This window comes from Euleptes europaea, chromosome 21, assembly GCF_029931775.1.
Source record: "Euleptes europaea isolate rEulEur1 chromosome 21, rEulEur1.hap1, whole genome shotgun sequence".
In the NCBI taxonomy this organism is placed as follows: Eukaryota; Metazoa; Chordata; class Lepidosauria; order Squamata; family Sphaerodactylidae; genus Euleptes; species Euleptes europaea.
The window spans coordinates 5,119,792-5,181,641 of NC_079332.1; the positions used below are offsets into that span (position 1 = coordinate 5,119,792).

At 49.4% G+C, this 61,850-nt stretch overlaps 1 protein-coding gene across 2 annotated transcripts; it reads left to right on the forward strand.

Annotated features, from left to right (window-relative positions):
* Positions 1-12,672: 12,672 nt before the first annotated feature.
* Positions 12,673-55,291, forward strand: FBXL16 (F-box and leucine rich repeat protein 16). 2 transcript variants are annotated; one of them, XM_056866290.1, is made up of 6 exons: positions 12,673-12,780; positions 46,954-47,675; positions 51,433-51,941; positions 53,597-53,681; positions 54,183-54,246; positions 54,962-55,291. In XM_056866290.1, exons 2-6 carry the CDS (start codon positions 46,968-46,970, stop codon positions 55,108-55,110), a joined length of 1,515 nt encoding a protein of 504 aa, XP_056722268.1. In that variant the 5' UTR covers positions 12,673-12,780; positions 46,954-46,967; the 3' UTR covers positions 55,111-55,291. The 2 variants fall into 2 exon arrangements, with proteins under 2 accessions (XP_056722268.1, XP_056722267.1); XM_056866289.1 differs by lacking the exon at positions 12,673-12,780 and adding an exon at positions 13,346-13,367.
* The last annotated feature ends 6,559 nt before the right edge of the window (positions 55,292-61,850 follow it).

Below are 61,850 nucleotides of genomic sequence, written 5' to 3' on the forward strand. Positions count from 1 at the left end.
TATTCTAGTACAGAGAAGAACTAAACTAAAACGGCACCCCGACTATGATTTAGGAGCAAGCGGCTGCTTTGGAGCGCAGGTGCTATGGCATTACACCCTGCCTAGGTCCCTCCCCTCCCCAAATCCCTCCCTCCCCAGGCTCCACCCTTAACCCTCCAGGAATTTCCTAGCTCAGAGTTGGCAACCCTGACTGTCTCTCTGCTGCTGCTTCAGTGAAAAAGCAGCCCGGAGAGGCCTGTCTCAAGTCCTCCTCCTCCTCCTCCTCTCCTGCGTCAAGAGCCAGAGAGAGGGTGGCATCGCCATCCCCGGCTCTCGCCTCAGCTCGTCTCACGACTAACGCTTGCATATTCATAACACGCTTCCACTGTGTCTTTTCAGTCACAGTGCGCTCTGAATGAAATTGCACCCTTTCAAGGAGGAGAGGACGCCATCCCCATCAGCGGCATTTCTTATAATCACTGTCTCCGTCAGAGAGCTGTGCCATCTCATGTAGTCGCTCGATCCCAGGCTTTAAAAACATTACAGGGGAATAATAATCTTGCAAGCAACCGAAGGGCCAATGCACGCAGTTTGAGCCACTAAAATTCCCACCTGTGTCTACGTCAGCATAGTTAAATTGTGGAACTCCCTGCCCCAGGATGTGGTGATGGCTGCCAACTTGGAAGGCTTTAAGAGAGGAGTGGACATGTTCATGGAGGAGAGGGCTATTCATGGCTACTAGTCAAAATGGATACTACTCATGATGCATATTCTCTCCAGGATCACAGGAGCATGCCAGATATATTAGGAACACAGGCAGGATGGTGCTGCTGCAGTTGTCTTGTTTGTGGGCTTCCTAGAGGCACCTATTTGGCCCCTGTGTGAACAGACTGCTGGACTTGATGGGCCTTGGTCTGATCCAGCAGGGCTTTTCTTATGTTACGTTCACCAACACATGTGGAATAATGATCTGGAAACAGAGATACTACCAAATTACGCAGCTCCACTGTTCCGACTCGAAAAATATTATTTTGCTTTTCCCTCGCATGAATTGAAGTGTGACGAGCCTTCTTTTTTGTCTCCTTTTCCAATTCCTCGGGTCAAATTTTCCCCATTAGAATTAATGCAGCTTTCGACTATCTTCTGTATGATACATTCTCCCCATTTTATGTGTGTGCTCACAAAAAACTTGAAGGTTATAGAGATAGTGATTGACCCAAGGTCCCCCCGTAAGCTTGATAGTAGATTGAGGTTTTGAACTCTCCCAGGCCCTCTTGGGACACTATACCACTACACCACCCTGGCTCCTTGTATCTGTTATGTATAAATGGCACAAAGATGGCATGAAGGGAAGAATCGACTTGGGAATTCCTGAGAAACTGGACAGAATGGAGGAGGAGGAGGAGGAGGAAGAAGAGGAAAAAGAAGAAGAAGAAGAGTTGGTTTTTATATACCAACTTTCTCTACCGCTTAAGGGATTCTCAAACCGGCTTACAATCACCTTCCTTTCCCCTCCCCACAACAGACACCCTGTGAGGTAGGTGGGGCTGAGGGAGTGTGACTAGCCCAAGGTCACCCAGCTGGCGTCATGTGGAGGAGTGGGGAAACCAACCCAGTTCACCAGATTAGCGTCCGCCGCTCATGTGGAGGAGTGGGGAATCAAACCCGGTTCTCCAGATCAGACTCCACTGCTCCAAACCACCGCTCTTAACCACTACACCAAGCGGGAGTATTCAATGAGCATGTGATTTGCCTTCCGGTCGCTTTTGGCCTACAGCGACCCCAGGAATTAATGACCTCCAAAACATCGTATCATTAACAGTCTTGCGAACTGAGGGCCATGGCCTCCTTGGCTGAGTTGAGTTGAGTCTTGGTGGAGCGTGGCCTTACTATTCTCATGCTAGAAAAAGCCATCCCCAAACGACTAACGGGGAAAGTCTAGGTATTCATATGTTTTCGCAGCAGCAGAGGCAGAGTTGGCTCCAGGGTGGTGAGAAAACACAAGGGGGGGAGAAAGAGTTCGAGATTCTGTTTCTCTCCCTACTCCCAGGGGGTACCTGGCAACCCTGCCTGGAGATCAGCTGAAATTCTGGGAGATCTCCAGGCCCCACCGGGAAGTTGGCAGCCCTATGTTTGGCCGCCATTTAACTTTTTTTAAAAAACAGCAGGGCATGCATTTGCAGATCCCCTGTGGTCACATCTGTTTTGGTCTTTAAATGTCATGTCAGACAGGGGTTGCCTGTTGTCACGCTTGGTATTTCATTTCTGCATACAAGGTTTGGCGACAGCAATAAGAACACAGGTAACGAGCGAAGGAACGAACACACAACCCTAAGAACACCTTCCTGGGAGTAAGCCTCTTCCTCTTCTTCTTCTTCGTTCTTTTTTCTTCTTCTTTCTTTCTTCTTCTTTCTTCTTTCTTTCTTCTTTCTTCTTCTTCTTCTCCTCCACCTTGAGTCCGAATGAGAAAGATACATTGTAAATAACGTAAATTAATAAGTACAAAAATAAGTAAAAACAAAGCGGCTGCCACCCCCCCCAAGCCTGGCATGAGGGGGGCAGGAGAAGGCAAGCCCCCCCCCCAAAGCAAACACCCCTTTCCAGAAGCGGCCTGCTCCGTCCCCTCTTCAAGCACGCTGCAAACATCCCACTCACCCAGTGAACGTCATGGCCGGCGGGGGGCGGGGGGGGAGCTTGAGGCAAAGCACTCTCTGGGGGTCCCGACCCCCTCCCAAAATGATCGCTTAAGCATACCAGACCACCCCCAAGCCAAAACTGTCATCCTAACCAGCATCTTCCCCGACAGCAAAGGAAGCTGTCGTATTGATTTGCAGCGGTGCTAAAAATAACTTTAAACTCGCCATCCAGAGCTGTGCCAAAAAAAAGAAAGAAAAAAAAGCCCTATTGCTAGGAGACCATAGTTACTGGGAGGCAGACATTGCTAGGCGACACCAGTTGCCGTGGTGACAGCTGGGAGCCTGAGTCATCAGCAGTGCAGTCTATCCTGGGCGGGCGCTGGCCAAACAGTGATGGGGCTCCTGGCCGGATGGGAGCGCGGCAGGGGTTTTCGGCTAGGGAAGAATCCAGCTTTTTATTAAAACGCAAGGAAGGGCACGACGCTTGATTTGTGAGCCGCAGAGAGCTCAAGTGTGTTTTGCGAGCATTGTGTGTTTCGCCGTGGGGGGGGGGGACATCGCGAGGGCCGAGGAGATACCGGGGCACCCGCGGTCTCGTTTTCGTCGACGTTCCATGGTCCAGAGCCCAACTTTTCAGATGGCGGATCCTCGCTCGGGAGACTTCATATTTCATAACTTTGTGCATATACCTCTGCCAAGCGAGGAGCCACTTGTTGCAGTTGAAGAAGGGGGTCGTAGTCCACCCGCTAGGATAAAATTGATGGCGCCCCATGGCTCTTGTTTATTTTAGATTCTTATAGGGTTGCTCCTGGGCCACGGGCACCATTGCATGCTTCCCAGCGCAGGAACCAAACATTGGGGACAGGATCCTGAGCTGTGTGGCTCTCAGCCCTTAAATCTGCAAAGGATGGCCTAGAAGTACAAGTTGCCTGCTTGTCCATTAAATCTGAAGCACCAGATGGGTGAAGGGAGCCAGCGTGGTGTGGTGGTTAAGAGTGGTGAACACTCAGGGAACACACCAGAAGCTGCCTTATACTGAATCAGACCATAGGTCCATCAAGGTCAGTATTGTCTACTGATGGCAGCAGCTGACCAGGGTCTCAGGCAGAGGTCTTTCACATCACCGACTATTTGATCCTTAACTGGAGATGCCGGGGATTGAACCTGGGGCCTTCTGCGTGCAAAGCAGAGGCTCTTCCACCGAGCCACAGCCCCCCCCCCCAAAGCCAGGAACAAGCCAGGAGGTCCACATTCACACGTCCCATAAAACCATAGCTTCACCACTTTAGATCCCGGTCTGACTAGCCAGATTGAGTGGAGGGATGTGCATTCAGACCATCACACTAAACCATAGTTAGCTTGCTTCATCCATGTTTTTGGTGTTCTGAACCAAAGCTGTGATCCTAATCCTGGGTTCTTGAAGTTTGTTGTTGACCTCCTGGATTTCCTGTAGCCTTGAGCTGAAGTTTTGTGTCCAACCTACAACTACTGAACCTCCCCTCGGGCCCCAGAGATGCCCATATCGATAAGCCAGGACCATGCGTCTTAATGACCCTCCACTCCCTCGTTTATTTGCAAAGTAATTTCTGCAGATTGCCCTGGTCACTCGGACAAGCAAGCCACCCGGCTGGCTTTTTAGCTGTTCTCCAATACTTGACAGTTAATCATTCCCCAATCAGGCTGGGTTTTCTGGAAGAAACACCAGCGAGGGCAGTGGGGAGGGGGAGAGAAGGGTGCTCACACAGCTCATTGACATTTCATGGCTCTACCTCTGAGTGGTGATGCATCTTGTATGTACTAAAACATCCCCATGGCAGGTCCCTTCACCTGTGTGATAGGTAGGGTCTCCATCCTCCAGGTGGTGGCTGGAGATCTCCCGCTATTACAACTGGCCTCCAGGCGACAGAGGTCAACTCCTCTGAAGAAAATGGCCACTTTGGCAATTGGACTCCATGAGAGCCGGCGTGGTGTCGTGGTTAAGAGCGGTGGTTTGGAGCGGTGGACTCTGATCTGGAGAACCGGGTTCGATTCCCCACTCCTCCACATGAGCGGCGGAGGCTAATCTGGGGAACTGGATTTGTTTCCCCATTCCTACACACGAAGCCAGCTAGGTGACCTTGGGCTAGTCACAGCTCTCTTAGAGCTCTCTCAGCCCCACCCACTTCACAGGGTGTCTGTTGTGGGGAGGGGAAGGGAAGGTGATTGTTTGATTCTTCCTTAAGTGGCAGAGAAAGTCGGGATATAAAAACCAACTCTTCTTCTTCTTCATTAAAGACCCTCCCCTCTCCAAACCCTGCCCTCCTCAGGCTCCGCCCCCAAATCCCCAGGTATTTCCCAACCAGGAGCTGGCAACTCTAGTGATGGGGCATTTGGCTAGGTTTTCCAGTTCCAGGTAGGGCACTGAGTGTTTACATGTGTCCCAAGTATGTTTCAGCCAGGCCTGTGCCAGAAGGCCAGGGCAAAAGATGGGAGGTCTGAATTTTTTTTCAGGGTATGCCCACACCTGGATGTCCTGACCTGGACTGCCCCCCCCCCCCGGCTAGCCCGATCACATCGGGTCTCAGAAGCTAAGCAGGGTTGGCCCTGGTTAGTACTTGGATGTGGGGTTGGACAGGAAAGAAAGCTGACAGGAAGAAAGTTGAGTCCTTTGAATGTGGTGTTAGAGGAGAGGGTTACGGTTACCCCGGACCTCCAAAAAGACAAATCAGTGGATTCTAGGTCAAATCAAGCCTGGATTGTCCAGCTAAAATGACTAAACTGAGGCTATTGTACTTTGGTCACCTTATGAGAAGACAAGAGTAACTGGAAAAGACAATAATGCAAGGAAAAGCTGAAGGCAGCAGGAAAAGAGGAAGACCCAACATGAGATGGATTGATTCAATGAAGGAAGCCACAGCCCTAAGTTTGCAAGACCTGAGCAAGGCTGTTAAGGACAGGACATTTTGGAGGCCATTGATTCGTAGGGTCGCCATGAGTCGAAAGCGACTTGATCCCACTTAACACAGTGCTTGGATGGGAGACCACCAAGGAATAAGGTTGCTACCCAGAGGCAGGCAACGGCAAACCACCCCTGTCTCTGTGTTGACCGGGATGCCGCAGGCTAGCCCGATCACATCAGATCTCAGAAGCTAAGCAGGGCTGGCCCTGGTTAGTGCTTAGATGGGAGACCACCAAGGAAGTCTAAGGTTGCTACCCAGAGGCAGACAACGGCAAACCACCTTTGAACATCTCTTGCCTTGAAAACCCTACAGGGTCGCCACAAGTCAGCTGCAACGTGACGGCATTTTCCACCCCCGCCATGCGGTTTTGCGTGATGCACCTATGAACGTTTTGGATTCGAACTCTCCAGACCGTCTTTCAAACTCTGGCCTCTCCGGCTGTTTTTAACAGCCCACCATTCATACCTGAGGCTGCCTAAAACTAGGAATATGAACTAATGTTAATACGAGACCAATTGGCATGGCTATTATGTCAATTATTTGGGGGCCATCTTAATATGCCGTTGCTTGGCAAGAGGCATGTGGGGAGCTTTTTTTAGCTGGAAGAGCGACAAATGCATTTATAAAACCATACCTAAGTATATAAATAGCTGGTGAATCAACACTTCAGTTTAACGCCTTCCCTTTTGTAAGTTCCCTGCTTCCTGGCTCACCGGCTTCAAAGCTAGGCATTTGATCAGGGATAATTGATCAGAAGAGTTTGGCTCTGCCAACGTTCTGTCAGTCAGTGGTGTTTGGGGGTGGGGGGGAAGCTGGCAATTGTGCAAGACAGAAAACCTTCCCACCTTCAGAACTCGGGATCTCTGGACAAAGTCACTGTCACAGTCAACAACTGGGCCTACACATTCTTGTTCCATGCACCTAGATGTCCCTTAAGCAGAGGCTAGATGGCCATCTGTCAGCAATGCTGATTCTGTGACCTCAGGAAGGGTGGCATCAGTGTTTGGCTCTCGTGGCCCTTTCTTGTATGCCCAGGGTAGCACCGATCGCCACTTTGGGGTCAGGAAGCAATTTCCCTCCAGGCCAGATTGGTCAGGGATCCTGGAGGTTTTTTTTTCTTTTTTCTTTTTTTTTTGCCATCTTATGGACGTGGAGTAGGGGTCACTGAGGATGTGGGGGGGTAGTTGTGAATTTCCTGCATTGTGCAGGGGCTTGGACTAGATGACCCTGGTGGTCCCTTCCAACTCTATGATTCTCTGTCAGAAGCATTGCCACAACCACACCGGACAAGGATTGAATTCTCACCACACCTCTTACTCCAGAGTTATTTCTTTGATGTCCCATGGTCATCGATGGGACTATTCTAGTGTTTTGCTGAGGCCCTTCCCCAAACCCCTCCCTCCCCAGGCTCCCCCCACCTCTAATCTCTAGGAATTTCTCAACCCAGAGCTGGCAACCGTAGGCTGTTGCATACACACTTGTTACTCGAATGGGGACACAGAGCAGTTCTGGGGGGGGGGATCATCAGCAAAAGACCTCAGGGGGAGAAAAAAACCCTTTGTCCTCGGGTCCCAGTCTGTCCTCGGGTCCCAGAAGTATAGTGTCCAGATCACGTGAAGTGATGGTATCGCTTTACTCTGCTCTGGTTAGACCTCACCTAGAATACTATGTTCACCTTTGGGCACCACAATTTCAGAAAGATGTAGACAAGCTGGAATGTGTCCAGAGGAGGGCAACAAAGATGGTGAGTGGTCTGAAAACCAATTCCTATGAGGAAAGGCTGAAGGAGCTGGGTATGTTTAGCCTGAAGAGGAGAAGACTGAGAGGGGATATGAGAACCATCTTCAAGTACTTGAAGGGCTGTCAAATAGAGGAGGGCGCCGAGTTGTTGTCTGTTGCCCCAGAAGGTCGGACCAGAAATTGAATCAAAAGAGTTTCCATCTAGACATTAGGAAGAAATTTCTAACAGAGCGGTTCCTCAGTGGAACAGGCTTCCTCCGGAGGTGGTGAGCTCTCCTTCCCTGGAGGTTTTTAAGCAGAGACGAGATGGCCATTTGTCAGCAATGCTGACTCTATGAACTTAGGCAGTTCATGAGAGGCAGTTCATGAGAGGGAGGGCATCTTGGCATTCTTCTGGGCATGGAGTAAGGGGTCACTGGGGGTGTGGGGGGGAGGTAGTTGTGTATTTCCTGCATTGTGCAGGGGGTTGGACTCGATGACCCTGGTGGTCCCTTCCAACTCTGTGATTCTATGAATCAGGGCCCTCTGTAGCTATTTAACAAGGGGGGAACAAGCCAGAGACGCATTTGCAGATCTTCCGGCATCTGTTGACCCTTCCCAAGACAACATAAAATAAAATAAAATGCCGTTTCTGGGCTACAGCCCTTCAGGCTGCAGATGCAAGCTGATATGGTGGAATGCTCCTCTGTGCAAACCCCCCCCCCCAAAAAAAATCCCTTCCGTGTTGCCAACTAGAAAGCTGAGCCCAGCCTTCTCGGTGGCCTGCTTGGTTTCTACATGCAGGGAGTTTTCTTTTTCGCGGAGGTGCTGTCCAGCCCCTTGGGATGACTGAACAGTGCAAGCGGAGAGCTTCATTCTGGGGAGGCAGAAGCCCCGCTTTTTGCATGTTTTTTAAGAATCCCCTCCCTGCGCTGCTGTTGCTATGACGACCGCTTGCTTGAGCTGAAATACCCCTGCAGGGAGGGCGTGCAGCTTGTGAATTAAGGACAAGGGGAGGGAGTCGGCGGCGAGGCTCCCCGTGTCAAGGGACACTGCCCTTAGAACGCAAGGCAGCCAGAGCTGGGGGGAAAGGCCTTCTCCATCTGCCTCTGAGACCGGCCTGTTGTCCCGGGGTAAGGTGGGGGCTGGGGAAAAGCTGATGTAACCCAGCATCGGCCTGCTTGGATGCCTGTCTGCGTCTCCTCCTCCTCGATTATTTAAAAGGCCGGTCAGGTTTCTCAAGCTGGCAGGCGTGCAAAATGCTGGGTTGGGGGGGTGCTGAAGAGAAGAGAGCGTGCGCCAGAGAGAGAGAGACTGCAGCTCTTAAAATAGCAACATCCCTCTCCGCCTGCTTTTCTTTGCCTTGCATGTATACACACGGAGGCACCCCTCCCTCGTCCCCTGCCAATGAGACCATCCTTTCTCTTCTCTCTACGCTTTGCCCAGGCTCAAGATGGCTTCTGCTTACCCATTTTATAGCTCAAGGACCAGGCCGGGCATTCAGCATCAGGGTTCCCGCTGTGATCGAGTTGAGTGGAATCTCTCTCTCTCTCCCCCCCCCCCATTCCCAATGCCAAAGATGTGACTTTCACCCAGCTCTATGAGGGTGGCTTTTTGCTTTGGCAAAGGAGGAAGAAGAGGAAACAAAAGATGGTTTAGGGTTTGTGGGGATTAGGGGCGCGTGAATCCAGCACAATATTGGCGCTCATGTGGTGCCGTGTAGTGGTTTCTTCATTTAAACCATTTATTAGCTGCCTTTCTCCCTTGCAGAACTCAAGGCGAACTCCCTGCCCCAGGATGTGGTGATGGCTGCCAACTTGGAAGGCTTTGGGGTGGTGGTGGACATGGACAAGGAGGACAGAGCTATCCATGGCTACTAGTTAAAATGGATACTAGTCATGATGCATCCCTATTCTCTCCAGGATCAGAGGAGCATGCCTATTACATTAAGTGCTGAGGGACACAGGCAGGAGAATGCTGCTGCAGTCATTTTGTTTGTGGGCTTTCTAGAGGCACCTGGTTGGCCGCTGTGTGAAGAGACTGCTGGACTTGATGGGCCTTGCCCTGATCCCGCAGGGCTTTTCTCTCTGCCCCAGGATGTGGTGATGGCTGCCAACTTGGAAGGCTTTAAGAGGAGAATGGACATGTTCATGGAGGAGAGGGCTATCCATGGCTACTAGTCAAAGTGGATACTAGTCATGATGCATCCCTAGTCTCTCCAGGACCAGAGGAGCATGCCTATTATCTTAGGTGCTGTGGAACACAGGCAGGATGGTGCTGCTGCAGTTGTCTTGTTTGGGGGCTTCCCAGAGGCACCTGGTTGGCCAAGGTGTGAACAGACTGCTGGACTTGACAGGCCTTGGCCTGTTGCAGCATGGCTTTTCTTATCTTCTTATGTTCTAAGGCGGCTTGTGTGTGTGTGTGAAGTGCCGTCAAGTCACAGCCGACTTGTGGCGACCCCAGCAAGGTGCTTTCAAGGCCAAGAAGGAAGCAGAGGTGGTTTGCCATTGCCTTCCTCTGCAGAGTCTTCCTTGGTGGTCTCCCTTCCAAGAACCGACCCTGCTTAGCTTCTGAGATCTGATGAGATCAGGCTATACCATGCCGCCCTTCTTCCCCAAGGCAGCTTACCATGTAAATAAAACATTATTAAAATAAGCTAAACACAATAAAACAACAGTGATGAAAACCCACTAAAAAGTCAACGATTTAAAAACTCCGATTAGGGCTGCCAATTAAAAAAAAAACTAAGTCAATCCACTGCAGTCCTAAATTAAACTGTCTTCAGTTTAGGGTTGCCAGGTCTCTCTTTGCCACCAGCGGGAGGTTTTTAGGGTGCAGCCTGAGGAGGGCAGGGCTTGGGGAGGGGACGGACTTTGATGCCACAGAGTCCAATTGCCTGGGGAGGTTGTTCTGTAATTGAGGGGGTCGCCACTGAAAAGTTGAGTGTCGGATAAGGATCTGGGATGCCTTTCTTCAAATTCCGTCTCTGCCAAAGGAACAGTTTTGGGCCAGACGGGTGTATTCTGCAAGGCAATTAGATGCATTTTGTGTCGTGTCAAAGGGAAAAAATGCACTGTTTGAAATAAATTTTTGTGCAGTCGGGCACGTGGGATTTCTTTGAAAGAAGACAGGTTTAAAAAAGGGAACAAAAGAAAACAACGAATACCATTTCCTTTCTGTCTTCCTGATTTTCTCTGTTGCAGCAGAGAAAGGTGTCTTTACTCCTCTGGAACTCAGTTGAAACACAGTGGCTTACATCCGTCCACTCGGCACAGGAAAGTTTCAAGCCTTCCTCCACTGGAGAGAGCGCAGTTTCCTTTGGGGAAAGCTCCATGAGATGGAAGAAGGCCTCAAACTTTGCAGAGGCAGGGGCAGTCTTAACCATGGGTTATCTGGGGCAGATGGCCCAGGCCCTGGGCAGGGAAGAGCCCCCAGATCTGTTATCAGCGTGGTTGTAGTGGTTAAGAGTGGTGGTTTGGAGTGGTGGACTCTAATCTGGAGAACCCTGTTTGATTCCCCACTCCTCCACATGAGCGGTGGGCTCTAACCTCCGGGTTGAACCGGGTTGGTTTCCACACTCCTACACATGAAGCCATCTGGGTAGGGTTGCCAACCTCCAGGTACTAGCTGGAGATCTCCTGCTATTATAACTGATCTCCAGCTGATAGAGATCCGTTCACCTGGAGAAAATGGCCACTTTGGCAATTGGACTCTATGGCATTGAAGTCCTTCCCCTCCCCAAACCCCACCCTCCTCAGGCTCCGCCCCCAAAACCTCCCGCTGGTGGTGAAGCCAATATGCAGGTTTTTTTCACACAGGGGAAGTATGCTGTACTCAGAATACTTATCTGTATCAATATACAACTATATTCAGGATACTTATGAGAGCCAGTGTGGTGTAGTGGTTTATTTTATTTTATTTATTGATTTGATTTATAACTTCCACCCTCTCCTCGACGGAAGACTCAGGGCAGAACACAGCATACACAAACACAACATTAAAACTTGACTCGATAATAAAACCTATAAATACAAATTAATACAACAAAAACAGATTCTAATTAAAATTCAGCCGGTCATCAGCTCTGGAATAAACCTAGACAGACATCTCACCCATTCCCTTGCGGTTCAGTGTCGGACTAGCATATGGGAGACCTGGGTTCAAATCCCTATGCGTGCCATGGAAGCTCGCCGGGTGTCCTTGGCCCAGTCACACAATTCTCAGCTTGCGAGGATAAAATGTAGGAGAGGAAGCTGACGTAAGCCGCTTTGGGGTCCCCACTGGGGAGAAAGGTGAGGTGCAAATAAATAAGTATCTCGAGGAAGCAGAAATGCATATTTCATTTCATCCCAAATTAGCCTTTCCCCACCCTGAAGTGTGTGTGTGTGGGGAGGTCAGATTTGTGTCTTGGAACCTGTCCTGGGAGATGCTTGGCATGATCCTACAGCCGGTGGCGGCGCCCTGGCACTGGCCGCCTTAGGATCGGAATGTAAATTGGGTTGCGTCCAAGCTCAACGGGGTTGTTGATCGGGCTATAAAAAGCTTCTTCACAGCCCCTATTATAAACCATACACGCTAATCCCCAATCCATCATGCCTGGAGCTTCACTGTTAACCGGCTTGCCCATTTGCCTAACGTTTCCATCCTGTTTGCGATCTCTTTATATATATTTAAATGTTTTTAAATGCACTGCCTATTCCATTTCGAGCAACCTCAGATTTTTAAAAAAAGAACCCCCAAATTAACACACACAAAAACCCCACCCCCAAAAAATTAAAGAGGCAGACAGTCCAAGAAGAGACCGGTGAGTTCTTGTGTTTACCCGCAAATGAATGATCGTAATCTCTTTTTTCGGATCCCAGCCAGGTGGCTGGGGAGGTGGAGGGAGAGGCAGGGAGAAGCCTGCAGTCATGCATTATTGATAATAATGGCCGTGTCTCTTTAACAGGCTTTGCTCTACGACATCGGAGGGTGTGTGCATTTACATGCCAGCAAGCGTGTATGTGTGTGTGTGTGTGTGTTTGTGTGTGAGAGAGTGTGTGTGTGTGCGCGCGTTGAGAGAGGGAGTCAGGCAGCTTCTGCATCTTTCATTCCCAGCTCCCTCTGGATACCATCTCTGGCTTTTGCTAGAGGGGGTAGGGGGAGAAGGACATCTCTTCCCCCTCTGCTGCAAGCACATCGGTTCCATTCTGGTGGATTTTTGTGTGTGTGTGCGGAGGGAGGAAGAGGACAGTGGATTCTCACACGAGCAAGACAATCTGGGGGGGCAACCCCAGGGAAGGAGGTGTGCATCTGGGCAAAGGAGGTGTGGGATTTTCTGGATTCGGAAAAACGAGGTGGTGATTTGACTTTTTTTTTTTTAGGGGGGGTGTTTTGCCCTTCGTGGTGAGGACTCTTTTTTTCCTCCCTCCCCTGGGCATCCCGCCCTCTCCTGATGCCGCTTCTCACATGAAAGGGCCGGCTCCCTGTGGAAGGCATGGCATGAACTGAGGCGCCCGCGGCTGGAGGTAAGCACTCTGCATCCGTGTGCATCGATCCTGTGCCGCACAAAAGCCCTTGCCTCCCCCTCCCCTGTGCCCCCCTCCCCTACCTCACCGTCTTGCATTTGATGTCTGTAGGATGCTTCCCCCCCAAAGGGTTTTTCTTGCATCTGCACCAAGGGAGGGACGGGGTCTGTAATTACATGCCTCCTTGGCGGAGATCAGAGCATCTCGGAGCTAGTGTTACATAAGGACAGCCGTCCGGGTCTTGACTAACAGGGCTGGGTGTCTCCTGCCTCCATCCCTGTGCATGGCTCAGCTCCTCGGTGGGGCTTGTCTCCTCCAGGATCAGGCTGGATTTGGCCTCCCTTCTCCCTGCCCCCCCTTTCTTCCTCTATTTTTGCTGCATTGGATGGAAATTTTGGTGGCTGTCCATCCAGGCTTGTGTTTGGTTCCCTTTGGACTGAGCGCCCTGCAATGAGTGGATCTGGGGGGATCTGTTGACAGCCCGCCGACCTCTCTCTTCCTCGGTTGGCCGGGAGGCTCTCGAGATGCGCTAGCCCATCAGGCCTACGTGGACTAGCAGCTCAGCAATGAGGTAGACGAGGGTCGAGGTGAGTCCAGCCTTTGGTCCTGGGGGAATTCTGCTTCCCCGCCTGCTCCAGGCCCTGTGCCTTGTTGTTGTTTGTTTCAGTTTCTGTCCCGCTGCACTGGGCAAGCAGCGCCTCTGTGGGTTTTCAAAATTTCTGGGCGATGTAGCGGCCATTTGTATGTGCAGTCATGGGCGCACACTTACCTGGGAGGAAGCTCCATCGGACAGGAAGAGTCTGGCTAATGTGCCCAGGGAACGGAATGCATAGATTGGCTTTTGCGGGCCTGTTGTCCTGGCTTAGGGTCTCCACCCTTTCAGTGCTTTTCTAAAACCGACCCATTCTTGTACCTTTGATGCAGAAATGAATTGTGGGGGGGTTGCTACTTGCTGCATATGAGGCTACTGTTAAAAGCCCAGAAGCCGGGCCTGGGGGGGAGGAGGTGGATGACACCCCCCCCCCATAAAAACCTTCTTGGGATTCCCACCTGGGACACCAGAACTGGAAGGTGTAGAGATATGACAAAGGCACCGCATTTCAACAGGATGCTGCTTGGCTTGCTTTTTTTGTGTGGGGGGTGAGATGGGTTTTTGTGGGTGAGGAGCAGAGCCACGTTGTTTGGTATTATTATTTGGAAGAGGGCTCTTGAGCTGGCCCCGAAACAGACTGACCTGTGGCTCCCTTTCCGGGAGATCTTCCATCAATCGGCCGAGTCCGCTGTTTGGTGCTGGATGTGCATGTTTGGATCCAAATTCCCTGCCCGCTCATCCCGCAAGTGTGGAAGCTAGTGCCGTTTCTCAGCAGTCAACAGGATTGCCAGCTTTTTCACTGGCCTCTGCTCCTGTGCGTTGGATGAGCAGGCTTGGTTATCTCCATGGAAAGCTCGAATGGCACACTGAAGCGTGTGTAAAAGGCATAAGAGCAAGCCCGTTTAGGTTGTTTTTGGGTCAGTTGGCAGCCTGGGTTGGTGAGAGGCTATCACTGGGTTGCCAGAGCTGAAGTAGCTGTGCTATTTTACATGTCTTAAAGCTGAGTGCTTGTATTTATAACAGAAGATTGGAGGGGGTGAGATAAACCATGTGAAGATTCACCTATAGGTGTGAATTTTAACACTGCAGGATTCACTAAATGAGATTGGCTTTGCCAGTTTTGCAGTGTTGATCACCGAGCATTAGAAACGCAACCAACAGGTTATGGCGGGATGTATTATTCATTTCTTAAAAAGAAGGTTCCAAAGATCACTCGTCCTCGTAAATGAATCCCCACTGCTCTGGAAATCTGTACCTCTCAGACCAGAGGTGTGGGCACTTGGTGTGGTGAGAAGATTCTGTGCATACTCAGAGGCTCTCTCGTCTGTATTATTAGTTCCCTTTTATGTCTGGCGTTAAAAATACGCACAAGGGATAACTCCAGGCCCAGGTTCAGCAGCCTGGACGTACTTGTGAGTGGATGCAGGCTTTTTCACAAAACTCTTAATCTGCCTTTTGGACTTCTAGGCGGAAGTTCGGTCAATACAAAATAGCCTTTTAGGATCGCTGGTGGCGTTTCTAAGGCTTTAGTTCACACCAGCAACAGGTGAGGTGATATGGATTGCTCCATATGAGAGATTGCAGGCAGGGGACATTTGCATGTTTAATTCCCCACCCCGTCTTAAAAAAAATCAATATATTCAAAATTTACATATTCAGTAATGTTGGGATGAGGCCTAGGCTACAACTGCTTGATCTTCTAGTTCTGTATATGCAGGGAGTTATATTTATAGGAGGGAGAAGCATTCAGTCATGCAATTCAACCCCCCCCTTTTTTGCAATTGATGAAGTGGTTCAGTCCGAGACGTTTTACCACCACCTGCATCACAATTTCTTGAGAGTTTGGGAATAGAATCCTTCTCCCTATTTCAGGCTGCTGAAGGACATCTGTCGATGTACTCATTGCCGCTGCCCTGCTGTGGCTAGAGGGTTGGACTCAGATCCCAACGACCTGAGTTCAAATCCTGGCCTAACAATGAATTCAGCAGATAGCCTTGGAGCCGGGAAGCTCTGAAGTCCCCAGATGAAAAACAGGAGCTAGTCTTAGGGCCTTCCTATGAATGACAAGGTGTGATTTATTTTTAAAAGATGTGTGTGGATCCGTGTTGAAGTTATACATAGAAAACATGTAGGCTGTGATGGTGGGGAAGCACTCAGCACATGCTCAGAGCAAGCCTCTTTATTTATTTTATTTCCAGGGCTGAGTATGTAGTCCAAACAGATCCCAGGACTGACCTATTCTGAGTCTCAGCTGCTGTTAATCACTGGGTTGTGAAGATATGAAATGAAATGTGTTATATTTTAAAACACCATGAGAACAGGTAGTGTTTGTTCTTTCAAACAGCAAACCTCATGATCCTGTACCTGTCAATATGACAGCAAACTGACCATGTGCAGAGTTTTCTGCGTACTTGGGGGACGCTCTGTTATGCCAGTGCATGAACACACATGAAGCTGCCTGATACTGAATCAAAGCCTTGGTCCATCAAGGTCAGTATTGTCTACTCAGACTGGCAGCGGCTCTCCGGGGTCTCAGGCAGGGGTCTTTCACATCACCTGCTTGCCTGGTCCCTTTAACTGGAGATGCCAGGGATTGAACCTGGGACCTTCTGACTGCCAAGCAGAGGCTCTGCCACTGAGCCACGGCCCCTCCCCTATGTCCATTAGAATTTTCTCCCATTCCCATAAGATAAGAATAAGAGGCCTTAATGGATGGTAGATTCAGGTTGGAGAAAAGGAAGTCTTCTTCATAATTAACTTATGGGATTCACGGCTACAAGATGGCCATTAGCTGTAGATCCCTTTAAAAGGGGATTAGATTCGTTGACAGAGGAGAGGTCTATCCGTGGCTATTAACCATGTTGGCTAAATTAAGCCTCTGAGCCCCCTGTTGCCAGAGAGAAACAACAGAGAAAAGGTTTGGGCCCCTTCATTTACTTGTACTTCCTTTATACCCCACCTTTCTCCCCAGCATCATTCCGCTCCATTTTACCCTCATAGCAACCCTGCAAGGTTGGTTAGGCTGAGAATGTGCGACCAGTCTGAAGTCTCCCAGAGAGCTTCCATGGCAGAGTGGGTATTGGAATCTGGGTCTTCCACATCCTGGTATGACACGAACCACCACACCACTCCGGCGCTGTCTTTGCACTTGGCTTGGTGGACTTCCAAAGTTTCTGTGCTAAAAAAAGGATGCCGGACGAGACGGATCACTGGTCTGATCCAGCAAAATGGTTCTTACGGGACACTGGAACAATAGGCTTTTCTTTACCTAGCAATCGTGTTGCCCATCTTTCCACCTGCAGCCTTTGGAGTACCAGGTGGAGTTCACACAGAATCCCCTAAGAGTCCCCGTCTTTTCAGCATAGATTCAAAAAACAAGCTTCAGGGGGCGTCTACAGGATGAGGCAAAGGGGTTGCCCTCTTCTTTCCGGCAGTGAGGGAATAAAGAGGAGGAAGCAGATCTTTGCCATCTATCTTTTACGGGACTTTGGAGCCAGCGTGGTGTACTGGTTAAGAGCAGTGGTTTGGAGCGGTGGTGTCTTATCTGGAGAACCGGGTTTGATCTCCCCACTCCTCCACATGAGTGGCGGAGGCTAATCTGGGGAACTGGATTTGTTTCCCCACTCCTACACATGAAGCCAACTGGGTGACCTTGGGCTAGTCACAGCTCTCTCAGCCCCACCTACCTCACAGGGTGTCTGCTGTGGGGAGGGGGAGGGAAGGCGATTGTAAGCCGGTTTGATTCTGCCTTAAGTGGTAGAGAAAGTTGGCATATAAAAACCAACTCTTCTTCTTCCTCCTCTTCCTCTTCCTCCTCCTCCTCTTCTTCTTTTTCTCTTTCTGTATATTTTCATCCCACCCAAGGAACTCAGGTGGGGAGAGAAGGCAGCATGTTATAGCCCGATCTCGTCAGATCTTGCAAGCGAAGCAGGGTCGGTACTTGGATGGGGGACCCCCAAGGAAGGCTTCGCAGAGCAAGGCGATGGCCAGCTGCTTCTGCTTCTCACTTGCCTTGAGAGTCCCTTGCTGGGATCTCCATATGTTGGTCGTGACTTAATGGCACTCACGTACATAACAGACGCGGTTTATCCTGCCCCGTGAAACCTTAAGCATCCAGGTGGGGGGAGGAATCCATCTCGAAGTAAGGTGGACTTTAGTCAACAGAAAAAACCGTGGGTTTGTGAAAGTTCTTCTGGAGAAACAAGGAGCTGACAGCCTGCATTAGCAGGGTCAGCAAGACCTTGGTAAACCAGTCCTCCTGGAGACACTGTGTTCTGTAAACAGGAAGACTGTTCTGCTTTCCAGAGACAAGAGAGTGCCATTAACATAAATCTCACCCTCAAGCAAAATCTCTATACATGGATATATGGTCTTTTACCTCGCCCCATTTCTTTCTGCGTTTCAAGGGGCTGTTAAAGGCGGAAGCATGGTCTACATTTTCCTCTTCCGGTCAGCTGGCAATCCTACCATTCCCGCTCTTTGGTGACTAATTGGACAATTTCGATAGTGTGTCCGAAACGCTGAAATCTTGGGGAGAAAAAAATCAGTGTTTTGGGGCGTAAGACATTATGACATTTAAAGTGCCAATTGACGGTGTTTGGGGGTACGAAGGCATGTTCTTCTGGCCTGAAGGGAAACACATTTTGCAGAATGTTTTACAGGGCCCAGTGGGTTATAGATCAAATCAAGCCTGAACTGACCCTAGAAGCTAAAATGACTAAACTGAGGCTATCGTATTTTGGTCACATTATGAGAAGGCAAGAGTCACTGGAAAAGACAGTCATTTTAGGAAAAGTTGAAGGCAGCAGGAAAAGAGGAAGACCCAAAAAGAGATAGATTGACTCCATAAAGGAAGCCACGGCCCTCAATTTGCAAGATCTGAGCAAGGCTGTCAAAGATAGGACATTTTGGAGGACATTGATTCATAGGGTTGCCATGAGTCGGAAGCGACTTGACAGCACTTAACACACACACAAGGAGTGGCTTGCTACCTCCTGCTGTACCCAACACACACACCCTTGTTCATGTTGCCTAGATGTCTGATAGCCGAGACATTTCTTTTCCCTCCCCTGAATGTCTTGCGACTGAAAAAGTGTGCAAGTCTGCGGACAGATGTACCTGTGAACTGGAGCGGGTGTGGAGATTTTTTATCTGTGGTGCAAGCTCTGCTCCCCCCTCCACAATGCCCCACATTCGTTTCTCTACATACAGTTTGCAAACCTCCTAAGATGAAAACAGACTTGCAAAGCCCGGTTCTCAGAGGGTGGGGCTGTGGCTCAGGGGTAAAACATTAGCGTTGCATGCGGAAGGTCCTTGGTTCAGTCCCTATCATCTCCAGTTTAAAAGCATCAGGTTGTTGGTGATGCGAAGAGACCCTGGAGAGCTGCTGCCTGCCAGAGTAGGCAGAATGGGCCTCAATAGCTTCCTGGTCTCACTCAGTATAAGGTATCTTCATATGTTCATGTTCAGTATTTAAGATGTGGGCCGGCGTCGTGCAGTGGTTGGAACATCAAGCTGAGATCTCAGCGATCCACGTTCAAACCCCCATGCTTGTTGTTAGGGTGACCTTGGGCCAGTCTAGCGTACTATGCAGGGTTGTTGTGACAGCATACTTGGGGGAGAGTGCCACGTATGTTGCTCTGCGGTCCCAAAGGTAATGTCTCCTAAGGTCTTCTGGAACCACCCACGGTCACAGCTACGCTTTGGGAATAGCTGAGATAGCATGTAAGGCTCTTTCAAACTCTGTGTGTGTTAAGTGCTGTCAAGTAGTTTCAGACTCATGGCGACCCTATGAATCAATGTCCTCCAAAACGTCCTTTCGTTAACAGCCTTGCTCAGATCTTGCAAACTGAGGGCCGTGGCTTCCTTTACAGAGTCTCTTGTTGGGTCTTCCTCTTTTCCTGCTGCCTTCCACTTCTGCTAGCATGACTGTCTTTTCCAGCGACTCTTGTCTTCTCATAATGTCACCAAAACACAGCCTCAGTTTAGTCATTTTAGCTTCTAGGGAGAGTTCAGGTTTGATTTGATCTAGAACCCACTGATTTGTCTTTTTGGTGGTCCATGGTATCCGTAAAACTCTCCTCCAACACCGCATTTCAAAGGACTCTACTTTCTTCCTGTCAGCTTTCTTTCCTGTACAACTTTCACACCTGTACATAATGATGGGGAATACGATGGCGTGAATTAACTTGATTTTGGTCGCCAGGGAAACATCCTTACACTTAATAATCGTTTCTAGCTCCTTCATGGCTGCCCTTCTGAAGTATGATAGCCTCAGTTTTCCATTTTAGCATCTAGGGAGAGTTCAGTCTTGACTGATTGCAGGAAATGATTCCTTTGAAAAATATAATGCTTTGCTTGTCATTGGGGTGACGTGATATAAGCAGAGGCTAGATGGCCATCTGTCAGCTATGCTGATACTATGAACTTGGGCAGTTCATGAGAAGGGGGGCATCTTGGGCATCTTTTGGGCACTGGGTATGTGGGGGGAAGGTAGTTGTGAGTGTCCTGCATTGTGCAGGGGGATTGGACTAGATGACCCTGGTGGTCCCTTCCAACTCTATGATTCTATGATCTCTGAGCATTCAAATATGACAGTAATTAAGCGATGTTGGGGCCATAAGGGGGCAACCAGCCTTATGTCTAGGGCTGTATCCTTATGAGGATGATTCCCCATTGTGCAGGGGCATTTGCCATGACAATAGAGTATCCACACACAGAGGTATTCCCCATATTTTACTCAGTCACCTACTCACCATGCTGCTGGTAGCTGGAATGTTGCTCTAGCATCATTCGAATGAGTAGTGCTTCTCTAAGCAACTCGGATTAGATTATCTCTGTATTTTCTGTTCTTTTTTTCCTTCTTTTTTTATTGATGAATTTTTATGGCACAGAAGTAAAAAAGGGAACTGGGGAAAGGAAAGAGGGAAGTGATTATATTTCAATATCCCAACTCGGTCAATGAGAACTTTACATATCTCAAAAACAAATTAATCTATTATACACCCAATCAAATAGTATACCTGATGATCATTACATAATCCTACACAAGTATTTACACTGGTGATATATGTTCTTTTGGTTTTTAGTTTCTGATTAAATCTAATTGCTCTGTTAAATACAATTAATTAGTTTCAGACATCATGCATATTCATGCAAAAATAATCTCTGTATTCTCAACCTCAGTTCTACTGAGACCCAGTGTGCTGTAGTGCTAGAGGTTGAACGAGGCCTGGGGAGACCTGCTTTCAATCCCCCACTCTCTAGGACCAATTGCTTTCTCACTTAACCCACCTCACAGGGTTGTTGTGGGGATAAACTGGAGGAGGGGGAGGGAGAACCACGCGTTACATGTCCCTGAGCAACTTGAAGGAAGGGTGGGATTAAAAAAAAGGTAATAAATAGCTGTAAGCAGCTTTGGCTGAAAAGGTGGATTTAAAAAAAAATACAATAGTTGTAATGGAGACCATTGAGTGGTTTATAACAGCAGTCCCTGGGCATCAGGAGAGGGGGTACTGTGCACCTTCCTGCCCTCTAGCAGTGTCTGCCTGGGGCTTTGGAGAGCTGCTGCTAATTCAGACGAGACAGACTGATGGGCTGATCCAAAATGGCAGCTCCGCTTCCTTGCATGAGGTTTGCTTCCAGCCGAAAGCAGGCTGCGGTTAACCAACAGTGACTTTTCATATGTGCCAGGGTGTGGGGGGGGAGAGGGGATCAGGTCCAGGTATTCATATGTCTTATGTGGGCAAACTCTCCCCCCCCCCCGTCTCTTTCTCGGGGCGCATGTGCATGCATGCTCTCTCAGAACGGGGAGGAGAAATCAGGCTTGTGTCTTTTGCGATGCCACCAAAACCCAGCCCCGTGTCCCAGACAGATACTTAACAGGCCAATCAAGTAGCCTATTGTGTGAGGCTGATGAGCCGGATGGCATCATAACGCTTCGTGGGAGGCTCTTCAAATTACATCTTCATTCATATTTGAAAAGACAAATGATTACCGTCTACCGGCGATCTTCTTCCTGCCAGAGAGAGGCAGCTATAGAGTTGGGGGCTGCTTATCACAGCTCTTCAGCCCCCTGCTTTGTTTTTACTGTGGGGAGGAGACAAACAACACATATTTTTCAATCTGTGGATCATTTGCCAATTAGTATGTGCTCTGCTGGCGCTGAGACAAGGCCCACCAAGATGAGGATCTCTAATCCCCCCTCACATCAAATTTTGGCAAGTTGATAATGATAAGAAAGTATGTGTAGTGGTTAGAGCAGGGGAGATTTTGTGTGTGTGTGTGTGTGTTAAGTGCCGTCAAGTCGCTTCCGACTCATGGCAATCAGTGTCCTCCAAAATGTCCTATCTTTGACAGCCTTGCGCAGGTCTTGCAAACTGAGGGTTGTGGCTTCCTTGATTGAGTCCATCCATCTCTTATTGGATCTTCCTCTTTTCCTGCTGCCCTCAACTTTTCCTAGCCTGACTGTCTTTTCCAGTAACTCTTGTCTTCTCATAATGTGACCAAAATACGATAGCTTCAATTTAGTCATTTTGGCTTTTAGGGTCAGTTCAGGGTTGATTTGATCTAGAACCCACTGATTTGTTTTTTTGGCGGTCCAGGGTATCCGTAACACTCTCCTCCAACACCACATTTCAAAGGAATCTACTTTCTTCCTCTCTGCTTTCTTCAATGTCCAGCTTTCACACCCATACATAGTAATAGGGAATACAATGGCATGAATTAACCTAATCTTGGTGGCCAGTGACACATCCTTACATTTAAGGATCTTTTCTAGCGCCTTCATGACCGCCCTTCCCAGTCTCAACCTCCTTCTGATTTCTTGGCTGCAGTCTCCCTTTTGGTTGATGATGGAGCCAAGGGGAGATCGACAGTGACCAAAATGGAATCACACACTCCAGTCGGCCTGAAAACTTGCTTTGAATGGGTGGGAAAATATATTCCCCTGTTTGTTATCTTGACGGCGAGGACGGCAGAGGAGGGAATCACAGTTTGCATGATGGGATCTGGAGTGTATAATTCCGGCTTCGCTTGGGGCAGGGCGAAGGAATTTTCACCTCGTCCACCACCCTTGGCTGCCCTGATGCCAGCTGCTCTGATACACTTTTTAAACACACAACTTTTTCTTAACCACCAATGGAGCCCAAGGCTCTCAAGACAGTGTGGAAGGGGAAAGCGCAGGCAAGCTACAAATATGCAACCGTCAGCAGAATTCGGCCCAATCAACATCGATCAATGCAACGAAACCAGAAAACAATGAAGAGCTGCGGCCGGCAGAAAACTGTCTAAAAATACAACACAACAGATGCAAATCAATATGATAACCAAAATATTGTAGAAACTTTGGCAGTGGATAAAAGCAGATCAGTCAGATCAGAGCAAAGTTGCGCAACCGAGTAAAACAGAGACAACCAGCAGCTCTCTTAAGAAGAGGGGTCCCTCCATTAAATTCCAGATTGTTTATGTGCTTCATTTGTACCCGGCCTTTCTCCCCAGTGGGGACCCAAAGCAGCTCATGTTGTTCTCCTCTCCACCATTTTATCCTCACAGCTGCCCTGTGAGATAGGCTAGGTGAAGACAGGGCGACCAGCCCAAGTTCACCCAAGCAAGCTTTCATGGTAGAGCAGGGATTCGAACCTGGGTCTCCCAGATCCTACTCGGACAACCTAACCACTACACTGGCTCTCGATACTGCTGTTTTGAGCCAGTGCGTAAGGTTTAACAGAGAGGATAGTGTTAATTCGGTCCCCTTAAACCAAGATCTGATCTAGCATACCTGCTTTTACGTTCTCACTTCCCAGATCAGTTCAGGCTTTAAAGGTAAGCGCTAGCACTTTGGGCTTGGAAACGAATCGGTGGCCAAAAATGCTCTTTTGCCACTGGCGAGGATCCTCTTCCAGCCAGTTTTGTTGGCATCCTGCATCATGCGTCCGAACCACGTTCAGAGTCATCCCTGCACAAAGCACATCGCACCATCCAGCATGGGTGTAGTTAAAGCATGGATAACCAATGGCCCCAATCTATTCTACCCGTTTTGTTTACACTGTTCCCCTCTTCATTTTGTCCTCACAACAAGGTGCGTGAGGGGCCATGGGACTAGGGGACTGGGCAGGTAGGTGACGAGAAAGACCTCTGCCTGAGACCCTGGAGAGCCATGGAGAGGCTCTGTGCTCAGTGGTTGAGCATCTGCTTAGCATGCAGAAGGTCCCTGGTTCAATCCCTGGCATCTCCAGTTAAAGGGACTAGGAAAGTAGGTGGTGTGACAGACCTCTGCTTGAGACCCTGGAGAGTCATGGAGAGGGGCTGTGGCTCACTGGTTGAGCATCTGCTTGGCATGCAGAAGGTCCCTGGTTCAGTCCCTGGCATCTCCAGTTAAAGGGACCAGGCAGGTAGGTGATGGGAAAGATCTCTGCCTGAGACACTGGAGAGCCGCTGCCAGTCTGAGCAGACAATACTGACTTTGATGGACCAAGGGTCTGATTCAGTAGAAGGCAGCTTCATGTGATAGGCCCAAAGTCACCCAGCAAGCTTCAGGGCCAAGTGAGGACTTGAACCCAGGCTTCCCACGTCCCATGACACTCTAATCGCACCACACTGACTAAACATCTCTTTCCATTCTCCCTTGCTGCCTTTAGACTTGGAAGCCCTTTCCAGGATGCCTGCATGTGGCCATTTCTGTTTCTGTCTTCATTGCCTTCCTTTCCCCATGAATAGTAATAGAATCATAGAGTTGGAAGGTACCACTAGGGTCATCTAGTCCAACCCCCTGCACAATGCAGGAAACTCACAACTACCTCCCACACACACACACACACAGTGCCCAGAAGATGGCCAAGATGCCCCCCCCCTTCCATGCTCCATGTTAGCTGCTCTTGGCTTGGGTGATTTCCCATTCCCCCAAGGGAGTAAACGGAACACATATGATGGCAGGGACCCAAACACTTCCGCTAGTCTTTTTCTCGCCTCTGAAGCTGCTTGCTGTTATTATTATCACCAGGGAGAACCTTCGGACCCAGCAATGAGACAATAGTTCCGTTGCCAAAAGGAAATGACCGGTAGGAAGCTTAAGATCAGAGGCGCCACTGGATGGAACCAATGGCCCGTCAGATTCATGCTCATCTTAACTGGTGATTCATGCTGGGAACACCTGCAGGTTAGATTGCCATCATATACTTTGACAGGACTTAGCGTGGCGTCGTGGTTAAGAGCGGTGGTTTTGGAGCGGCAGACTCTAATCGGGAGAACTGGGTTTGATTCCCCTCTCCTCCACATGAGTGGCGGATGCTAATCTGGTGAACCGGGTTGGTTTCCCCACTCCCACACGTGAAGCCAGCTGGGTGACCTTGGACAAGTCACAGTTCTCTTTGAGCTCTCTCAGCCCTACCTCCCTCCCAAGGTGTCTGTTGTGGAGAGGAGAAGGGAAGGTGATGGTAAGCCGGTTTAATACTTCCTTAAGTGGTAGAGAAAGTCGGCATATAAAAAACCAACTCTTCTTCTGTTGTTGTCCCTCTGTAATAACTGGTTGGTCACTGTGTAGGAGGGGTTTGTGGGTCAGTGGCAGAGCATCTGCTCGGCGTGCAGAAGGTCCCAGGTTCAACCCCCAGCTTCTCCAGTTAAAGAATCTGTTAATCTGTTTAATCTCCAGTTCAAGAATCCAGTTAAAGAAGCTGTGAGTAGACAATAACGGCTTTGACGGACCAAGGGTCTGATTCGGTATAAGGCTTGTGTGAGACTTCTTGTTTGGGGGCTTCCTAGAGGCACCTGGTTGGCCACTGTGTGAACAGACTGCTGGACTTGATGGGCCTGGGTCTGATCCAGCAGGGCCTTTCTTAAGTTCTTATGGTGTAGATGGACTACTGGTCTGGCCCAGTAGGGCTCTTCTCATGACCGCCTTTGAAATCCGACTGGAAACTTCAGCTGGTCTGAAACGCAGTAGCTAGGTTGCCCTCACGGGTAGGGTACGGGGATCGCGTCGCCCCCGTGTTGCGCCATGTCCGGGCTCAGATCGAAACGCCGGTCCTTAACTTTCAAGGTCTTAAATGGCTCGTAGCTGGGGCACTTAACACCGGGAGATTTCAGTTCCCAGCAGCCACGGGGCGGCATGCAGCATTCAGGAAGAATAAGCAGAGAGTCAATGGAGCTACCACTACGGTGTCGTTACAGATTTTGAGGGCCTCTGAGCTCAAGCTGTGAGCAGAAACCTTTCCAAATTACACAGAATGACCACGTCCCCCTTTTTGTGGAGTGCATGTATTCTCTTTTTGATAGAGAGGTACACACACTTGAGGAAATCTGTCCCCCCCCACCCCGCTGCTGCTCCATCTAACATCCTCTCCACACTACCTCTCTTCCCCTTTCCCCAGAGGTCTGGATTCATGACCCACGCTGAGATCCATTATCTGATTTCTATAGCCGGCTCGCTCAGACGGGGACGAAAGCTATTCCAGGAAGGGGAGGGGAGGAAAGAACGGACAGTGCGTGGAAACTAGTTTTCTCTTTCTTTCCTTTGATGATCGCGGTATTCTCTTTGTTCAATTCAAAGTGAGACGGGCTCTCTGGTGAATTGATTCTGCAGCGAAGAAAAAAGACGCTGGGGTATGTTGATTTTGGCCTTCTGGACTCTGAGTTCAGATTCTGTTGGCTAAAATGGAATGGCAGGAAGAGATCACATCTGATACTTTTCAAAATCTGCCCCCCATGCTTGCTATACTTTCCAAGCATAATGCCAGCAGTACAGGTTAAGTCCCTCCAGTAATTTGCTGCTTACGCTTTATTATTTATGACATATTTTAATGTTGCCCTGCTTCCATGTTTTCCCCCTCCTCCAGTTTACCTTCACAACAAGCCTGTGAGGTAGGCAGGCTCAGAGAGAAGGACTAGCCTAAGTTCACAAGCTGAGCAGTCTTAAGCAGAGTTATATATACCCTTCTAGGCCCTTGAAGGCAAGGAAGGAAGTAACTCTGCTTTGGGTAGCCCTGCCAACATCCTTCATGGCAAATGAGGAAGATGAGCGAGAGAGAGAGAGAGAGAGAGAGAGAGAGAGAGAGAGAGAGAGAGAGAGAGAGAGAGAGAGAGAGAGGAAGAAGAGTTGGTTTTTACACGCCGACTTTCTCTCCCACTTAAGGAAGAATAAAATTGGTTTTCAATCACCTTCCCTTCCCCTCCCCACAACAGACACCCTGTGAGGTAGGTGGGGCTGAGAGATCTGTGACTAGCCCAAGGTCACCCAGCTGGCTTCATGTGGAGGAGTGGGGAAACCAACCCAGTTCACCAGATTAGCCTCCGCCACTCCTGTGGAGGAGTGGGGAATCAAACCCGATTCTCCAGATCAGAGTCCACCGCTCTTAACCACTACACCACCAGAACCGGGGACTCCTGGGGCTTAGTCTAATGAATCAGAAAGGGGGGGCAGGATCCAACCACACCAAAGAATTTTAAAGTGTCATTGTTCAGCAGAGGAGAACAAAACTCACATTAAATTTCTTTAGCCGCAGTCATTGGGGTGGCATAGATTTACAGCCTGCAACAATATCTTCTGTAGAAATCGATGGGATTTATCTCGCTTATCTTTGGAGGACTTCCTTCTTTTTTTAAACTTAAGGAGAAGGGCTTAGGGAAAGGCTGTGGCTCAGTGGCAGAGCCTCTGCTTGGCATGCAGAAAGTCCCGGGTTCAATCCCCGGCATCTCCAGTTAAAGGGACTAGGCAAGCAGGTGATGTGAAAGACCTCTGTCTGAGACCCTGGAGAGCAGCTGCCGGTCTGAGTAGACAATACCGACTGCAATGGACCAAGGGTCTGGTTCAGTAGAAGGCAGCTTCATGCGTTCATGTGTGTTCAAGGAGTTAGAAGGGAGAAACCTGTAGACAGAGTCCTGTCCGTCTTCTCCCTAAGAAGATAAATAACTGAAACAGTCCTGGGGCAGTTTATGCGCATGGAAGTGGCGCTCTGTGCTTTGCATGGCACCTTTATATTAATGTGCGTGCATTAAAGGCATGATGCGCCCCTTCCCCTCTCAGAGACTGAATCTTTAGAGTCCCAGAGGAAGGAGACCGACAATTCTAGCAACAGAGGTGGGTTGTTGTTTTTTTAACAAAGGCAAAAGGGGAAAGCAAATAGGGACAGTGATTTTTATTTGGGGAGGGATTGCGGGCCGGAAGACAGGGGCTGTCCCGGGTGAAGAGGGACAGTTGGAGCATATTATGTGGTTACGATTCAGAGATAACAATGTGGATCAGTAGAGCTTCAAGGCAGAAACGGCGAAGTCCAAGAAGTGAGCCTCCTTGCCAGTCCTTAATATGAGTATTTATAAATATCAGGAAGATAAGGTTTTCCAGGTGAATGGAATGAATCTGGTAGGAAGGGGCTGCTTTGTATCATCAGATTAGTGAAGCTACACAGATATTCCTTGGAGGTTGCCCATCCATATACTAACCAGGGCCGACCCTGCTTAGCTTCTGAGATCTGACGAGATCAGATAGCCTGGGCCAACCAGGTCAGGAGCCGTAGCTCAGTGGAAGAGCATCTGCTTGGCATGCAGAAGGTCCCAGGTTCAATCCCCGGCATCTCCAGTTAAAGGGACTAGGCAAGTAGGTGATGGGAAAGACCCCTGCCTAAGACCCTGGAGAGCCGCTGCTGGTCTGAGCAGACAATACTGACTTTGATGGACCGAGGGCTTGATTCAGTATAAGGCAGCTTCATGTGTTCATGTGTGTTCCCTCAGCAACAGGCCCTCCTCCACACACCTAACTAATCTGGAAGATCTTTCCCAACCTCAAATATTACCATCTAGCCAGTCATGTTCCCGCAGTTCTTACTGGGGCCTATTTTATAGCTGTGGCAGGCCCTGGGTAGTATAAGTAGGGGGCACGGCCTGGACTGAGGTTCCCAACCGCCAGCGAAGTTCATGTAGCGCCAGGCTTGTTTGTTTGTTTTGAGCGGAACGATTAAGCACAGACAAAAAAAGCCAGATAACAAGCTTTTTTCCCGAGGCTTAGTTCGGGCAGCGGGCCAGGCGCAGCGGCACCAACCCCGCTTCTCGTCGGCCTTGTACCAGCCATCTGACGCGTTCAGCCGTGAAATATAGCTAACTGGCGGCGGAGGAGAAAATGCCGCACAGCTGGCAGGGCTGTTGACCAGAACAGCTTTGGGGAGGAGCAGTTTGGGGCGAGCAGCGAGAACTTTCAGCAGCGGCAGCCTTAAAAGACCCCCCCCCACACACACACACACAGCCATTCTTAACTTGCCCTCCAGGATATGTGAGTGAAGCAGAGAATCGAGAGCCCACCCACCCCCCAGCACAGCAATGCCTCATAATTATAGCACTGCAAAAACCAGTGGAAGTGGGAGGTGGGCCCCCGGATCGCAGATGCACATCATTACACCCACACACTTGCCTTTCCAGGAATTTACAGCCGTTCCCCCCCCCCCATTAATTCCAAGCACCTGAGAAGGATCTCGCCATTGAAACAGATAATATATATTGATCTGCCTAAACAAACACCCATAGGCAGAGGTCAACTGGAATGACATCAGCTCGCTGAGCTGTACGCCCATCTGTTTTTTTCTCTCCAAAAACACACACACGCGCATGCACAAAAGAATACCAGGGCGTGCCTTATTTATCATAGGGTGGCTTTATCATCACCAGAGGCCTAGTGGGGTTCGACACCCAAAGCTTGCTGAAATCTTAACAGCGCTGCTCATTAAACCCCTAGGCTGCCAGCCAAAGGGTTTGACAGAGCTGTAATCCTTCTGTTTTCTCGGCTCAATATAGGATTGCATGGTAAGGCTGCAGTCCTATGTACATTTACTTGGGAGTAAGCCGTGTTGAATTCAATTGGATTTTCTTGAGAAGGAACATGCATATCGGTCACAGGACTTGGACAGCTTTAGTTTAGCTCTAAATTGTTTTTAAACTCACAAACAAGATGACTGCTGCAGCAGCAGTCCAGGGATCCAGGGATACCCTGTTTCAAAGGCAGTGTTTCTTTTTAAAAATGTGCATAAATAAGAGATGAGAAAGAATCGGCTCTGAGCTTCTGTGTATTTTAAAAGAGAAAGCTCTATTTGAAGCACACCTGCACCCTCTCAAAAACGTTATGGTGTCCACCTATATTGAATATAAAAATATCTTAACAGGGAGTGTGTGTTTTTTAACCTGTTGTTGTGTGAAAGGGAAGCAATCAAAAGGCAGGGCAGAGCCAAAGGACTGGGCCTCTGTCCAGGATGCTACAATATTCAGGGCCTGCCCACCATAGGTTGCTTTTCAATTACAGGTCATGGAGAACAGGGATAGTTTGTGTTATTGAAAATACAACATTGTTCCCCACACTTTTCAATTCTTTTTAAACTGTTAAGGTAAAGGTCCCCTGTACAAACACCGGGTCATTCCTGACCCAGGGGTGACGTCACATCCCGATGTTTACTAGGCAGACTTTGTTTACGGGGTGGTTTGCCAGTGCCTTCCCCAGTCATCTTCCCTTTGCCCTCAGCAAGCCGGGTCCTCATTTCACTGACCTCGGAAGGATGGAAGGCTGAGTCGACCTCGAGCCGGCGACCTGAAACCGACTCCCGTCGGGATCGAACTCAGGTCGTGAGCAGAGCTTGGACTGCAGTACTGCAGCTTACCACTCTGCGCCACAGGGCTCCTGAGTTGTTGGTAAATATATGGGTTTTTTTCAGCCACGAAGGAGGGAAGGGGGGTTCATAGTGTAAAATGAAAATACGGCTTGGAATCCCCCCGGGTGATTTGAAAAACTTTTCTGTGCTTCGAGGAAAAACCGTGTTCATCCTTCTGGATCTTTCGTCCTCTCCAATAGCCTGCGACCAATGCAGCGCATGGAAGAAGTTAAAATGTCCCCCCACACACACACACACAATGCCCTGTGGGGCCTTTTGATGCTATCCAAGGTGCTGAAGCCCCAGCCAGCTACTGTCCATGGTGCTGAAACTGTGCGCCTCTGCCAACTGCAAGCCTGTGAAAAATCACAGATGGTTTGTTTTGGTTTTTTGCAAGAAGAATTTGGCAATACCTATAATGGCTGTCAAATCCTGGAAAACTCAGAGCCGAGGATTCTGTAGGAATCCACCTTCCTTGCAAATTGAAATTTAGGAAGGTATGGGTTTTTATAAGAAATCTCCCTATCCAGAGCTGCAAAGTGACTGCTGTCTAATCTAGGGATAAAATTTTCATCCTGTTTCTTCTTCCCAGTAGCTCAGGGCAGCACACATGGCTCTCTAGTCCTCCATGTTGTGCTCACAACACCCCTGTGAGGGAGAATGACTGGCCCAGGGTCACTGACTTAAGTGGGGATTTGAACATCTCCCCTCTCCTCCCTTTTCACAGCCAGCCTGATGCAGAGTTTCAGAGAAGAGGCCATGGCTCATTGGTAGAGCATCTACTTGACATGTAGAAGGTCCCAGGTTCAGTCCCCGGCATCTTCAGTTAAATGGACCAGGTAGTAGGTTATTTGAAAGGCCTCTGACTGAGGCCCTGGAGAGCTGCTGCCAGTCTGAAGAAGCGTTTGGTTTTTATATGCCAACTTTCTCTACCACTTAAGGGAGATTCAAACCGGCTTACAATCACCTTCCCTTCCCCTCCCCACAACAGACACCCTGTGGGGTAGGTGTATCTGAGAGAGCTCTAAGAGAGCTGTGAGTAGCCCAAGGTCACCCAGCTGGCTTCATGTGTAGGAGCGGGGAAACCAACCCAGTTCACCAGATTAGCCTCCGCCGCTCCAAACCACTGCTCTTCACCACTACACCATCACTGATGGATTGATGATCTGATTCAGTATCAAGCTGCTTCATGTGTTGTATGATTTTGGTTGGCTTCAATAAAAGGCAATACACATCTTTTGCTTTCAAATGCCTAACAGACCTTTCTCCGCAAGATCCACATGTATGTTTTCATTCTAACGTAGCATTCCTCCCCCCCTTGCATTTTCCTCTGTGGGAAGAGTAACGTTATATTCAAACAGGCTGTCAAGAAGTCAGTTTTATATCGCCAAGCTGCTCTAAGCAGGGACTGTACAGCTATCTCTCTGCCAGGGGACGCCTGCCAGCAGTGAGCTCAGGATGAGCGAATGCTTAGCTCAGCCTGTGCCAGTTTTTCAGAATGCAAAATGATCCTCTGGGGTATTTTGCTGTGCTTCCGGGCAGCCGTAGCTCAGAAAGGTGATCGCGGTTGTCACGCGCACACAAACACACACTCTGATGGCTCATTTCCGGATCTCGTTGGTGTCCCTTTCTGAAATGGGTGTCCAAAAAATTTAAAATCCAATCACACTGCAGAATTTGTACCGTTGTAAAATGTACATGACTAATGGTATTATTCAGCCTGCAGATGAAGACATGAACCTAGTGCTCTATACTGATTCCCCACCCCCACCCCCATTAAGCAGAGGACCAGTCTGCATGGCCCATACAAACCTTTCAAAAGTCTGTGATCATGCTTATTCGGATACCTTACCCATTCCATAACAATGCAGTAAAAAACGATATCCTCCTAGCAGATTTAAATCCGCTGTTCTGGGTTAGTATAATTGCATGCAGGAACAATTCACAATGCGCAGTAGAACCGAGAACAAACCCTTGTTCCGTTTTCCGCACCGTGCAGCAGGTTTCGATCACGCTGTCAGCCAAACTACTGCTAGCAGCTCCCACACCGTATGGTTGTTTACACAGAAGTATCTGCATTTTCCCATAGTTGTGGGGTTTTTGTGGTGGTTGTTTGTGTGTGTGTGTGTGTGTGTGTGTTTTAATTACCAAACCAACCACAAACCCTGGGTCACTACCGATCAGCCTGCCGGGGGCCTTTTCGCTGAACCGGGATGGTTTTGCGGATGGCGTTTCCCTGCCATGGAGTCTCTCGCTACAGAAGATCTGAACAGATGGGCTATTTTGCGAATACCCAAGGAGCCTTCTGAGCTGCAGCTTCTAGGAAACGGAGCAATTGGCTGCCGCCCTCATCTCCAGGAAATGTTATTTACCGCATCGCCGTAGCTGTTTCCCAGCTGGGCCCACCGGCCAACAGCAGCCATCATATCTAGGTTAAACCTCGCTGAGACGGCACTCGATTTCCCCTCTCCTGGCCAAGCAAGGGCGTGAGACACACGTAGCGATCCACTTCTTTTGCTTGTAAAATGAAAGGCAGTGGGTCGGTCACATTTGGTGCTTTTGGGGGGGGGGCGCCGGGAGAATTTTCAAGGGGCAGCTGGGAGAAGGCTGTCAGCTCTACTGTCTTTTGCCCCGACTCCATGTCTCCCTGGAGCGATTACGGCTTGCAAGCCACACGGGCCTTGTCTCCATTCTGAATCCCTCTCCGTTTGATACCAGTTTAACCGGCGTGACGCTTCCCTCCCAAAGAATCCTGGACCTTGTAGTTGAAGGGCCCAGAGGATCGTCTGCTGGAGAGCCCAACTTCCTGACCCCAAGAACTACCATTCCCAGGGTTCCCTGGGGCGAGAGTCATAGAGTTGGAAGGGACCACCAGGGTCATCTAGTCCAACCCCCTGCACAATGCAGGAAATTCACAACCTGCTTAAACTCCGTCACACAGATGTGCCCTTGGCTGTCCAAAGGCCTGACTCTCAATCTCACCATGCTCCAGGGAGCATTTCCCATTTCTTTCCAGGGAGCAGCAGCATCCGAGACAAATTGCCTGCTCTCCGGGCCGTGTCACCCGCCTTTTTGTGCTCACGGGGCCGTTAATTATCTGTTTGCATTTGTGTCGCATCCCTCTAATTTAGACGTCCTTTTGCGCCTGTGTTGTGCTGCTCGCTTTGCCTAATTGCTGCCAGGCGCTCGGCTGACAGTCTTTTATGCTTCCTTTTTCTCCCTCCCCCTTCCTTTCCCCTCCCAGCTCATCTTCTTTCAAATAAATTTAGCAGGTGTGAATGGGAAGACAGATGGACTGCATCGACACCTCACAAGCCTTCCTGAATCTACTAATTCTTTACCACACACAGCCCCAAGCAGGTGGTTTTAAGATGTCCCACTTTTGCTTTTCAGTCTTCCTCTCTAATGACAGGGATGATGATGATGAAGAAGAAGAGTTGGTTTTTATATGCTGACTTTCTCTACCATTTAAGGGAGACTCAAACCGGCTCACAATCGCCTTCCCTTCCCCTCCCCACAACAGACACCCTGTGAGGTAGGTGAGGCTGAGAGAGCTCTAAGTGAGCTGTAACTTGCCCAGGGTCACCAGCTGGCTTCGTGTGGAGGAGCGGGGAAACAAACCCAGTTCACCAGATTAGCTAGCGTCCACCGCTCATGTGGAGGAGTGAGGAATCAAACCCGGTTCTCCAAATGAGAGTCCACCGCTCCAAACCACCGCTCTTAACCACTACATCATGCTGGATAGAATGGGCCAGCTTTGCATGTATGATTTTTTTTCTTACATCACCAGTCTTCTCCCTCATCGCAGATCTATTTGCATGCCAAGCAACCCACACACTTTCTTAAAGGTTATTTTTAGCACGCGTGATTCAGGTGTCAGATTTAGACACCTTTTTCTGGGTTGCCAGCTAACCAGGCAAACCGTCTTCGCCAGCTCCTGTGCTTTTTACATCACCTTGTTATTCAGACGTTGGCAGGTGGAGCTTAGTGCTCGATAGAGTGACACATCCTCATCTGCCAGGGCCAAGCTGTTGTTAAAGGCAGGATTGCAAAGATCCGTTGAAAAGCTGGCACTATTACCGCAAGAACTTGTGCATTAGGACCATGACTAAGGGATAGAGCCTCAGCTCGGCATGCAGAAGGTCCCAGATCCATCCCTGGCATCTCCAGTTTTAAGAGGGTCTGGCAGCAGGCGGTGAGATCCTGAAGAGCTGCTGCCAGGCAGAGTAGACAGTCCTGACCTTGATAGACCCACGGGTCTGACTCGGTAGAACGTTGAGGAAGACCTTTCTCTGTCTGGCATCCTTAAACTGTCGCCTGGCAGACAAGACCAGGCTAAACTAAATGGGCCAGTAGTCTGTTTTGGTATAAGACGGCTTCATATCAAGTTGGGGCTCAAGAGCGTGGCAGAAAACACATGTTACATGTGACCATCCATGCTACTGAGTTGATCCGGCTTGGGGGCCATTCTTCCCGCCCCCTCCCAGTGAATTCTGGGGATTGTAGTTCTGTGAGGGGGTACTCTGGGCGTTTCTGTCAACGAATCACATGAACACATGAAAATGCCTTATACTGAATCAGACCCTTGGTCCTCAAAGTCAGTATTGTCTGCTCAGACGGGCAGCGGCTCTCCAGGGTCTCAGGCTGAGGTCTTTTGCATCGCCTACTTGCCTAGTCCCTTTAACTGGAGATGCCGGGGATTGACCCTGGGGCCTTCTGCATTCGAAGCAGAGGCTCTGTCACTGAGCCACAGCCCCTCCCTCAATGGAGTTTCTCTCTCTGCCGCACCCCCATTCCAGGGCTCCGGGATCCCTATTCAGAGCCCGCACAGAAAACGGTACTGTGCCCGTCTCCACACATTCCCTTCCCATGCTGGGAATCTCACGGGCGTGCCCGTTGCCAGAAGTGTGGGAGGATCCGAACCCATAATGAAACCTTTCTTTTGAAAGTGAAAACCTAAAAGCTTAAAAAAAAAAAAAAAAAACGTTGGTAGTGTAAGGATTTGTGCTAATAAGCCTGCTAAGCCGCACGGGCACTAGTGGGAATTGGCCGAGCCCCACAGCCTCCGACATCAAAGTGGACCAGGGCTTCTCTTGTGTGGCAAGCCCTGAAGCCGCTTCGGGCCGTACGCCCACACTAAAGATGGAGGCAGCTGCAGAGCCATCCGGCCCATCAAGAACCCCGAGTGGATAAGACTTTTCAATGCCTCCCCTTCAGGCTGCTGGCCAGGGGGAGGGGGACATGCTTGATCACTTCCCCTCCCACAGACCAAAAAAACCCAGCATCTCTCTGCCTGTAGTGCGCTAGCACGCCGGGGTAAACTTCATTAATCTGTAAGATTTCTGTCCCGCTGTTCTACTTAGAAAGCTCTCTAGGGCTGGCTAGCAACACGATTAAAGTAATAACACGAAATGAAGATCCATCTGTTAACAGGTAGTGACCTGCCTGCCTCTTTGCAGCGTAAAGGGGCCTTCATTGAGCTGGTGTAGCAAGCCGGTGTCTCTCTCTCTGTTAGGACCTCTGGCATTTCTGCCAGGGTTGCCAGCTCTTTTTATTAGCTCTGCTCCTGTTTGGTTAATGTCGGCCTGACCCAAAGCAAGTTGGCTGAGGGAGCTTTCTCCACCCCTTCGCCTCCAGGCTAGGGGAGACCCCCAACTGCTAAATTCCTCGGGTGCCCAGGCGCAGGGAAAAGATGGCAACCTTTCACTTGGCTTTCACCAGGGTTGCCAACCTCCCAGCGGAGATCTCCTGGAATTAGATCTCCAAGTGACAGCGACCAGTTCCCCTGGAGAAGATGGCTGCTTTGGAGGGTGGACTCTATGGCGTTATACCGCACTGAGATCCCTCCCCAGGCTCCACCCTCAAAATCTTCAGGTATTTTCCGACCCAGAGCTGGCAACGTTAGCATTCACATGAAGCTGCCTTCTACTGAACCAGACCCTTGGTCCATCAAAGTCAGTATGGCCTGCTCAGACCGGCAGCGGCTCTCCAGGGTCTCAGGCAGGGGTCTTTCACATCACCTACTTGCCTAGTCCCTTTAAGTGGAGATGCCGGGTATTGAACCTGGGACCTTCTGCATGCCAAGTAGCTGCTCTGCCATTGAGCATCATGGGATGTGTTGGAGGGGGGAAGAGGTGGGAACCGGGCAGCCAGAAGCGTTCCGAGGGCTCCTGGGCAGGTGCCCTTGGGAAGTTTCCCTCATCAACATGCTAGACAGATGAGAGCAAAATCTGACGCATCCCAGCTTTGTTTACCGTCTGTCCTTCCCTTCCACCACCTGGCTTGGGAGTCCTCACTGCCTTCCATCTGCTTTTGGGTCAGGAGGATTCCAAGGACGGCAGCAGGCGGCTTCCTTCCAAGCTCGCCTCAGATAAATAAATAAGCCCACCCATCCCCATCCCTTTGAGCCTCCGATATGCAAGTGGGAGCAACGTAATGGAAGAGGTGGCCAAGCTTCTCTCAGGCCCGATTTACGCATGCAGGTGGGAATGAGGTGGGAGAACGGCCTGCCGTTCTCCAGAGCTCAGGCGGAGGATCGGTGTGCCGCTGAGAAACCTGTCTGCGTGAGGAAGCATGGGGCTGGGCTGTGGCTCAGTAGTAGAGCATCTGCCTGGCATGCGGAAGGCCCCAGGTTCAATCCCCGGCATCTCCAGTTAAAAGAACCAGGCAAGTAGGTGATGTGAAAGGCCCCTGCCTGAGACCCTGGAGAGCCGCTGCCAGTCTGAGTAGACAATACTGACTTTAGAGGAGGGGCCGTGGCTCAGCGGTACAGCCTCTGCTTGGCATGCAGAAGGTCCCAGGTTCAATCCCCGGCATCTCCAGTTAAAAGAACCAGGCAAGTAGGTGATGTGAAAGGCCCCTGCCTGAGACCCTGGAGTTGCTAAATAGATAACGTATAATAAGAGAGGGGGCTGTTTTGCTTTTGAGAGCTTTGGTGTCATGGTTAGGATTTCCTGGCTAGTATCTGGGAGACCCTGGTTGGAATCCCCACTCGTGCCGTGGAAGCTAGCTGGGCGACCTGGGGCCAGTCACACTCTCTCAGCCTCCCCTCCCTCGCAGGGTTGTCATGAGGACAAAATGGAGGAGACGAGAATGATGTCCGCCGCTTCGGGTTCCCTAATTGGGGAGAAAAGCGGGGCATGAATGAATGGATTAAACTGAACTAACAGGCTGCGGGATCCTCTCCCCGGCCTGCGTGGAGGCAGCAGAGCCTGCCTTCCCCCCCCCCCCCCGTAGCCCTTCCTCTCGGTGGCCGGCTGCTTGCTTGCAGCTCCTGTCCAAGGAACAAGCCAGTCCCATTCAAGCCCGCCCATGGGTGGAACGGAGCGGAGGAGCTCTGGGTTCGCAGGCGTCCGTGTGGGGTTCCTCCGAGCCAGCTGGCCCCGGGCAGCCAGCCCTTCTGCATCGGCAGGTGACGCCAAGGAGCCAGACAGCCCATTCTGGCCTCCGCTTCGATGTGTCTGAGCCGGCGAGTCTCCTGAGACGGGTGCGCTGGGTCTGCTCTGAAGGTCGGGTCAGCCTGGCCGAGGCTAATAGGAGGTGACATTCGACTCGCCGGGGCCATTGGGGGCCTCTCCTTGGCATGGCAGGCTTGGAAGCCTGCCCAACGAGGCAATCAATAATTAACAGGCATATGTATAGAAAGGGACGTTGGTGATAGACCCTCCCAGGGGCAGGAAGGCCACCGGTAGGGTTGCCAACCTCCAGGCAGGGCCTGGATGTCTCCCAGAATTACAGCTAGGGTTGCCCCCTTCACCACTAGTGGAAGGTTTGTGGGGCGGATCCTGAGGAGGGGCTGAGTTTGGGGAGGGACTTCAATACCATAGAGTCCAATTGCCAAAGCGGCCATTTTCTCCAGGTGAACTGATCTCTATCGACTGGAGATCAGTTGTAATAGCAGGAGATATCCAGCTAGTACCTGGAGGTTGGCAACCCTAATTACAACTGATCTCCACACTATAAATCAGTTTCACTGGAGAAAATGGCTGCTTTGGACAGTAGTTTCTATGAGGATACACCCTTCCGAGATCCCTCCCTTTGCCAAACCCCAACTTCCCCAGGGCTTCGTCCCCAAATTTCCAGGCACTTCCCAACCCAGAGCTGGCTACTCTAGCAGCCGGGTTGCCAACTTTTCAACCTGCTGTGGGCGCTGTGCTTTGAATAGCAGCTTGGAAGTGCTGGCGTTAGCAAGAGGCATGTTTGTATCATGAAAAGCTCCGCCTGCTGATTTCTTCCTTTCAGGAAAAAAAAAGAGTGGTTAAAAGCACAGGAGCTGGCCAGGCTGGTTTTTTTTTCTGGTCAGTTGGCAATGCCTTTCCTACCTGCTGTGTTTTCCACAGACAAACCTTTGTGGGTGTTGGTTGCTGTATTGCTTCTAGGTCTGATGGTTTTTTATTTGCTGCCTGAGTCTGTTTTTTTTTAAATTATTATTATTATTATTACAGCTGGATTCGAGTCCACTAGCACCTTAGAAAACCACAAGAGTTTCAGGGTATAAGCTTTCGAGAGTCAAAACTCCCTTATCAGATACTGGGTATGTTTAGCCTGAAGAGGAGAAGGCAGAGGGGGATATGATAACCATCTTCAAGTACCTGAAGGGTTGTCATATAGAGGAGGGTGCTGTGTTGTTTTCTGTTGCCCCAGAAGGTCGGACCAGAAACAATGGGTTGAAATTAAATCAAAAGAGTTTCAGTCTAGACAGTAGGAAGAATTTTCTGACAGTTCGAGCGGTTCCTCAGTGGAACAGGCTTCCTCGGGAGGTGGTGAGCTCTCCTTCCCTGGAGGTTTTTAAGCAGAGGCTAGATGGCCATCTGTCAGCAATGCTGATTCTATGATCTTGGGCAGTTCATGGGAGGGAGGGCATCTTGGCCATCTTCTAGGGGTCACTGGGGGTGTGTGGGAGAGGTAGTTGTGAGTTTCCTGCATTGTGCAGGGGGTTGGACTAGATGACCCTGGTGGTCCCTTTCAACTCTATGATTCTACCTAAAAACCATAATTCGTCAGGCCTGGTGGATCAAACCGGGCAGCAAATGTACATGTTCGCTTGGATTTTACTCGCCCCGTTTTTAGTATATGTGTGTGAACCGTCCCTCTGTTTCAAAAGGACTTTGGGATCGACCGGTTACACATTTTTACCATGGGGGGGGGGAGTTCTCCTGAGCGAGGCCCAACGCAAAGGAACGGGACCCCGCGCGAGATCCGAGCCACAGCAGCTTTTCGAACCGACAACGGGTCAGAAATAGAGGCTCCCCTGAGGAAAAGTCACGCGGCGTCTGAAATAGAAGACAGGGCGGGGGGTGGCGGCGGCGGGGGGGAGTCGCCTGTTTCCAAGGGTGTCCTTGCCAGATGGGCACTCTGCTGCTGCAAATGCCCCACGGGCAGAGGGCATAAATATTTATGGTCGGGTTTATTTTTATTCCTCTGTTGATGCTCTACGTTCAGGGTTGTTGTGGTTCTGGAAAGGCTGTCGGCCCTGGGCGGCGCTCCCGGAATCCGTCCGTCGATCCGCAGGTGAAGATCGGGACCCGCTTATATATCCTTGTTCTGCTGGAGGGGCCGAGGCCTCCTCTTCCGAAAGCGTGCGTTCCACCTAGGGTTGCCAACCTCCAGGTGGTGGCTGGGGAATCTCCTGCTATTACAACTGAGGTCCAGGCGACAGAGGTCAGTTCCCCTGGAGAAAAAGGCTGTTTCGGAAGGTGGGCTCTGTGTCATTATACCCCATTGAAGCCCCTCCCCCCAGCCCCACCCTCCTCAAGCTCCACCTCCAAAATTTCCAGGTATTTCCCAACCCAGAACTGGCAACCCTAGTTCTACTGCTGAGCCAAGGACCTTCCACAACAGCCTATGTTTGAACATGTGAAATTGCCTTCTTCTGTAACAAGGGCTACCGGGCCCAGTTTGCTCCTGGCCTCCAGCTGCTCTTTTGGGCCACCAGGAACATTCCCTGTTAGGTTAAGGTTCGGTCCACTCCTGCTGCAGGGAGTGCCTTGTGGGTGCCAAACCTCTCAAGATCTGCTGCTCCTCTGGACTCTATGGAAGAAAAGGAATCCCTATGCTTTCCGTTAAAGAAAAATGAATTGTAATTACATTGCTAGCTGCCAGAACGGAAGCAGAAAGGCAGTCAAATTCAGCAGTCCATCCCATGAAATACCAAAGCAATGAAAGCGTTAACTTTTAGTAGGACCCTCTGCCCTGTTGTCTGTTGAAAGTATGTTGAAGAATTTCTATTCCTTGGCTCCATCATCAACCAAAAGGGAGACTGCAGCCAAGAAATCAGAAGGAGATTAAGACTGGGAAGGGCAGCCATGAAGGAGCTAGAAAATATTCTCAAGTGTAAGGATGTATCACTGGCAACCAAGATCAGGTTAATTCATGCCATCATATTCCATATTACTATGTATGGGTGTGAAAGCTGGACATTGAAGAAAGCTGATAGGAAGAAAGTAGATTCCTTTGAAATGTGGTGTTGGAGGAGAGTGTTACAGATACCGTGGACCGCCAAAAAAACAAATCAGTGGGTTGCAGATCAAATCAAGCCTGAACTGACCTTAGAAGCTAAAATGACTAAACTGAGGCTATCGTATTTTGGTCACATTATGAGAAGACAAGAGTCACTGGAAAAGACAGTCGTGCTAGGAAAGGTTGAGGGCAGCAGGAAAAGAGGAAGACCCAACAAGAGATGGACTGACTCTATAAAGGAAGCCACAGCCCTCAATTTGCAAGACCTGAGCAAGGCTGTCAAAGACAGGACATTTTGGAGGACATTGATTCATAGGGAAAGCCATGAGTCAGAATCGACTTGTCGGCACTTAACACACACACACACACACTGCCCTTACCTGGATGGCCCAGGTCAGATCTTGGAAGCCAAGCAGGGTCAACCCTGGTTAGTATTTGGATGGAAGACCACCAGGGAAGCCCAGGGTTGCTACGCAGAGGCAGGCAATGGCAAACCGCCTCTGAACTTCTCCGGCCTTGAAAACCCTACAGGGTTGCCATAAGTCGGCTGCAACTTGACTGCCCTTTCCACCACCAGAAGGACCATCTAAATATCACAAAAATAATGAGACACGTTTTAAGTTCCCCAGAACTGTTCTTCAGGGTGAATGTCAAGCGCATTTGTAAAAGAAGAAGAAGAAGGGGAGGCAGAGAGGAAATACCTTTTGGGCACAAAAAGGAAAGCTTAAGTTGCAGATTGTAACACTCTGAAGATGGAGCAGAGGAGGGACGATGCGGTCTCAATTAGGTTGAGTCCTAGCTACTTGCAAAAAAAAAGGCCTCTGGTGTAACAAGAAATGCTTTCCCTTTGAAAATGTAAATGCCAGCATTTATTCAGCTCTGTCTCCAGCACTAATGAGAACACGTGGAACTCTTTGTAAGGCCGAGAGCGGAAGCAGGCAGGAGAGGAAACATGGTTGTCATTATATTGGCCAAGAAAAAGTTTCATTTTAGAAAGGGTGCCGAGGACAGTGCCTAGAGAAGCCAAATTTGGTAGAGTTTCTTATTTGATTTGTTTGTTTTACTTCATTTATACCATGCCTTTTGCTCCAACGGGGACCCAAAGTGAGTTACATTGTTCTCCTCTCTCTCCTCTTTTCCTGCTTCCTCCCTTCCGCCCACCAGCCTTCCCTGCCCTCCCCTCTTCAGCTTATTTAAGCTATTTATACCTTACTTTGCTCCCCAATGGGAACCCGAAGCGGCTTGCTTCGTTCTCCTCTCCTCCACTGTTTCTTTACATCAACCCTGTGAGGCTGGCCAGGCTGAGACTGGCCCAAGGTCACCCAGCAAGCTTCCATGGCAGAGTGGGGATTCGAACCCGGGTCTCCCAGATCCTGTTCTGGCACTCTGACCGCTACAAACACACTGGCTCTCAGTGTGGTCGGAGTCCACGTCTCCCCTATCAACAACGTCCTGTTGTTGGGTGGTAGAAGGTCAGATTCCTCCGGACTTAGGAGTCTCCTCTTGGAGTCAGCGTTCTCCAAAGTAGACATTACACATTAGGGCTTTGCAGCCATCTCAAAGAGGAAAAAATAAATCTTGTGTACATCTGTTCTCGCACTGAGAATCACTGTCTGGGCATGCAAGCATGCTCGCACATGTGCACATGCTTCTCACCCACTATAACACATAGCTGAAAGCTATTCTTAGCCAGTCACCACTGAATTCATTTCGAGCGTTTGTCCTGTGCCGGCTTTCTGCGGGGTAATCAACAAATCGTAGCAGTTTCCTTTTTTAAAAATGTAAACCTTCAATGGAACATTCAGTCTAGTAACTGATCTGCTGGTACTTAGTTCAAAAAATATCCAACAATGTTTACTATCTTGATAGGCCGTTGCTTTTTTCCCGGGAGTATATTCACACTGCGGCAGGAGTTGAGTGACTTCAGTCTTGGGCGGCCTGCTCGTTTTCTTACTAGAACCCCAGTGGCCCCCCAGCATGTTTAAAATGTGCAACGTAAGCATGGGTTTTTCAGGATTTTTTAAGAGTTATGGCATACCTGATCATGAGAAGACAAGAAACGCAGGAAAATACAATGCTAGGAGAAGTAGAAGGCAGCAGGAAAAGAGGAAGACCCAACGTGAGATGGATGGACTCAATGAAGGAATCCGCCGTCTTCTGTTCCCAAGTCCCACGTCAGGCTGTGAACGATGATAGGTTTTGGAGGGAGGAAGAAGAAGAAGAGTTGGATTTTATATGCCGACTTTCTCTACCACTTAAGGGAGAATCAAACTGGCTTACAATCACCTTCCCTTCCCCTCCCCACAACAGACACCCTGGGAGGTAGGTGGGGCTGAGAGAGCTCTATCAGAGCTGTGACTAGTTCAAGGTCACCCAGCTGGCGTCATGTGGAGGAGTGGGGAAACAAATCCAGTTCACCAGATTAGCCTCCACTGCTCATGTGGAGGAGTGGGGTATCCAACCCAGTTCTCCAGAGTCCACCGCTCCAAACCGCCACTCTTAACCACTACACCACGCTGGCTCATTAATTCATAGAGTCACCATAAGTTGGAAACTACTCAACAGTGCATAACACACGCACGTGGCATACCTCATCTGTAGGGTTGCCAACTGCCAGGTAGTAGCAGGAGATTTCCTGCTAATACAACAGAATTATTTCCATGAATGGATATTTGTAACTCTGTATGGAATATTGTTATTGGTTCCATGTGAATCTGAGTTGCAAACACTGTGAATAACTTTGGTGAATTGGTAACTTTTGTAATATAAGTTCATGTATGTTTAGACACAGCCTGAGTTGCCCTTTTTGTTTGGTTGTAATTACAAGTAGTGCAACTATAGTTCCATCCATTTATTCTGGTACATAAGCACATGCTAGCAAAACGTTTGAAAGGGCAAAACCCACCCCCACCCCCGCAGGAAAAAAAATCACTCCAAAAGGTGAAACAGGGACAGCATTTCTTTCTCTGTACTGTCTCTTCTAATAAACTTGCAAAGAGGGCACCCTCCTTTCTCCGCTCCCCTCCGTCTCTTCTAAATGCAGATTTCTGCGTTGTTGATTGGAGAGTTATAATCTAGAAGATGATTCTTCCTCTTCTGTTTATCTTCACTGGCTTCCTGGCAAATTACCGAATTAACTTTGTTTCCAACATTACGCCGCCATTTGCGGTGTAATGATCGTTGCTGTTATAAGGATCCCAGAGGGGGTAGCTATCTGAGCAAAAAAACCAAACAGGAGCGTCGTGGCACCTGAAAAAGTCGCCAGCTTTTACTGTAGCGTTAGCCGCCGTAGACTGGAGCCCCCTTTTGGCAGATGCCTGCAGCGGCCCTCACTGCATAGACCAGTGGTTCCCAAAGTGGGCAGTACCACCCCCTGCGAGGCGGTGGGATTACCTAGGGGTAGGGTTGCCAACCTCCAGGTGGTAGCTGGCAATCTCCTGCTATTACAACTGATCTCCAGCCGATAGAAATCAGCTCGCCCGGAGAAAATGGCCGGTTTGGCAATTGGACTCTATGGCATTGAAGCCCCTCCCCTCCCCAAACCCCACCCTCCTTAGGCTCCACCCCAAAAACCTCCCACCGGTCGTGAAGAGGGACCTGGCAACCCTACCTAGGGGGGCACTAAGAGGCAAGGGGGCAGCAGGGGGGTGCTAGAGGTGGGCCCCTTCAACTGTGCTGTTTGGATAGGGTAGGGGGTGCTCTGGGGTAGAGTTTGTGGAACCAAGGGGGCGGTGGCCCGAAAAGTTTGGGAAGAACTGGCATAGACATTTGTAGTGATAGTGATAAAGTATATTGTCTGCAGCTGAAGACCATCACAATTCTCCATACAAAACATTAAAATAACATAAAAACATTAAAATAACTTTAAAACAGTCTGACCTGCAAGAAACTAGTATTTAAATATGTTAAGTTCCCTGATTAAAAACAGCTATAGCTCGGATTTTTTTAGCTGCTAAAGCAAAGAACGACACTTTGTAGGAAACATCAGGATTGGCGTCTGATAGGAGAAAGAGCAGCTTCTCTGGATCTGGGGAAAGATTTAGGCCCTTTAGAAACGCTCCAAGAAATTTGAGTCTGGGCTCTGTGTAAAGAGGACAGAATAAGGTGTAATGAATGAGGTCCTCTGGAGCGGTCCCACAAATACATAGGCGAGAGGCCTGTGGTGTTCGGGAGTATCGTCCAGCTATCCAAGCCGTTAACATGATTTGAAACTGGAGGGAGGTAAAAGCTATTCTGAGGTTATGGAAGGGGATACTGACCAGGTATGAAGCTCTGACATGATCCCTTTTAAACCATGTTTAAACCATGGTGACATAGACATTGAGCATAAGCTTTCATGGTTTACAGCCCTCTTTCACAAATGCCTGTAAGTGGGTGTTTCACCAGGCTGGCATTTAGCTTATGCTTTTGTGCTCTAGAGCCTATTTTGGCAGTTACCTGAGCCCCACTACAAGCAACCCACAGAGTAACGTCCAGTCCGTGGATGCTTGTGCGAGAATAAAAAACCAGTTAGTCTTTAAGGTGCTGGAAGACTTCCAGATTTCATTTTGATCTGCCTGTACGAACTGGGCTTCTAAAAAAAAAATAGAGGCGATTTCGATCATAGAATCATAGAGTTGGAAGGGACCACCAGGGTCGTCTACTCCAACCCCCTGCACAATGCAAGACATTCACAACTACCTCCTCCACACACACCCAGTGCCCAGAAGATGGCCAAGATGACCTCCTTCTCATGAACTGCCTAAGTTCATAGAATCAGCATTGCTGACAGGTGGCCATCTAGCCTCTGCTTAAAAACCTCCAGGGAAGGAAAGATCACCACCTCCCGAGGAAGCCTGTTCCACTGGGGAACCGCTCTAACTGTTAGAAAATTCTTCCTAATATCTAGATGGAAACTCTTCTGATTTAATTTTAACCCGTTGGTTCTGGTCCGACCTTCTGCGGCAACAGAAAACAAAATTCCCCATATCGCATCTAGCTTGCCCTACAGCAAATGAGTTTTGAAAGGGAGGATGATCTACGTTTGGTTCCTAAATGCAGGATGGGCCTTTGAAGGGGTGGGGAACACCCCGGGCAAATTGGCTTCAGATGTATTTCCTATCAATTATGTAGCTTCGCAAGCTGATCAAAAATTTTACTTCACTGGAAGTACAAATTAAGCCTGTAGGGCTGAAAGCCGTAGATCGCATAGAGCGGCGTATGCAAATCAACTCGAAAGGCCTTCTCAGGGTATGCAAAAGAGCCCAAGTGTTGGATTAATACGCTTCTTGCTCAGATGCATCCTCTTCATGGTTAAGTAGCGGCTTCATTCTGACTGTCAAATCTGGAGAGGCATATGGGAAACTTTCTGCCCTTCTCAACAGAATGATGAATCCAGACGTCTGTCAGTCACGTGGCAAAAGCAAAAGAGTGTTTGGGAGTATTTTTTTGTTTTTGCAAAACAGGTTCTGAGCTGCAACGGAGTGGAGATCTCTGGGATTTCAGAAGTGGTGTCCTCAAAGCGCCTCGGCCGAACCTAACGTGCATCCGTGCCGATACTCAGAGATGGGAGCACAGTGGGGAACCAGAGAGACCTGTTCAGGACATCACAGTGATTGACTGTCACACAAACCGTACAGGGAGATGTGTGGGTGTGTTTTGCCCTCAAGTCACGACTGACATATGGCGGCCCTACAGGGTTTTCAAGGCAACAGACGTTGGGACGGGAGCTGCCGTTGCCTGCCTGCGCTTCACGGCCCTGTTATGCCTTGGAGGTCTCCCCTCCAAATACTAGCCAGGGTCAGGGCTGGGAGTGTCACCCAGCAAGCTTCCATTGCGTGAGTGGAGATTTGCATCTGGGATTCCCATAGGGTTGCCTTGCTCTGGGTTGGCAAACCCCCGGGAGATTTGGCCATAGGAAAGGAAAGGACCTTGCCCATGATGCTCAGCTGCCACGAGAGGGCGCCCGAGGCAAAGCAATGGGCTAAGCATATTGCTAAAGCTTCACTGAGTGGCTTGACATCTTAAAGCAGATCCTGGAAGGGGGTGGGGGCTACAGTTGGGGAGATGCCAGGTGTTGAACCTGGGACCTTCTGCATGCCAAGCAGATGCTCTACCACTGAGCCACAGCCCCTCCCCATAACACATGAAGCTGCCTTATCCTGAATCAGACCCCTGGTCTATCAAAGTCAGTATTGTCTACTCAGACTGGCAGCGGCTCTCCAGGGTCTCAGGCTGAGGTCTTTCACATCACCTACTTGCCTAGTCCCTTTAACTGGAGATGCCAGGGATTGAACCTGGGACCTTCTGCATGCCAAGCAGATGCTCTACCACTGAGCCACAGCCCCTCCCCTACCACAGCAGCTCCAGATGGTGCCTAGGATGCCCGATCTAGTAGGCAACACTGTTTCCCATTGCTTTGTTTGTGGGCTGTTGGTGGTGGGCCAAAGAGGGGAGGGGGAACTCCTCTTGTTCCCCAAAACCTGGATTCGGCCCTGCCTAACACCCTTCTCCCTTATGTTTCAGAGTGACCTTGGAAGATGTCGAACCAGAGTAACGGTGAGACTAAACCCCCATGTTTACCCCGGAACGGTCTAGTGAAGATCCCGGCCCAGGCCAATGGACTCGGCTCCGCCAGCATCACCAAAGGGACGCCTGCGATGAAAAACCGCCTGTGCCAGCCTTCTTCCGTGCCTGCCATCATCAGTCCAGCCTTAGCCAATCACAGTGACTTGCCCATACCCAGCCTGGCTTCGCCGTTGTCATTGGCCGCACTGTCTGGGGTGCCATCCCCTTCTGGAGCTGCCGTGGTGGGGCTTCACTCCGGTGAAATCTCCCCGGCCAACGGAGAAGTCTCCTCCCTAGAGGGGCTCTCCAACTCCCCCGCCGAAAGGCAGCTGGCCGTGGACGAGAAGATCCTCAACCGGCTCTTCTGGTACTTTTCCGCCTGCGAGAAGTGTGTCCTGGCCCAGGTGTGTAAAGCGTGGAGGAGGGTCTTGTACCAGCCCAAGTTCTGGGTGGGCCTGACGCCGGTGCTGCACACCAAAGAGCTCTACAATGTCCTGCCCGGCGGGGAGAAAGAGTTTGTCAACCTCCAAGGTTTCGCCGTCAGGGGCTTTGATGGTTTCTGCCTGGTCGGAGTCTCCGACCTGGACATTTGCGAGTTCATCGATAACTATCCTTTGTCTAAGAAAGGGGTGAAGTCCATGAGCCTTAAGAGATCGACCATCACAGACGCGGGCCTTGAGGTAGGTCTCTGGCATCCACGCTGAAAGTCGTAGCGGTCATAAATGTTTCATATAGGGCTGTGGCTCAGTGGCAGAGCCTCTGCTTGGCATGCAGAAGGTCCCAGGTTCAATCCCCAGCATCTCCAGTTAAAGGGACTAGGCAGGTAGGTGATGTGAAAGACCCCTGACTGAGACCCTGGAGAGCCGCTGCTGGTCTGAGTAGGCAGTATTGACTTTGATGGACCAAGGATCTGATTCAGTATAAGGCAGCTTCATGTGTTTATGGCTGCCAAGCCTCCAATGGGGGCAGGGAGTTGCCCACTGCCTCTTCGAGCGGCAGCAGGAGAAAAATTTTTTTAACGCAAGCTTGTGTACTTACCAGAAGTACTTCCTAGAAGTGGCAAAGGGTGGCTCTAGAAATCACCAGAAATGTTATGGTTTGACCATAGTTTCTGGCAATTCTTAGAGCTACCCTTTGACACTTCCAGGGTAGCTCCAGGAATCACTAGAAACTCTGTGGTTTTGGCATAGAGTTTTCTGAAATTCTTAGAGCTACCCATTGTCACTTCTGGGAAGAACTTTCAGTAAGTACAGGAGGCTGCATTTTTTTTAAAAAATATATGTGACGTTGCCTCCCCCAACCCTCCCATTGGTTTCCATGCACTGACTGGCAGCCCTAATTCCTGCGCATTTGATATTTTTCTGCTCGTGTTATTCATTCTGCAGTATGTTTTTCTCGCTTATCTCTTAATTTAATGATATCTCCCTGGCCTACATGCTCCTCTCTGACCATGGGGTGATGTAGTCTAGTGTCCCGTTTCCAACAGTGAAAAGTCAGATATCACAGGAGAACCCACAAGGAAGGCATAGAGGCCAAAACCACTCCCAGATGTGGCCTCCCCCCCCCCCAGCACTGGTGTTCAGAGGTTGACTGCTTCTGGATGTGGAGGTTCCCTTCAGTCATCCGGTCTAGTAGCAGCGGAGGGACTTTTCCTCCCCATGAAACTGTCTAATCCCCATCTGTCCTGGAGGCAGTTGCTATGTCCACTAGTAGTGAATTATGCAATTTTAATTGAACGCACATAGATATGTGAAACTGCCATATACTGAGTCAGACTATTGGTCTTCCAGGGGCAGTATCGCCTACTCTCCAGGGTCGCCTACTCTCTAGGGTCAAAATCTGTCCCATCACCTACAACCTGATCCTTTTAACTGGAGAATTGAACCCGGGAGCCTTCTGCGTGCAAATCAGATGCTCTACCCCTGAGCCACAGTCCTTATGCTTTGTCGGTCTAGTATCCATCAGCTTCACCTGGTGCTATTGAATTCTAGCATGATGGGGAGCGGAGAGAAAACAGTTGGTTTGATCTAGCAGGGCTCCTCTTGTGTGCATGTACGTGCCATTTGGACACAGCACAAAAATAATTTTGAAGAATGCGCTGATTGTAACAGAGAGGAATATAAATTGGCATCCCTGAAATGTACCCACCCAAGCAGATGGCTGGCTATGATATAAAAAGCCAGCAGTGTGGTATTTTTATTTCTTATTTTTATTTAAATCTCACCCATCCCACCCCCCGAAAAGAGCTCAGAGTCACATATGTTGATTGGTTGGTTGGTTGATTGACTGACTGACTGGTTTTTGTATTTAGAACTCTGAATTCAAATCGCCACTCTGCCGTGAATCTCACACTCACTCATGAAGCTGCCTTATACTGAACCAGACCCTTGGTCCCTCAGTGCCAGTATTGTCTACTCAGACGGGCAGCCGAACTCCAGGGTCTCAGGCGGAGATATTTCATACCACATATTACCTTCAATCACACATGAATTTGCCTGCTACTTGATCCTTTTAACTGGAGATGCCAGGGATTGACCCTGGGAACCTTCTGCATTCCAAGCAGATGCTGATAGGTAAAACATTCTGGTTGTATTTCTTGAAGACATGAAGACATGAAGCTGCCTTCTACTGAGTCAGACCTTTGGTCCATCAAAGTCAGTATTGTCCACTCAGACCCACAGCGGCTCTCCAGGGTCTCACGCAGGGGTCTTTCACATCACCTACATGCCTGATCCCTTTAACTGGAGATGCCGAGGGTTGAACCTGGGACCTTCTGCAGTTCCCAGGGCAAAGCTTCTTGCAGCTATTCTAGCTATGTTAGCCCTGCATTCAGTGGCAGTTAAAACGTTTACCTTTTATTTGACAAGCATAAGTCATATCACATATCAGCGTGGTGTGGTGGTTAAGAGCGGCGGTTTGGAGCGGTAGACTCTGATCTGGAGAATCGGGTTTGAGTCCCCACTCTTCCACATGAGTGGCGGATGCTAATCTGGTGAGCCAGGTTGGTTTCCTCACTCCTACACACAAAGCCAGCTGGGTGACCTTGGGCCAGTCACACTCTCTCAGCCCCACCTATCTCAACAGGGTCTCAGGCAGAGGTCTTTCACATCACCTACTTGCCTGGTTCCTTTTAACTGGAGATGCCAGGGTTTGAACCTGGGACCTTATGCATGCCATATACGCACATGTGAAGCTGCCTTATACTGAATCAGTCCCTCGGTCCACCAAAGTCAGTGTTCTCTACTCAGACTGGCAGCGGCTCTCCAGGGTCTCAGGCTGAGGTCTTTCATATCACCTACTTGCCTAGTCCCTTTAACTGGAGATGCCGGGGATTGAACCTGGGACCTTCTGCATGCCAAGCAGATGCTCTACCACTGAGCCAGAGCCCCTGCCCTCCTTCTGGCTTTTGTTTTTAGAGGTGTAGCTGTTGCTGTAGTCAGTGTCGTCGCCCAGTGTTTGGAAGAGCAGCCGGTTTGTAGAGCCACCAAAATGATCAGGGGACAAGAGCAACTGCCCTATGAGGAGCGTTAAAATGTTTAGGGTTGTTTAGCTTGGAAAGAAGGTGGCTAAGGGGAGACATGAATGAGGTCTATAAAATTATGCATGGTGTGGAGAGAGTGGACAGGGAGAAGCTTTTCTCCCTCTCTCATAATACTAGAACGGGGGTCATCTGCTGAAGCTGGAGGGTGAGAGATTTTAAACTGATGAAGTATTTCTTCACACAACGCATAGTTAAATTGTGGAACTCCCTGCCCCAGGATGTGGTGATGGCTGCCAACTTGGAGGGCTTTAAGAGGGGAGTGGACATGTTCATGGAGGAGAGGGGTATTCACGGCTACTAGTCAAAATGGATACTAGTCATGATGCACGCCTATTCTCTCCAGGACCAGAGGAGCATGCCTATTATCTTAGGTGCTGTGGAACACAGGCAGGATGGTGCTGCTGCAGCCGTCTTGCTTGTGAGCTTCCTAGAGGCACCCGGTTGGCCACTGTGTGAACAGACTGCTGGACGTGATGGACCCTGGTCTGATCCAGCAGGGCCTTTCTTATGTTCTTATCTTCCTCCAAACCAAGAGGAGCAGGAGAACTTGGAAACAACTGACTCTAAAGCAGGGGGATACTAGTCATGATGCATACCTACTCTCTCCATGATGCATACCTACTCTCTCATGATGCATACCTACTCTCTCTTCACGGCTACTAGTCAAAATGGATACTAGTCATGATGCACGCCTATTCTCTCCAGGACCAGAGGAGCAGGCCTATTATATCAGGTGCTGTGGAACACAGGCAGGATGGTGCTGCTGCAGTCATCTTGTTTGTGGGCTTCCTAGAAGCACCTGGTTGTCCACTGTGTGAGCAGACTGCTGGACTCAATGGGCCTCGGTCTGACCCAGCAGGGCTTTTCTTGTGTCCTTATGTCCTCTCTCTTTGTAGGTGATGCTGGAGCAGATGCAGGGCGTGACGCGGCTGGAGCTGTCCGGGTGCAACGACTTCACTGAGGCGGGGCTGTGGTCCAGCCTGAACGCCCGCATCGCCTCCCTGAGCGTCAGCGACTGCATCAACGTGGCCGACGACGCCATCGCCGCCATCTCCCAGCTGCTACCCAACCTGACCGAGCTGAACCTGCAGGCCTACCACGTGACGGACACAGCCCTGGCCTACTTCACCGCCAAGCAGGGCTACACCACCCACACCCTCCGCCTCAGCTCCTGTTGGGAGATCACCAACCACGGAGTGGTCAACATGGTGCACAGCCTGCCCAACCTGAGCACCCTCAGCCTCTCCGGCTGCTCCAAGGTGACGGACGACGGCGTGGAGCTGGTGGCGGAGAACCTGCGCAAGCTTCGCAGCCTGGACCTGTCGTGGTGCCCGCGGATCACGGACATGGCGCTGGAGTACATCGCCTGCGACCTGCACAAGCTGGAGGAGCTGGTGCTCGACAGGTAAAGGGGGTGGAGAGCGCTGATGGGTGCCACAAGGCCCCGTGTTGAATCAGGTTGCCAGCCTCCGAGTGGCGGCTGGAGATCTCCTGCATGATCTCCAGCTGACAAAGATCAGTTCCCCTGGAAAAAATGGCCGCTCTGGCAACTGGGCTCTATGGCATTGAAGTCCCTCCCCTCCCCAAACCCCATCCTCCTCAGACACCGCCCCAAAAACCTCCAGGTATTTCCCAGCCCAGAGCTGGCAACCCTAGTTGCCAACCTCCAGGAACTAGCTGGAGATCTCCTGCTATTACAACTCATCTCCAGGTGCTAGAGATCAGTTCCCCTGGAGAAAAATGGCTTCTCTGGCAATTGGACTCTATGGCATTGAAGCCCCTCCCCAAACCCTGCACTCCTCAGGCTCCGCTCCCAAAAATCTCCAGGTATTTCCCAGCCTAGAGCTGGCAACCCTACACATGAAGCTGCCTTATACCGAATCAGACAAGAACAATGGGCCCAGCATACCAGAGGTCTCAAAAATAATTGTAGAAGCATCCAAAAAAATACCAAAAGGTGTGTACATATAGTTCAAAAATTGCAAAATGTAATGGAAAATACAAAAGGTGATTATTGTAATTACAGAAGTACAAGGGTGTGCCATAATTTGTCCAGAATTCAAGAATGACGACAAATAGGAACAGAATGGCAGCGGCTCTCCAGGGTCTCAGGCTGAGGTCTCTCACATCACCTACTACTCGATCCTTTTAAATGAAGATGCCGGGGCTCGAACCTGGGACCTTCTGCATGCAGAGCAGATGCTCTTCCACTGTGCCACAGCCCCACTCCAGCCCTAGGAGGGTTTGGTTAATTTCTAAGACAGCACGAGTCCACCACGAGCTTGCCTACTTACAGTGGGAAGCAGGCCTGTGTTGCCCGAGAGCACGGAACCAATAAGAACCGGAGATTTTCTTTCCATGTCCATCAAGTCAGGCTTGGAAACTAGTTCTGTGTGCGTGTTTGTGTGTCTGTGTGGAACAGGAGGGAGCCTTCCGCCTCTCGTTCTGACCTGTTGGAGGGATTGCTTCTTGCAGGGAGCCACCATCTGGAAGCCCACTACGGCCCTCCTTAGGGTAGGCATCACGCAGCCGCATGACACATCTGTAATCCGATGCTGCCCCCTTGCGAGTTGTCCCATCGTTCGCAGGGAATCAGTCGCCGGCTGAAAGGTGCACTTGGCAGTTTTGAGTTATCTCTTTGGTGATCTCTAGTTGCACCCAGCTAGTGCTCAACTGTCGAAAGATTACAACAATGAGATGGTGATTTCCTCTTGTCTCGGTGGGTAGTTCTCAGTGTATTAGGAAGCCGATCGCTTAGTCTGCTGGCACTGCAATGAAGCCAGAGAGATTTTTGTTGCTGAATATGAAAAGTCACACACACAGCATGAATACCTTAGAAGTGTCTTGACTGTAAGCTCGTATGTTGCCAGGCCCATGGCCAAGCACCTTTCCCAAAAGCCAAAGGGTTTCCAGAACCTCGCTGTTCCTCTTGGCTCCCTGTTTACACCACAGCCTCTTTGGCAAGGATCGTACCGAAGACCTTTAAAGGCTCGCCGATTCTCCTCTCCTTGTTCCCCATGCTTTCCTTCTTACCGTTGTGATTTTCCACCCCCGCCCCAGGTGTGTACGGATCACCGACACCGGACTCAGCTACCTGTCCACGATGTCCTCCCTTAGGAACCTATACCTCCGCTGGTGCTGCCAGGTAGGTGACGAAGATAAGGCAGGGCGTGCAGGCAAGGAGTTTAACGAGCCGTTGTAGAAGGACTGGGGTGGTGGGCCAAATCCCTGGGGTCTGCTTCTTAGGGTCACACACTCCGCATCGTGGAGGTCTATCAGTGGCTACTAGCCATGGTGACCGAAGGGAACCTCCACGTTCCGAGGCAGTCAACCTCGGAATCCCAGTGCCAGGAATCAACATCTGGACAATCCAACCCTGGACAATCCAACCTGTGTACAATTGCTGCTTGCGTCCACACTTCTACAAACTTCTACAAACTGGAGATCTCCTGCTATTACCAATTTACCTGGAGAAAATGGGCACAAACTACAGTTTCCAGGAATCTTTGTGGGAAAGCTGTGAGGGGTAGAAAACTGTGGGGGGGAATTGCAGCCTAGTTTACTAGCAACGTGTTGGCAATTATCCATTTGTTTCAACGTTCTAGTTATCCAGTTTCTCATTCCTTCTCCATTTCTACTGTTTCAGGTTCAAGATTTTGGCCTGAAGCATCTGCTGGGAATGAGAAGTTTACGTCTTTTGTCTCTTGCTGGTGAGAGCTGAACATAGGAAAACTTTTTCATGGTATGGGGTTGAAAGAGAGTAGGCCTCAGTAGGAATCACAGGAGCACAGTGATGGGAGTGGGACAGGTGACCTTTAGAATCCGTGAACCAGCCATATGAGTGGATTGCCCCCTGCTGTGTTCCTGTATTGATCTAGAAATTCTTTCTGGTTTAACAAAGAGAATTTCTAAATGTAATTCCAGAATGGGATTATGTGCTCCTTGCCACAGTTTTTTGTTTGTTTTGTTCAACTGCATCTTTCTTTGTTATCAAGGCACGTGCACACATTGATAAAACACTGGAAGAAAAAAAGCATTCATACACACGATGATAAAACACTGCAAAAAAGCAATCTGGTGCAATCATATATATGATTTTATCTGATTGCTTTTTTTGCAGTGTTTTATCATTATATGTATGATTGCATGAAGGTGAGCATAGGAGCCCACTGGTTATAGACCACACAAGAAGAATGCTTGAGATTAAAACGCCCCGATTGCAGATTTCTTAATGTTACAGTTTTTTTTTCATGGCCTGAGATCCTTTAGGTGGAGATGCCAGGGACCACGCCCATAGAAAATGTGTACTCTATGGTTGAGCCGAAGCCCTCCCCCTGAACGTTACCCTTTGAATGTTCAATTTGCACTTGTCTGTGATTCCATTGTTCTTTTTTTCCCTTCACAAACTGCCTTTGGTTTTTCCAGGCTGTCCTCTGCTGACCACCACTGGACTTTCGGGCCTTGTCCAACTTCAAGACCTGGAAGAGCTGGAGCTGACTAATTGTCCTGGGGCTACCCCCGAGCTCTTCAAGTATTTTTCCCAGCATCTGCCGCGCTGCATGGTGATCGAATAAGCAGCTCCTTGGAAGAATTTGACCAACTTCTGGAGCCATGTCCTCCAATCCCAACCCAGCACTGACCAACCAATCAGAGTCATGGTTTTATTTATTCATTTAATATATATAAATATATATATATATATATATATTATTTTCTTTTTTTCCGGGAGAGATGCTGTGACTTCAAACACACATGCACACAGAAAAGACAGGCAACTGCAGTGCATACTGGACGACGATGGAAGAGCTCGATCGTTTGAACACTGACGCACGGAGACGTTGTTGTTTTCGGCACGTGTGTTCACATCCGGTACGCCATAGCAGTGAAAACTTGGAAGAATCCCTCCTTGAGTTTGTAAAATCCCCATACCTTTGTCATCTCCTGTCTTCCTCGTAGTGATCTGTCCTGAAATCTTAATTTTTGAAAACAATAAAACTGAAAAACACACACACACACACACACAAAGAACCAAAACCAAATGAAAAGGGGTACAGGAAAAAAAGTGCAAGAAATCGTAATGGCGGATTGGAGATTTGTTGGGGCGTGGTGTTGCCACTCAGTGCTGGTTCAAAGTGGTTTCCGTCCAGGTGTCTCGTGCCGGTTTGCCCACCCAGTCAGGATGGGTTGTGAGGCAAGAATAAGGGGATCAGGCCCTCTTAAAGGCCTTCCCAGGTATGGATTCTGAGCGGTCAGGCTCGGAGTTGGGAACGGTAAGCGTCATTCACTTTGGAGACAGAAAGCTGGAGAAAGGGAATGTCCTTGGAAACAGGAGATTCCTGGAAGGAGGATTGAGTATCTAATACTTTCGGACTCAAAGTCCAAGAATGGGATGCTGTGGTGAGGTGTTTATAAAAAGGGAGGGGCAAAAAAGGATAAGCAAACCGACCAATGCTGTGAAAGAAAGAAAAACCTTGGAGCTCGTCCGCGAGCCTGTTCGGAGGTCAAGACCACGGATGCTTCCAAAGGTGAAGTGGATGTGTTGACTGTGATTTGCCTTCATCGGAAGAACAGACCAAGGAGCAGCCTTTCCCAGAAAATGGATTTAATGAACTCACCGGAACAAGGAGGAGGTTACGTGACTCTTGGCCTATAGCCCTCCGCCTCCCTTTTGTTTTTATTTTCTTTTTAACGTTTGGAAATGATGATGATCCTTTATTATTTTGCTAATGAATAAGAGGTTTTTTTTTTCCTCTCTCTCTCCTCCTTCGGAACAACCCGCAGCCTTCGCATGCTCGCTCGCTTCCGTCTTGTGGTAAGGTAGACTCTGGATTCTGCTTCGGCTCGGACAGGACTGCGGGTGGCAGTCTTGACCCCAGCTTGGCTTGTCTGTTCCAGTGTTAAGCTGATGTGGCTTTGTATCTCATCCATGGTTCCATTGACCGGGACACAGGTTTAAGCTGTGAGTTCTGCTCCTGCCCAGAGGAGATGGAGGATCTTCTTCCCTGAACCGTCTTCAATTTACCCTCTTACATTTCCTCCCTCCCATCCTCCTCTCCATCTTCAATTGATGTATACAGACCCACATCATCCTACCATCTGCTGGATGCTAAAGGCGCTACGGACCCGGAGTCCCACGGTCCTTGGCTCTTTGTTTGTCACTTTTGCTTAGTCACTTTCGGAAGCCCTTATCTGGCCCCGCCATTGTTAGGGTGCTGGAGGGTGACTCCGATAACACGACTCGGCATTCATGCGGTCCTCCGAAGCTACCCCTCCAGGGTGGAGCATCTGGCAGCAGGATTTGGATGCACACGACCCCCTTGAAGCAACCGGGACTTGTTATCCCGGCGCCATAATCTGATCGGAGTGACCGGTGGGACAGATAGAGCCACTGCCCCTCATGCTTCTGGTGAGCAAAGCTCACCTGCCACCCCTGCTCGCTCTAGTGCCTGTACATTTAAGCACCACTCTCAGGGAGCAAAAGTCAGCTCCCAACCCATCTTCAAGAAACAAACGAGTGCTCCATCTCTCGCACAAGCCACTGAAAATGTTCCCCTGGGGTGCCTCTTCTTTTTTCCATCTCCAAGAATAAGCCTGGGCACCGGGTGCCTTCAGCTCCTGCAGGAAGGCAGGGGTGCCCCTCACAGTGCTTTGCTGGCTGGGGGCAACCTGTTGATGTAACGAAGCTTCGTAAGCCATGATTTGTGTAATAACCGACTGCTGTAGTGTTGGGGGGTCTGCACCGTTATTTTTCAGGGCAGGCTCAAACTATTTCACTGCCCTAGGCAAATTAATTTCACTGCCATCGCCCCATTACTCCTGAAGCTTGTATATGGCAAGGGGCAAAATGGGGCAGTTGTGTTCCCTCCACTCGAGTTTTCTTGGTTCCAGCCCCATTTTTCTCTTCCATCCACATGGAAAAGGGCGAAGGGGACGCGGCCAACATACGGAGTTTGCTTCCGTATGCCCATAAGATGCAGTGGTGGGAAAAGCAGGGCCTCGCAGGTCCCTATATCTTAGACCACGTTGTCCAGAAAGTCTGGAGGATTTCCCACCCACCCCCGATTAGCCTGGCATGTCTAGATTTATACAGCCCAGACTGCTCGCTTGCGTGGGTTCACTCGAGATCTTTTTATTACCCCCTGTGCCGTTTTCAACTCAGGGGTGCTTTTGGTGGCCTTGTCGATTTTTTTGTGACCGTTTAGAAGGAAACGATCCGATAGGCCCCCAGTTCCGACCAGAGTAGCCTCTGATTCTGAACCCCCCCTAGCTCTTCCAGCAGCTAAGCCATCACCCCCCGATACCAGCAGAAAGAGGCCATAGGGACTGTCCACCCTACCTCTCTTCAGTCTTCCCAGCATCATCAGCATCATCCTCATTTTCCACCCAGGGACTCGTTTGAGCCGAGGGCTCTGCTTCAGAACTAGTAATGCATTTGTATTAGTATAGCTTGCTAAAGGAGGGCAGTCTTAGCTCCCCTTGACTGTCCTTTTTCTAGAGATGCTCTACTCTTGTTTTTATTTATCTATTAAAAATTGTACCTATCAAAGAAACACAAAAGACACCTTTTATTGTGATGCCAATATACAGAGCAGGGTTTTTTCCTATACCAAAAGACAATCTCCCATCTAATCTGCCAGTGAACCCATAAATCAATGTCCGTTTGCCACAGCCCAACTCATCCGCTCCCAAATTGAGAGAGAGAGAATTCCTGTTCGGTCCCAGAATTATCGATTCTGCCTGGACAGTCACAAAGTCTGAGGCAGAGTGCGAGTTTTTGTCTAGCTCGTAAACCTTCCCGTCGCATCTCTCACCCCAATTCTGGTGCCAGCTGCTCTTTAAAAAGGGGTTTCTGTGTGACCGCTTGCGCCGGAATGCTAAGGGGGTTATTCGTGCACAGATTGCGGAAAGCAAGGCCTAGCAGCTCTCTGAATGGCCTGAAATGAACATCCAAGAACCACATTTCCCCAAGCATTGCTACCACAGAATTTAGGGATCAGGTGATAAACAGTGTATTCATTTACACGAAGGCATAAATGTGGGCACCTGGACGAGCGTCCTCTTTGCAGCTGAGGGTCCTGATCCAGCAAGGGGCCACGGGGACTGCATGTGGATCTCTTTAACAGGATCAGGCTGTCCGTACCGATAAGAAGGTTCAGAGGTTTCCACCTACAACTTTTTTCAAGGCAAAATTGTCAAGAAATCATCTGCTCTCCTTCGAACCGAAAACTGGGTAGTGCCTTGACTATCAGTACAACAGCCAAATAGAGACACCCGCAGTAAAAACAGGGGGTTCTGCATCCTACTCAGGGGACTCCCTGGGTATGCAGAAAAAGAATAGTTTGCAAATGTTAACAAGGAAAGGAAAGGAACCTAAAGGTGAGCCTAATGAGCCCTGGGCATTATCAAAGCTCTCTACCATGGGATGCCGAGGGTAGTTAGAAGAATGGGGAAGGAAGACCAAGAAGGAAATGACCGGATTGAGTTTCTAACCCTGCGTTGGGAGGGAGAAATGTCAGCCTGTGAATAGAAATATAGGTTAAGGAGAAGTCTAACTAATTCTCTAGGGCAGCTGCCACCACAGCACAAGGATCTACACTGTGTTACCGAAGCTGTGGCAACCACTTTGTGGCCGGAATTCCAGATGTGCCCGCAGGCTCAAAAAGGTTGGGTACCCCAGCTGAAGGGTGCTATTCATAATATCAAACAGAAGCCGGACAATGTAGTTTGAAACAACCATTTCTTTTGAGCGGATTTTTTTTTTGGGGGGGGGAACGTATTGCATTACTCTTCAATACAATGCTGCGGTAACATTGTACAACACTCTTGTTGAATTTGGATTTCCAGAAGACCATTAATCAAATGCTTTTGTAGCTCTCTCCCCTGGGCTTTCATTTATCGGGAAAATCAACGACCTTCCTCAATATCGGACTTTAAATTTCCAGCAGTGATGAAATGCATTATTGAGGGCACTATCCTTTGCATTCTATTCTAAGTCCCATTAAACACATTTCTGAGTAAGCATGCATCGGATTGGGTCGTTTCTCTCCAGTGCGCTGGGGGCGGGGAATCCTCTGGATAATCTTGGAAGAAGGTTTGAGGATTGTATGGAGCTGAGAGTTGTTCCATAAAACTTAAAATTTCCAGAGGAAATATTTGTTTATTTATTTATATAAATGTTTCGATACCTTCTTTTCTCGTGGCTCAAGGCAGCCTGCAAGATGCAGTTCAAATGTCACAATTTAAAACAAACAAAATAAAACCCCAGATTCCTTGACACCCCCCCCCCCAAACCAATAGGTCAGGGTCATGGCATGTGATAAAATTGAAAGGCACTGAATGTTTAACAAACCCTCCCAGAGGATATCTTTCTGTGTAAATTTCTCATTTCCATACCATGTTGTATCTGATTTTGTGCCTGAGAGCAAATGGAAATGAAGAAGAAGAAGAGTTGGTTTTTATATGCCAGCTTTCTCTACTACTTAAGGAAGAATCAAACCGGCTGACTATCACTTTCCCTTCCCCATAACAGACACCCTGGAAGGTAGGTGGGGCTGTGAGAGCTCTCAGAGAGCTGTGACTAGCCCCAAGGTCATCCAGCTGGCTTCATGTGGAGGAGCGGGAAACCAACCCAGTTCACCAGATTAGCGTCCACCGCTCTTAACCACCGCTCTTAACCACTATACCACGCTGGCCCTCCAGTGCCAGGCAAGCCTCGATTCCAAGAGCTTGACTCTCTGCTTTGATAGATACCATCTCAATAGTACCTTATAAACATTTCCCTTCAGATTGGAAACTATCCAAGTGACCCTATGAATGGGGAGGAGAAAGTGGGGGCATGACTCCCCTCCCCCCCATGGATTTTCGATCTGTTTTACATTGCCCTGGTGGCTTTCATACCATGTGGTGGTATACTGCTGAAATCCTATGTATAATCCAGGATTTTCTACTGGTTTTCAATCGGACAGGTTCTTGTTCACTTTCAGGACAGTTGCTGGAAAAGTAAGGGGCAAATCAACTCTCCCCCCACCCCAAGTGTTATCTGTATACTCCAGAGGAATAGACAGTTTTTGTGTTGGACCACATCCATACCATCCCCCCAAATGTACAACTTTGGCTCTGGACCAATCTGATAATCTAGACCTATCAGACCCCCTCTAGACCCCACTCCATGCCCCATATTGGATCCTAGAAATTATTATTTCGAGAACTGGCAGCACAATCATTTGCAATAAAACACTGAAGACCAAGGCCCTATCTACAATATGTTTTTATTGTGGTTTCACGCCATTTTAAGTAAAGTGGTTCCCGCTGCCTAAGAATCCTGGTAAATTGTAGTTTGATAACAAGTGTTCTTAGCTAAGAAAACTCTAGTCAGGGGCATATTCTTGGAGGTCACATTTTGCTTACTGTGGCTAGTAGCCACAGCGATCTATCTTCAGTGTACTGGTCTTTTTTCTGAAGCCCCTGATGCGTCACCTCTTGGTTATCACATGCAAAATGCAAGACTTTAAGATGTACGTGGGCTGCAGCAGCATCTTAAGGAGCATATTTTCAAATGTCTTTCGACCCGAACCTGGGTCGGAAACCTGATAGGAACCGTGTTCATACCGTGGAGGCCAAAATAAATCCCAACTAGACGTCAGGGTTTAAAGATTAGGCTGTTGGGGAACGGGGTGGGGTTGAGCGAATGGTTTTGCAGAGCGCACGGGGGGGTGGGGGAGACTCAATCTGTTTATGAATCTTCTGTGAACAGGAAAATCCATCCATCGCAAGCAATCATCGCTAACTGTTAATCGCCTAGCTTCTCCATGCCAGCACAGTCTGGGCCGGACAGCCATCTTCACTACGGACTTCCCACCGCCAGCTGACGAACTGGGACCACCATTTCTGAAGGATGCACCTGAACACAGGATTCTTCATTTCGTAAGGAACTGGCAAATGAACTCAGTTTTTACAACAACTTTTGGTTTCTTATCTTTCTTTGGTTTCTTATCTTTTTTAATTACAAAATATTTGTTGCCATAACATCTTTGTAAAGCTTTAAAATAGCCCGTTTTTTTAGGATAATGTTTTACAACTTCCTGCTCTTTCGGCCTCTCTTTCCTATCCTAGAGAACTGCATGATGGAGGGGGGTTTGGGTTATATGTGGGACGGGGGAGGGGCCCATCGTGGGCCACAGCTGTGGGTCATACTAGGGGTCCCTCCTTGACTTCCCTTGAAGATGCTTCGTGGGAGGGAAAGTTGCTGGGAGATAAGCTGACCCTCAATTGGTCAGTTGCGGTCTTTCCAAAAGCTGGGGTCTTTGGAAAACTC

Bases quoted from the DNA above. Each gene is read 5' to 3' on its own strand.
- FBXL16 (XM_056866290.1), top strand. From the start codon at position 46,968: ATGTCGAACCAGAGTAACGGTGAGACTAAACCCCCATGTTTACCCCGG. The intron at 47,676-51,432 runs GTAGGTCTCTGG...CTCTCTTTGTAG, and splicing joins TCACAGACGCGGGCCTTGAG to GTGATGCTGGAGCAGATGCA. The intron at 51,942-53,596 runs GTAAAGGGGGTG...CCCCCGCCCCAG, and splicing joins GAGGAGCTGGTGCTCGACAG to GTGTGTACGGATCACCGACA.